This window comes from Rhopalosiphum padi, chromosome 4, assembly GCF_020882245.1.
Source record: "Rhopalosiphum padi isolate XX-2018 chromosome 4, ASM2088224v1, whole genome shotgun sequence".
Taxonomy (NCBI): domain Eukaryota; kingdom Metazoa; phylum Arthropoda; class Insecta; order Hemiptera; family Aphididae; genus Rhopalosiphum; species Rhopalosiphum padi.
This window is the reverse complement of record NC_083600.1, coordinates 3,862,509-3,933,901: the sequence shown is the minus strand read 5'-3', so window position 1 is coordinate 3,933,901 and position 71,393 is coordinate 3,862,509. Positions and strand designations below refer to the sequence as shown.

Here is a 71,393-nt window from a genome sequence, read left to right as displayed (position 1 = left end):
GTGGTAATCTCGGCTGGCGTCGATTAGAGATACCTATACAAACATTTTCATAGGAAACAGATACCTGTGTTATGGTAAAAAGGTAACTTCTCAAGTACTGTTAAAACGTGAATTTTGGATTTTAGGTACCTCCCAGTTCTCCTAAATATCTTTAGATATCCTTGAAAAATAAGTATAGAATTTAAAAATGGTAACAAAACGAATAAAACGATTAATATTTACTTGCAGGTTAGTAGAGATAAAAGTTTCAAGAATATCTTTTTAAAATTTCTGTACGAACTTTTTTCCACAAGAGGTGTGTTAGATGGATATTTATTTTCTATTCATTGGGGATAAGAGTTAGACAACATGTTTTTAAAGGGATGTTTTTGAAATTTTTTTCTCTGGTTACAGAGTTTATATGGATCAAAAAGTTTTTCTATTAATGGTAGACCATATATAATAGATGGTTATCATAATAGTTCGTAATAGATAATGGGTCATTGGATTTAAAAATTGCGGTAACTCGGCTTATTTACCAAAATTCGGGGAAAATTAAATTTTGCAATGATGTATTAATAAGTAGACACAAAGGCATATTAAGAGTTTTATCGCAAGAAAAAAGCAAGATGGAAGATATTCTATCGGAGCCAGTGTAATAGTCAGTGTACATGTTTTTTTTTTAAGATTTAAAGAGGGTTTTCATCAAATAACATTCATCATTAATTTTTACTAAGCTCGTTTATAGCTCGCATATTATATTTTTAATGCTTTTTATGTAATTATAATAGACTATTAAAAAAAAAAACTCGACACAAATGTTTATGTCATGTACTTTATTGCATTTACATATTTTATAAATGTTATTTTAGTGACAGACACCCGCAAAAATAAAACCATAAGAAGAGAAGCAAAATATTCTATTGTAAATGCTATATTATATAAACAGTTTAAATAACATAATTTATTATGTGTTTTAAAACATTATAAAAACACGATCAATATTGATCAAAAGTATAATATAAAACTACACGCAAGTTTATAGTATAATATATTTGCAAGTATCTCTTTTTATTTAGTTTGAGGACTAAAATCGTATTTATACTATATAATAATACTCTCATAAAAAATTACCTTATTTTGCATGAAATTTTATAATGCATCTTCTTGAATTTTTTTTAAACGTTTTCTATTTTCAGAATTGCGGCTGTAAATTGTAATGGTTGATTCTTTTAACTCATGTGAAATATGTAAAATCGAATTAACATAATGATAGAACTGTTTTATTATTCTGGTAATTACGCATGATGTATACATAGGCAATGTATAGTAGGAGTGGTATAGTCAGAACCAGCGCGGATTTAAAATTGTAGAGGATTACATTTTTTTCAAAAAAATACAATAAATTATAATTTTAGTACATAATATATTATAAATAACGTAACGGATTTTAAGACGTTTGAACTATTTATTTAGGTATAAATAAATATATTATACAGAGAATTTCCAAGGCGAGCTTAAGCCCCCTATAGTAGGTACGGTACTTAAGGTACTTAAGGCCTAAGGGAAGTCACCCCTGTATCCACACCTGGATATAAGTATAGTAATTTGGGCTATTAACTATTTTCATTTGGACATCAGAGGTAACACAAAAGGTCATCTATATTCGCGTCCCACTTTACATGTCTTAGCAACCTAGCTAGATGCGTCCCTAAAAACAATAACAATAAAATCGATATTATATATTGAATTATAGGTACCTATAAAACTTAAACAGAATTTTGGGTATTGCTAGGTACCCTAGATGTACTAAAATTAAAATCTATTATAAATACAATTTTATAAGTAACATATCTATATTTTATTATTATTATTTATATTTTTAATAATTATTTGTACTTTCAGAAAAAAGTAATAAAATAAAAATTATTAAACATTATAATCTATAATAAACACTTATATATACAAAATAGTTATATACCTATATGTATTACATTCTGTCATATTTAAATGTCTTGAATCTATATTTACTATAAAACTATTAATTAATAATTTAAGTGTATATAAAATGTCAAATTAAATACTATGGCATACATATGAGTAGAATGTAAAACATATTTTGTCAATAATACACAATAGACATTATTAATCATATAAAATGGGAATTAATTAAAAACTATATCCGCTATTTAGAAGGGGAAAGGTAAATGAAAAAATGAATACTATCAAAATACATCGAAAAATAATAAATATATGCAAATTAATATTATTTAAAACAAAATCAGTTACTGAATAAGATGCCCATTTTATACGAATGGTAAGATTAAATTTAATAATATAATAATGTGAAAAATATACTTAAATAATAATTACGATAAAATGTTCGAAATATAAACAAAAATTGTCTGTTTTTTAGAAGTGTCCGTCAAACCTTTTTACTATATAAATATTAAGTTTAGATAATTAATTTGAATTTATACAACATATTATTTTTAAATACATTAAATTATAATGGATCATAATATAATCATATAATACAATTAATACATATACGTCACCCACCACTTCCTGCGAGGATGGGGGTAGAAATGGTAATTAAAACTAAGCTTAAGGAAAAAATATTAAGATTGGTATATCCACTAATAAGTTAGGTATAAATAGATTTTTATGAGTTTGTTCGTATTGATTATAAGTAGAATTATATATAAATACATTCGACTCATATGAAACTATGTGGTCCATAATACTTTTTATATTGTTATTGCAATTTTTTTTTTGGAAATAAATGCTATTATTTTATTTTTGGTGTCGTTGATTAACATTCAACATAATAAAGATTAAAAATTCGACTGAAATGGACAATACGTCTATGGCGGATTGAGTATTAAGCACTTGTTATTAGTTTCGTGGTTTAAACTATTCTCTAAACTTTTCTGATAACTTTAAGAACTATCTCTGAGACTTTAGCCGAAATTAGTTGAGCAGTTTTGAGTGTATTTTAAGGACATTGGCTTTTGTTGTATATTTTAATAACAAACAATACAATTAAATATAGTTTTTGTTTATTTGTAAAAAAAAAATACGTGGTGGGTAAGTAAGTCTTTACCAATTTATATTTTTAATAAACTTGATTTATTCGATGGTAACCTTGAATAAAAATAAAAAAAAATATTCGATTTTTCTCAGCTGAAACTAAATTTGTGTTTTAACCACGACTATAATCTATAGTTACAGGTGCTTACAAAATACTCTCCGTTTCTCAATTAATTTATTGATATACGTTTTACTAAAAATAAAACTAATATATTTTAAATGCTGATAACATGTTTTATTATATTATCTTATTTGTAACAATATCCGTGTTTGTCTAATTGTTGCTCTAGTTGCTAATTACAATTTTAATGTTATTTTCATAATTTTGTATTCTATACAGTTGTAGGTAAAGTTCGTTTTTAAAATAAATGTCGGTAACTTAAGTCTATGATAACAGCTTCAACGATTTTATTTAGCACGACTGATGATTAAATTTACTGTCTTCGTATAAATTTTTACCTCTGTGGTATATTATCATAAAACATTTAGTTTTTCAGAAAATACCAAAAGCATTATTGTTATAGTGAACGAGGGAGCAAGGGTTTGCAGTTTGCACCCTAACTAAAATGTCATATTTTTGGCAAACATATTTTAAAAAGTTGTTATATTTTATTTGAGAACCTCTCACAAAGCCATGTAAAGTCATTTTGTACCAAAGGGTGAAAACATACAAGCATATTCTTCTCCTACAAGAAACTGAAGAAACCAGAAATCTCCCAAATGTTATATTTGAAATTTTTGTTAGTTATTATTACCAATAATTAGTGTGCCATTATAGGACTTATAGGTATAATATAAATTTGTGCCACTAACTGTGTAAGTCCTAACCAAACCTTTGAATATGTCACATACTGTTTCAATATTTACCGTTAAGTTTATATTTCGGATGTTATCCACGTATTATATAATATTAAATTATATTGAAACTAAATTTTAAAATATGACTGAGTAATTCATTGCCATCAAAATTATTTCATATACGTTCCTGAAACCAATTATTTACAAATTTACAATATGCGCTTTACATAAGTAGATAATAATTTTATAAACAGTAAAAATTCCAATTTAAATAATATATATCTATTATAAATATTGTATTTTCACGATTTTTTCGAATGTATTTCTCTATTCGTTCATTTGAATATATTCTAAAATATCAAGTCATCGAGACAATATATAGTTGAATAGCTGTACAAAAATTAAAGAAAACTTCAAATAAGTTTTAAGTTCAACGTGTTTATAAGGAATTTGATAAATGTTAAATATATTTTAGTCTATTATATTTCTTCTTGTTCGCATGAAATTATTTCATAAGTCATTATTATTTACCTATAACATTGACTAGTTATTTACAATAAGAAAATAAAATATAATTTAATTATATTATACATTCTTCGCGTATTAATAAAACCATGCAATAGTATATTGAAAGAAATACCAAGAAAATCGCACGCAAAACACAAATGAAGAATATAGCAAAGTACCAATATAGAAAAAAACTAGGGCAATGATGACGATTGATGAATAATAGTACGTCAATTTTCTACAATATAAAGTATTATTTGTTTAAACTAATAAAACTAATAAAAACCTAATTATTATACCTAAATATTAAATAGTATACGAGTATAGTAATAAAAACTATTAATAATCATATTAGGTACATAAATTAATATCGTTACACGAAAAAAATTGGTGTTAATGAGTTTATAAAATTTGTCATTTCATTTGAACTCCTATATCATTTGATTCAGCTACCTACTTTTTATAATTATAATAAGTGAAATTTTATTTCTATATACAGTGGGCTACAACACGTTTGGGCATTTTATCCCAAATTGCGACACGTGTAAAATGTAAAATGTATATTGTATATGTGTATTGTTTAAAAAGTATATAAAATATGTAAATACATGAATAATTTATATATATACAAATATACATATAATCAAAATAATATAAGTAATATAATGTAATGTAAATAATAAAGTAATATAAGTAATTAAAAATATAAAATAATGTAGCTACAAAATGTTATAAAATACGTAAATTATTAATTATACTCGTGGTAAATAAACACGAAGTACAACAAGTACTTTTCTGATTATTTTGTTTGGTTTAGTAAACACATCATCTGCAATGGCCTTTCGTTTAAGTGTAGACATTATTTTTTGTCGATTTAAAATATTTTCAGAAGTGGCCGGATGATTGTGATCATTTTTTTTGTGAAATTATTAAATCAAGATTCTCACCAATGATTGCTGTTACGTTACGATTTGTACATCTGAAGTGAAAAGTTCAGTCCTTAAATTGTTTATTTTCACTTAGCTTATATCCCTGTATCAAAACACATTGTCTTCCTCATTTTGTTACAAATATATCATCCATGGAGTTTCATGGTAAGAATATTTACATAAGCGACTACGGTATTACACACTCGAAAAGCGACTACGGACTGATTGTCTGATATGGGCTTATGGTGAAATAAATATGGATAGGTACCTATTGCATTTTGTTACACTATTAATACTACTTAGGAAATTACAGATAAATAGATATTCGATATTTTCGATAACGTCTGTGAGTACGCATTTTATTGCTTACTACTATAATATTAATTATCGTAGGAAGTCCCGAATGTGGTTATTATTATCGTGCTCGTGTAATGTACTACGGTAGTGACCGCTTCGCTTTTTTTTTTTTACTTAACTTCGCGCCACTACCGTCGCGCTGGATTAAAGGTATATAGGTACAGATATACAGTATATACTTACCTATATAATATGTTACCTACCTGTATGATTTTGATGTATATGTATATTTGTATAATTGTATACATATATTATGCATGTATGTACATATTTTATATACTTTTTAAACAAAGGTTTATACATTTTACATTTTAGTGCCCAAACATGGTATCTTTTTAGGGATATAGAGTGCCCAAACGTTGTGTGGATTTTGAATACTAAACAGGTAAAAATGCCCAAACGTGCTGCACCGATACAGTGAAACCTCCCTTAACGGACACCTAAAAATAGCGGAAATTTATTGGGGAACGGAGACATTTTTACTATTTTTCTATAGGACACTTTTATGGCATTTTAACTTTTGATTTTAATCATTTCTATCGTACCTTTGTGGAATTAGAAAATGTTGGTACTAATATACGAAATGACTTAAGTGAATTCGCGTCAAAATACGAAACAATCTAAAGTAACTGATTTTTTTGATATATATGTTAGTTTTAATTTGTATATTATTAATTTTTTTACCTTCGCATTTTTAAAAATACATAAAAATAAATTAAATTTATTATGTATACCTATGTATATATGTATAAGTAACTAAATAAAAAAACCAATTTTTTAATTATAATTTCAATTTTTTATTTGTTAATATTATATTTCTCCCTCTAAATATCGGACACCTCCAAATAGCAGACATAATTTTAGCGGTCGAGGGTGTCCGGTATTTAGAGGTTTCACTGTATAGAATGTTATAAATCTTAGAATTTATTTTAAAAATTTAATTTTCGATATTGCGCAATTAATTTAAATAAAATACATTATTATTAAACAAAATATTATTATAATTTTTAATTATGATTTGTCGTGTAAAATTATTTTAATTATATAGGGTACTTATAATACATTAATATTATTGTATGGCTCTCATAAGTAATATAAGTATATAATATAATATTAGTAATATTACTATTACTATTTACTAGTGCTTCTCCTGACGTTTTTTTAAAATTAAATTTGTAAAATTAGTTACAGTTTACCATTAATTTACGTGTAATATTAACCTACATTTATAATTATATTTTTTAAATATCAACTTAGCAAAGGTTACTATAGCTGTTTATATTTGGTAAATGTATAAACTGCGAGTAATAAATAACCTCATAAAGTCATAACTCATAAGTACGTAATAAAGATTTGAAAATAATGCATTATGTATTATTAAATTACTAGGAATTATTTTGTAGTTTATATGCATTGCCTGCAGGTATTCGGTCCAATGTTATAACTTATAATAATCTGTTAAATAATGTATTATGACGTATCGCGATTTTTTTCTTTCGAGTAAACAAATTACAATTATTTATTTTTATTGGATATGGGTTTATATTGTTAATTTGTGTTAAATTACTTAAAATTTAAGGAATTTTGCATCTTATATTAAATATACTGCAGACAATCATGGCTTTATAGTTTATTTTCAAGAGGGCGCTACAACCATATGTGTTGTTTCCGTGACTATGTCTTACAATCGTAAAACATATTATCAAATTTGAGTTCAGCCGAACCAATTTTGTGTTGTTAGCTTAAATATTAGAGCGAATTGACCCATTATAAAACTTAAAGATAATAGCAATATTATATTTATTTTTATGGTAGTTAATTCTGAAGCTAGACATAAAATACAAAAATGTTGTGTAAATGGACAATGCTCAATAAACTGAATAAACATATTTAAGATTAAAATAAGTATAAGAATAAAATATATCTACTACGTCTCGTATGTGTAGGGAATAATTGGATATATTTACAATCATGACTATTCAATCTTTAGTAAAAATATATTATAGTAATATAGTATAGCTATAGAAAGTTTGAATTATTAAGTTACTTAATATTAAAAAAATTATAAGAATAATAAAAAAAAAGAAAAAAAAACAGTATAGAAATTATAGGTTCATAACTTAATAAGTATATTATGTTACTGTGGATAATAATAATTTGTAAAATATGATTTCAGTATGATCGCTAACTATAATTATTAATATATTATAATATACTTATATATTTTAATTTAAATAAAATAACTATAGTAATACTTTTTTTACAAATTAATTTTACATCGTGATGCAAATATTTATAACTTCAAAATAAATGCAATTAATTGTTGTATCATTAATTATTTTTATGTTTATACATAGGTGTGTTTATGTATCAACATAAATTTCGCTTTAATATTTGCTTTAATTTAAATTACATTTGCGCAATCAAAGGGTTAATTTATAGTAAACTACTGAGTTAATGAAAGAAACCCAAGAATAATATTTATATCTACATATTTAAGTACATATAACATATTTGAGCTACAAACCCACAAAACACGTTATCGTTGTTCGATTGTACCTATGCTTTAATAATGTTTTTAGTATTTTAGTTTATTATCAAGGCCGTCTTTAACCTTTTTGAAGCCCTGGGCAGTGGTATAATGGGGCCCCTACAAAAGAGTAATATTAATTATTTTTCTTTTCTTTTTTATTATAACTATTAGTAATAATCCTTTTTTTCGAAATAAGTTCAGTAACAGTAATAAATATTGATTATCGGTTGGTGATCTGGCAACAGTTAGGGGGCTCCATCGATCGCGGGGCCCTGAGCACGTTCCCAAAATGCTCAATGGGAAAGAGGTGTCTGTTTATTATTTTGGAATGACGTATACGTATATACAATAAATAGGTACATATAATAAAGAATAATAAAAATATGTGTTAATTTTTGTTTAGATGTTATACCGTAATTAAATTACCTAAAAGTTAATATGTCTGGAATATTGCGCCTATTATTGCCTAACAATCAGTTTAAAACGTTTTAAAGTTTGATATAGGTTGTAGGTAGGTACTGAAGATTTAAATTGGTATTTTTTACATATTATACCTATATATGATTTATAATTGTTTTCAAAACTACAGTTGCCTTAAAATAAGTATTATAGTTTAATTGGAAATGGAAATCAATATATATATAAATAAATATATTATAAAGTTTACGGTTTAGTATATAATATACTATATACATGTTTATCGTTGTCGTATATATCAATAAATACTCAAATTCTAGACACATTTTTTCATTACACATTCTTGTTCTTAACTTAAGACGAATAATTGTTAAAAATATCAATTTTATTTATTTATTTTATTTTATTTATAATTAATAATTATTAATAGTTCTACATTTTTGTATGTAATTCTTTTGAGATTATGACAATAATTAGTCTACGTTCTTTAGGTTATTTATATATTTTAAATTGTAATATAATAAATCGTATGATATTTTACTTATTTATAATTTTTACCTAATTATAATATAGTATAATATAATTTATATAGTTTTTAAAATAAAAATATTCTTAATATTTATATAAAATATATTTAATCAAGACTAATGGCGTTTTAATTGTATAGAAATTTAATTCATTTCAATACTCAAAAATGTTAATAATATTTATAAAATATAAAGCAATGAATAATTAAAAGTATTTTTTATTTTTTTCCATTATCAGCGTACCGCTGGTTATGCGTACCGAATAGGTTATAGTAGAAGTATTCGTACTTACACGCTATAGGGTATACAGGGAGAAATAATGAATATACTATGATCGTGTACAAATAATAAAAATATACAAAATAAAATATATTGAGAATTTAAGAAACAACTATAACAATAATCAATTATCAGCTATGTCTTGTATGTAGTAAGTATATTATTTAGTAAATTAAATAGGGCGTGGTTAATGTTTTTGTCAACCCGCGTACAATTTTCAACCCAGTACATGCTATATTGTACTTGAGTATAAAATAAAATAATATACCCTCTTTAGCCGTTGCTTCTACTACAATGATGTAATAAACGATATTGAACAATACAATTCAAACACGGTTAATTTATTTTATTTTTTATAAATTCTATATAGAATATAATATATTATCTTAAATCTTATATTCCAAATTGACGTTATTGTATTATTATAATGGATAAAAAAAAAACTAAAGACCCGCATTTGCTACATTAATGTTATTTTTCATAATTTTTTAGTGGAAATTAGTGGTCAGTTAAACAATATTTATATTTTATTAAATAACATACTCATATTGAAATTTGAATTACTCATCTAGTAAATTATTACCTCATCTATACTTATTTTGTAAATAAATTAAACCAACATATTAATTTAGAACATATTTTTTTTATAAATTAATCAAAAATATTGATTTTATAATCTTCAACAAATTTAATTTTGTCATAATGGGAGAATATATAAGTACCTGATTTATTAATTTTCAAATAGCAAAAAAAAAATATTTTACAAAATAAAAATTGATGATATAATGTCATAATATAAAATTTAATATAGTAGTACATGGATCGGTTATATAATAGTATCGAATTTATAATATTATGTTCAATGTTCACAAGGAAGAAGAAACGGATGTCGTTCAAAACAGCAGTCGAACGGACTGACGGCCGGCTGCGCAACGACGCGTACCTACCTATATTATGAATTGCACCAATATACAATATAATGAAAGTACTTTCGGCGTACAAAATAAAAAAAAACCAATATCGTAAGTTCGTTCATAACCAATATACACTATCCGGGATGTTATTTAAAATTTAAAATAAATCTACATTCTACGTAATACGTATAGCTTTGTTTATAGTTTATATATTATACAAAATAATTATTCTATACACTGAAATGTCGTTTACCTTAATGATATTGTATTAAAAGTCAAATTAATATTCATAATATTATGACGATATGGTGGACATCGTCGGAGGTTAAAAAAAATATTGACGATAACATAATAATTAAATCAATTGTTATTAATTGATCAGCCAACGAGTCTTTCTATAAAATATTATAATGCGTTCAGCATAGATTTTGAATTGGTGAGTAAAGTAAGCTATTAAGTTGTAATAGACAATATAGTAAGTACTTTCCTTAGTATCTTATTTATAATATTAGTGATGATAGCACCACGCGTGTATTGCCTATTTAAGTATTAAAATATTATAAATTTTTTTTCGCCGCATAGTAAGACTACAAAACAATACATTGTTGTTTACCATGTACGTAGGTTGTGATTTTTGCGTTCTGAAACGCAAACGAAAAAAATACGAATACGGTACGTCACGGCGGCAGACGATCGGCTCTCGGTCGATTCGTGCCACGCTAGAACCGGACCGAACCACGCCAACGACGGACCAACGGACATCTTCGTCGGCGGTGTGGCACTGCTGTCGCCCGTCGGCCGACCGATTGCGCGCTGCGGCCGTCTGTGGTTCGCCGCTGCTTGTTTCGATTGTATCAGCGCGCGAACATCGATAGGTTATGTATAATAATATGTATGCGTGTGTAGTGTGTTGGTTGTCGATTGACTGGTGGAAGGGTGGCGTGCGACACGGCCAGTAAAGTATTAAAACACAGCGTAATAATTGTTGTAAACGATTTATAATGATACATTTTATTATCCGACGTTTCGAAGGCACAGACACGTCCGGCCAACGGCGCTTGTCGACAACCGGGGGAATTAGATTGTTTTATTTTGTTTTTCAAATGTAGGCACACTATTACTGTTACTGTACACCTCTCACACACACACACACACACTACGCACATAAATAAAGTTTTTGGAATGCCAGCGGCCGCGACGAAATTAACGTATTAGTTTTGGCGATGTTGGCGACATAATATTGTAACTCACACTATTATCATATCGATATCATTAGGACGCGACATCGATGGCGCGCGCGACTTTCGGTATATCCGGCGGCGGTCCCGTGGTGTTCACGGTGGTGGCGGCAACGAACTGTTCGGCCGCGGTCGGTCGTCATCGCAGCCATCGTCCCCACCATCGATGGTAGACCGAGAGGTGAACACACACACTCGCACACCGACGCACACTCGTACGTCGTCCCGCTTGGCGCTCCCTCTCCACTCGGCACTCTCCAGTCCGCATTCGACGGTGATCGCGTATAGTTGTGAGTTCACGTCAGCCGTTCTCGTGGCAAATGGAATTTTCGCCGCGCACATTACAACAGTCGACCATCGGGGACAGTCCAACGATTTGAAAGCAACTTTTCTAAATGGATGGTAAGCATCAACAGCAATTGTCAGTCGCCTCGAGCGGGACAAACCAACCGCGGAGGCGTCGGGTCTGTAGACTTTTTTTGTATTTTTCAAATTTTTATATTTTTTTTCCCACGACCATTATCCTACTACAGGCCACGGCCGCCTCTTTCACGTGGTGTATCAATTGCGTACGGTTTTTTTTTTTATCGAGTAACGCGCAGTGTCGTCTTTGAAAATTAAACGGGGCCGCCCGCCACCGAGCAGGTAATAACAGACACGTTTTTTTTTGGGGCACGTCGGCGGCGGCGGTTTCCGTCGGTTGGCGTGTTGCCGTCGCCGCCGTAGTTACGTCGTGTGGTGCACTTGGCCGCCGCGCGCGCCGTCGCTTGGTTTGGGGCCCACTGAGCGCGCGCCCGTTGCAAACAACTACGCCGCCGCCGATCCCCCGCTACTGCCGCTGCCGCCTGCCCACAGCTGAGTAAGTCGAGATCTCTACGGCGGATAACGTCATAATCGTCGTCGGGTCTCTCTTTCAGTTCGGCGCGCAGTGCGTACGACTCGTACGGGTACGACGTGCGTTCGTGTGGTTCATCGTGCCGGTTCCGTTTCACGTGTCGGGGAAACGAAGTTTTTTTTTAATACTTGGAGAGGAGTTATTGTAATAGAATTTAAAGTTTTCGAAAATTATGATGAGGCATTTGGCCGTTCTTCTCGAGGGGGGAGATCACTTTTTTTTTTGCTTTCGGTATATCTTGGGTATTATTCTGTTCACTGTTTCGTGTCGTTTTCGTATGAAAACGTACCGAAATTTTCGTTTTGATTTTACCGTGAAATCGAGGCAACTCATCTATAATAACATGTGTCTAAGACATATTATAATATGTTGTATGTACATTGTTTATTTGTCCCTGTGAAATGGTTAATTATTTTCCTTTATTTTTTTTATAGATACCAAATAATCTCTTAGTAATATTGAAGGCGTTTATGTTTTTTTTTATTGTACGACGTATATAAATTATGATCGCCCCGTATAACTGCGCGCATTGTGACGTGTGGTTGTCGCCGCGTATGGACGATCTCGTTTCGAAACTATATATTTTCGTGGTAGTATAATACAGCGTTTTGCTTTGTTTAGGTTATTTGACCGCTAACCGTATGTCGTTTCGAGTGTGTCTCGGCTCTGTCCCGTGTTCGCGGTGTCGTGGGGTCAGTTTCGAAAATAGAAATTGCTTGATATTTTTGCCCTTCTTTTATTTCCACGTGGAAGTAGTTGAAAAATAGTAGGTCTTCGTGTCCACCATTTCGTTCGAGATAATGTACACTAGTTTCTCTACTGTTATTGCCACGACTGTCCTTCGTATGCATTAATAGTAATATTAAAACATCTCACTGTGCAAATGTTTCACAATATTCATTATTTATTAATTATTGCCATTAGCAGCCCCCATCTTCATCTACCGCCGTCACGCCGTAGCATTAGTCCGAGTTTAATGGAAAATGAAACGAGATAAGTTTAATATTTATTGGACGACAATGCGTTATTTCAATACTATCGCGGAAACATGACAAGCTATATTCCAACGTTTTTGAGAAAACTGGCATTACGTGTCGGTAAAACCGAACAGCTATTCCACGTGTATCGGAGCGTACATATGCATTTTAATTCTGTTTCGTTATTGGCCTTTTTAAAAATACGTTAGGTCGAGTACGTGAAATGTATATTTTTATCTTCCAAGGTGTTGGTAAAATACAATGATTTACTACTTTTATTCAATACACATAATTTCACGTTCTTGCGCACTGTGCAGGTGGTATTATCTTGTCATTATCTTTTTCGCATAATAATTATTTAAACTAATCCGGTGAAATTACTTTCATGTAGTGTTTTGCTTTACATTCAACTGATCCATTGGATTCGACATGACTATATTAAACAGTTTAATATATATATTACATTTAGTATTCAATTGCGATGACCGACGACACTTGATGGTTTAATTTTTTTTTTTTATTGAATAATACAAAAATTTGGCACATTCACTTTTACAACAGTAATTCGACATAATATTGTATTTAGTTTTTTTTTTTTTTTTATAAAATCGCCGTATAACAAATAACGACCACGCCTACTTGATGTCGTGCGTGCTAGATCTGCTTCTGTTGTACGGCATGGACGTGTAGTCGCAATTTTAATAGTAAATAAATGTATGATATAGACAAAGGTATAACTATCCTAGGTCCCTGGACAGTCATGCAAAATCAAAAATTTTTATAAGTAAAATTTTGTAAATTATTTTATACTTTATAAAGATTAAAACCTTTGTCGCACCAATTTTGAACGCAATGTAATTGACATTGAACTATTTTATATACTTCCAGCACGGTAGCGCGATACTGCCGATTCTATATGTATAATTATTAAAGAACAAGTAACACATATACATTTTAAATCAATTACCTAAGTTTCTGTTTCATTTTGTTCCTATCACAGAATCATAATAAATTATGTATTGAACATGCCTCATATATTAATTGGTTTTGCAAATTAAAATATATATTAATTTTAATTTAATCAGTACCTATTTTAATGGTTTTTTTTTTTTACTTTTCGCGAGAATGAATGGTGGTGGGCTGGAACAATATTTTATTTTCATAATGTGTTTCTTCATTATATATTCATATATTTTTTCGTAAAAATAAGTCATAAGTTATACAACCATCACAGCTGCACATATTGGTTTCATTTCAAAAATGTGTTCTGCAGTCATTTATAATGTATAAATAATAAGTGTCAAGCGATGCCCATTGTTTATTTTTATTTCAAGTATACTCACTAATCGCCAGATAATCAACCAATACATCTTTTACTTACTATTATAATATTTTCAACTAATTTTGAAGGTTAACTGTATGAATTGTTTGTGAAATTGTGTGTAGTATCTTGTAGGTGATCTACGTAATTGTATATTACTTTATTTTTATTTATATTGAAACGATTAATATATTAATATAATATACGTACGGATGTTAATTATACACTAATTTTCCATTATTTAAAATGTATACCTACTGACTACCTAAATATATTTTATTCTTATATTTACAATAAGTCATTACTGTTTATTTACACGTTATTCGTGTAGTATATATTATTTATTATGTATTTTGCTTGTGTATAAATGCATAGATTTGTAAATATTTCAATATCTATATTTAAATTATTCAATGTGGCCGTTGTGGATAATATTTATTGTTTTTTTTCAAAATCGAGATTTTTAAGGTAGGTACCTAATAATTTGCAAAACATCAATTTTACAACTTACTTTTAACGGCTTTAATTCGTTTAAGCAATAAAGTAGCCCTAATAAGTACCTCATAGTTAAAAATCAGAAAACTCGTAAAATACAATTAAAATTTTCATATGAAAATTGAAAAAAAGTAACAGTACCTTTAAATAGAACTCCTAAAATGTATATAATTTAATTTTGTATAAGCATAATAGTATAACGGGGGCTTAATTCAAGTATTTCTATGTATCAAATAAATTATAATTAATAATCTCTAACATTGATGTTAATTGATGGGTCTTGGGTGTTATTATTTTATTCAAGTAAATACCGAAAATCATTGTACAATAAAAAAATACAATGTTTAATTGAATTAATTTGCGCGTGTAAGATGTAATATAATATAATATATGTAATACTTGGTGAGATTCGCCAACCATGCTAGAATCAATTTTAGTTTTTAATTTCCTAAATTTTTATGTAAAAATACTATAAGTCTATATTTTAAATTTTTCGATTTTTGTTTATGCAGTTGAAGCCTTAAAAAGTGTTCTGTGGTTATACATACGTATTTTATTATATCCTTTTTAATTGTAAATTGTTATAAAGATATTTTTTAAAGATTATGATGTATTTAAATATAAATTATAAAAAGTAGTTTCTGTTATTTAGAATACTCCTTACATAGCATAGGTACAATAATAAATATTTTGAAGTATGATCTCGATAAATATACTTAATTTAAAACTTAATAATTTTCAAAAGTTTTTAAATTCCGAACAGTATTTAAGAAATTTGTAAAAATCACGTGACGTTACTGAAAAATTTGAAATATTTAAATTATATCTTATTTATTTAGCTATTACCAAGGAATAAAATTTAAATTTAATAATAAATAATATACAATACTATACCTAATACCTAAAATAGGAATGTTTTTATAAAAATGTATTAAATATATAATTTATTTATTTTTCAATCATATTTATATGATAAATGATTTAAGACCAATTTTTCCCTGTTATACTCTGTTTTGAACGTTAAGAGAACTTCGGCGGCGACCAGTTTTCGTCAGGCGACGGTCAGACAACACCCGTTTGTCAACCCCACCGAGTCAACTATGTTACGCCTGCTGTGTTGTAGTAAAGCCACGCTTCTGCGCACAAGTCGGCCACCGAGGCTCCTAGAAGTGAATAATGAGTATAGGTTTTTTTAACTGCAACTATAACTACTAATATATATTTTACAAAAAACGGTAATTATTATAGTATTATAAAATTATAGAAACTAAATGATTGAATAAATCATAAAGTAGTTAAAATTTAAAATAAAATATTTTGAAATTAAGTAATTTTTTTTTTTTTAATGAATGAAATAATACATAAAATGAAAGTGATAAAAACAAAAATTAATGTTTATTCAAATATTTATTACTGTCGTCTGTATGGTTGTATATTCCTATAATATATGCTATTGCAGTGATAAATCCGGCATTTTATATAAAATATACAGGCGTTATTAAAATCATTAAAATTATTAAGAAAAGTAAAAAATTTATTTAATGACTAATATCTAAGTCCAGAATTCCGAACAAGTATACTTAATTTGTTACAAAAAATTGATAGAAGTCTGAAGTATATTATTAAGTAATTTTTTTTTTTACATTTGGTTGTTTCATATGATACAATATTGTTTGTTTCTCAATTTTTAATTATACTTTATATGTCTGCGGTGATATAAAACGCGGGGTCTCAATACAAAAATAAGAAAAGGGCTCCAAAATGGGTCTTAAGTAAGTTTAGAAATACGCGGTTTAGGTACAAATGTATTAATGTAGTAAATGCACAGAATAAATAAAATGTATTAATGTAGTTGTAGTAGAAAATATTTTTTTGTTATCATAATTATTGCCTCACACACATAAAATACAACATAGAATTACTAAAAAATCCTTGTTTTTACTTTAATTCTTATTGAAATCCAAGAGAATTATTACATTTAAGATCAATATATATTACTTATCAATTATGATTGAACAAGATTTAGCCTATTATATTATAAATTTTGATTTATAATATCTTATACCTTATACTTAATCTTTCAATATTTTTTTCTCAAATCCTCGTGAACCCCATGACGTAGAATCTGCGGGTCTTAGTTATATCGATGGTATACAGTGTTTTAGATAAAATTGTAGAGGACATATTTTGTACATAATTGTATTAGTAGTAGCCAGTAGGTAACATATTAGGTATAATTGGTATAAATCAACGAGTTGTTTGTTTATTGAGTATATTGGTTAAAAAATGTATAAACGCTACTTATAAGTAAAATAATAATTTTGTGCATTTATAAAACAATGAATTCATTATACATTATAATAATATGCAGTTTAAACTTATTTCCAATAACTGATCATTATATTCACAACAAATTGAATAATACAAATAATAATATTTTTATTATTAATGATTTTTATTGGTAGTTAATTCAACTATATTAACTATTCACTAATCTGTTATCACATTGAACATCAAACAGCAGAGGCAGACACCACGTTGTTTTAAGTAATAACTTTATAAGCATAAAGTAATCGGTAGCTGTTTGGTGGTAAAAAAGAAATAAGAAAAAAAGAGGGAGGTGGTTGCTCTCGCACGCACACGCACATTTCGTTTTGCCCAGAAGTCGACATAGCAGCAAGCGGCTCCTGACGGCAGATATCATCAGTGCTCGTACAGACATCGTAATGGTTGCACGTACTTATTCCGTTTAAAAAATACTGTGGTTTGGTTTACGTACTTGTGTCTAGTAACGTATACTCAACGGTCTGATAAAAAATATTAAAATTCTTATTGTGAAGTTTATATTCTGGTTTTGCTGTTATGTGTTATGTATTAATTATTATTTCGGCCTAAGATACTATTGTTGTGCGTTGTTAATTAATAATTGTATAAGAGAACAAACTTGATGGAAATATATTATCTAAATTTGAATCATTGTAAAAATCGATCTCAAGTTTTTTCTTCAGTTGTCACAATACGTTAAAATTTAACCTGTAGTTTTTTAAGTTTATTAATACATGTTATTGTGATTTAAAGTTGGCACCACGTTATATTTACGTGATACTTAATAAATAATATATAATAGTCAGTAGGTAACCAAAAATTAGAATAATAACTAATAATTACCTCCTTTTTAATACGAGAGCTTGTCTTCTGGTATTTATTGGTGAATTGTCGGAATCATTTTTTGAACGGGTAGTATGTAAAAATGTAAAAAATAGTGGTATGTTACAAATAATTTACTCGCACACGTGATTGAATTAAGGAATAAAGATTGTTGGGAATTTGGCATTTGCCTTGCCTCTCCTCGTCGAATAGTTTTGTGTTAATTAAAGATTCTTATCTAACTTAATTAAAAACTGCGCTTACTAAGATTTTTACTAGTAATTTTTTTTGGTGTTTTTCGGTAGCACTATGCGATTTTCCACTTAGGAAATATAAAAATTATTTTTAGTCTAAAGTGTTATTCATACATACAATTTTCGTCTGGTGATTGTACTTGAAACTTTTGGAGATTTTTTACATTAATGTAACTGAAAAAGTTTTTTATTTATAAAATAGATAGTTATAAGTAGTTTATGTATATATACGACGTAATACAGAATTTTGTAATTTTACTATAATATGTATAGGTATACTTATTTATTTAAGTGTAAAGTTTTTTAAATATTAATACCCAGAAATGTCTAAAGTATATTATTTTTAAATTCTGAATGGAGCAATTAGTATATAGATTTTAGAATAATGTTTTTTTGAATTATAGGTAATGATATTTTTTTTAATGGGTAAAAAGAGCTTGAACATTTATTAAATTAGTACTTTTTTCATAAGTTGATTTTACATAAATTAAAATACATCGAGAATACAAATTATATCTAATCATAGGTTCAATTTTTTTTAAAAAATTCGCTAAGATGTCGAAAATGTGTAAACAATTTTCTAGTTAAAATACATGTAAATTTTAGCTGTAACACTAAATCTTTGAACACAACAAGATTACTTATAAGTAAGTATTTAACTAAAATTTAAAAATAAAGTTTAGCTTTAAAATTTTATTTATATTAATACGAATCATAAATCACATCGTTCTACGGTACATTTATATTGACTTATAAGTTAATAACAATTAGTAATATTATTATATTATAATGTTAACGAATTGTTTTTAGCAAAATTTAGTTTATATAAAAATTAAATTACTAATATATACCCAAATCTATATTAATATTATAAAGCATCGAGTATGGACGCGCTATAGTCTCAGGAACTACCTGATTGATTTAAATAATATCAAAAGATTCTTTGAAACTTTGAGTGTTGATATGTTTACCCATCATATAAATTACGACTGCAGGGTGGCCCAAATATGAATTTCGTTTTATGGTTCACAAAAATCTAATTTTTTTTTATCTGTGTATACAAGGTATTATATTTTACCTAACTCAACCAATTTTAATTGTTTTTGTATAATTATATAATATGCATGCAGTATAAATATTTTTAAGAATCAAGAGATTTATTATTTCCGGAGCTGGGAATTTGATGCTGAATAAACTAAAAAAATGCTTTACTTAAATTGCATTCATGCACTAAGAGAATTTAAGGTATTAGATTCAATTTAAAATTCACTAAAAATCTAAAAAAAAAAAAATTGATATAAAATCTTTAAAATTGAACATACATTGTGCACAATGCATATATATGTATATATTTATACTGTTTTAGTTATTTATAAGTATATAGTACTTATAATATGTCGATGATATTATATAGATTTGATGATTCGATGATCATGAATTTGGTTTATTTGTGTCAAATGATTATGAAATAATTACATACCTATATTATATCTGTTGAATGTTGATCATATTGTTTTTTTTAGTTTATGAAATTTAATCTCATTAACCTTGATACAACATTTTTTAATTGAAATTCTGTATGAAAAACACGGTAAATTATAAAAATTCCATAAAAACCTAAAAAGGTAAAGTAAAATGTGGTAAAGCTATTTTTTTTAAAACTGTTATAGATTTACTACAAACTATGAATGATTATAATAATATAATTTAGTTTTTTTGATTAATTACTTAATGGTTTACTAATATATTGCATTTTGTTTATATATATTTAATTTGTTATATTGTCATTTAAAATTCCATATAGGTAGTATGTCTTATTAAAAAAAAAATAATGGCACCGTTTATATATATTTTTTAGATTAGATTATATACCTACGTAATGTTTAGATATGTGTATAGGTACTTTTAATTTTGTAATTGCTATTTTAATGAATACAACATGCAATGTATTATACATACCTTATTGTGAAATACTATTTATTACTTTTAAATTATATATAGCTATTGGCTATATTACCTACTTATATAAAAACGGGTCTATTTTATCATCTAATTTTATTATACGTAAAATTACTATTATTTATCAATTATTTTTACTTATTTTATTGATTTAAATTTATTGTTTTTGTTTTATATTTATCTGCATAAATTATAATATATAGTACTTTATTTGAGTAAATGTATAGTTAACTATTTTATTATAAAGTTTTGCGATAATAGCATATAATACCAACTTATAATATTTAGGTTTATCTATATTTATTAGTTATATTCCTTGTATACCTATATATTATTTTAGATTTTGAACGGGGCGATGAAAATGTGTATTGTTTTTTTTTGCAATGACATGTTTTTCGGTCTTTTGTCATCTTTTGGGTCAGCAAAAGTGTTTTGATTTTAAACTTTGAGTGGTTTTTTGGTTAAAAGTAAAAATCTAAAAATTTCTAGGGGACGAACCGGGGCACTTAGGACACTAGGACAAAAGTCTTGATCGGAGCGCAGTTTCATTTTCTTATTACGCTTATTTTATATTTTGTCCCGGGTAAAAATATGCTAGATCCGGCCCTGAGTCTTAGTATTTTTCAAAACAATCGAGATAAAAAAAAACTAAAAAGGAAAACGGTATTTAGGATGCAAAATTAGTTTCAACAATAATCAATTTTAGATTCAGATCAGATTTAGTGTTTTTTCCATAAATGTCTACTGTGGTGGCCACTGATATTAATTTTGAGAGCCTCAAATTTATGAAGCTAATTCTAAGCGAGCCAAATTGTTAAGAGATGCTTATTAAATACATAATTAATAATTGTATTCTAAGCTTGATGTCAAGAGCCGCATACGGCTCGCGAGGTTCATTGTGCTCACCCCTGGTCTATAAGGTTACTTGGTTACAAAGCTTTAAAATTTAATATAAAGTTCCTCATAGGTTATTATTGAAGCGATTTAAATATATTAAAGATACCTAGGTATGATTTTTTTTATAAGTATTTAAAAACCTCAACCACAGATGCTTCAAAAGGAATTAGTGACGCAACTGGATAACTGATTAAGTACTTAATAATATCAAAAAGTATCATAAATGTGTGATTTCCTCTTCGTGTATTTCAACTAATTTAGCTATAATTATCTGTTAACTACAAACATTTTATTTATCGTATAAACTGTATATATCGTAATTTTTCAAAATAAAGACAATTTACTAATAAAAAAGTATCTCAAATTCAAATTTTGTCCAAATCAAGTAAAATATATTTATACTGGTATTGTTTAATGCATTGTTTCCACAAAAACTAATTCAATCTACTAATAGTAAAATAAATACTTAAATGCCAATAAGAATATATCACATAATATTTAAATTTAGGAATTTAGGCTGACAGACCGTCTTCGCTCAGAATCGTTTTTCGTATATGCATGACAGTAATTTACTCAATAACGAGGTAAAATCGTCAGATGTTGTACAACTCTACTATTTTCTTTCGTTTTTACTTATTTTATTTTAAATCTAACAAATATAATATTATTTAGTTTGTTAATATTGAATTAGTATACCAAATTTGTTATTCGCTGTTGTAAATCAATATCTAAGAAATTATCAAGTTATAAATGTTACTTACACATAATATGTGCTCAAAAGTAAAAACTAGATGAAATAAAAAAACATAAATCAAAACTGAATATCAGTTACATTTTGTCTAGTGAACACTTTTAGAAGATATTAAATATAAATACATAAATTATTATACTTTGAGTTAATTACTTACCTATATTGAGTATTGACCTATATCTATCTACTAAAAAATATATTATTTTGTTTTTTTTTTAGATAGTTGTTACTTGTTAGTTGTTATCCATGTATTATTAGATTATGGTATTTAAGTTTTTTTAATATATGTTTCAAAGAAAGCTTCGAGTTTACCAAGAAAGTTACAACAATTTTAAATTTTATTGTAAATAGATTTGTTTATTATTCTAACCTTTCAGTATTTCTTTATTTTATCTAACTTGATATCTCAAAAATCTAAGTGGAATAAAAAGAGTTGAATTATATTTTTGTCCATGTATTAAATAATTAAAACATAATATTATAATCTATTATAATCTAATAGTATTTTACATTAGGTATTGTGCGAAATATTTATATAGATTATATTTTTCACGCTTACGGTTTGAACAATATCACATTTATTTATTATGATAACATTGATAACAGATTCCTAGATATACAATTAGTAAATATCGGCTAGTTTTGTATTTTCGTCTAAGTTTTTTAGTTCTTCTCGTATATAGCACTATAATAGTACTAAATAATTAGGTTTCAATATAAGACCTTTATCGCATCAACAGTATAAAATATGGTTGTAAATGTATTGGGATCCCTTCTCTCATATTCCTGTATATTCAAGGCTTCGCTTATAATCATATATTATATAAATATATATAGTACATATATGTATCTAAGTAATTTTAATCCCGTATCAATTTTTTAATTTAATTTTTTCAATTTAAATGTTGAATTTTGTTTTTTTATAATGTTATTAAAATTTACTTGTATTATTTCAATAACAATTGACCAACATTTTCTCAATTATGTAATTTTTGATGATGTAATGTTATCATTTTTTAATTTATATATGTATACCAATGTTAATATTTTTTAATATACCATTGAAGGTTGTCTGCTTACCTTAAGTAATTTTGATTTTCTTATTCATTTTTTTATCAAGATTTACGATTTTGAATATTTTATGTTGATTTGAATTTGCTGATTAATAATTATAGCGTTATTGTATAATAATAATATTATAGTATTTAATATGCATTACACTTATTTCCATTAAAAATATATTTAGTGACTTTTGTATGTACTTTAATATATTATATACTATATACATACCTAATACTTAATATTTTACGATTTGTTTGTTGATTGTTTTACAGTAACCCAAATTATTATCTAAATAATTCAATTTAATTTATTATTTGATTTCATAGTTAATAAATATTTACTATTTACCTAGATAGATTCTGTTGAGTTTTAATGTAGATAGGTACCTGCTTATAATTATATTATTATTATTAAATTTAATTTTAATAACAAATACAAACATATACAATATAGTTCGCATTTAGCTTATCTATAATGTATTTATTACTATATAAAATGCATATGTATTATATATTTAATTGTAACGTTTAATTTACATCTAGCATAAATATACCTAAGTGCCTAATTTAATCGCACTGCTTATTTAATTAACGTCAAACTACATACAGGTTTGACGTTAAATGTCGTAACACATTTTTATTGTTTATAATATTTTTTTATAAAATATTGATCATTAATTTGATTCTAACCTAACGATTTATATTTTTATCCGTTATTTATGAAGTTAAAAATAATATGCTTAAATACGTCTGTAGGAATTATTGTTATATCACATCTATGATACTTAACATTATTTTTTACTTAGTGTTTTACACTATATTATCTTATAATAGTTTCTTTAATTGTTTATCCATTTTATAGTAGTATACACAGTGTATCTCCAATAAAATTAACTTACTTTTAAAGCCTCATTATAATATCACCTATATAAAACATAAACAGGCATCACGCAACACTTCGCGCCATAAATGTTTTACAAATTTGTAATACATATTATTTTGTTCCTAGTTCATCATAAATCAATATAATATAGAAAAACAATATTTTCATTATTAGTTGAATTATTTTTGTATTTGTTTTTATTGAGCCAAACTGTATAACTCATAATATTATTTAACTTTAATAAATTTAATTTAATAGGTACCTACATTAAAAATCCATACTTTTTTCAATTACTACATTCATTGGTGTAGCAACCCCGGCGTTCGAATAGTTGGCTTCAACCTTGGATTAAATTAGTTTAGGAAACATTTTATTATTATGAAGTACTAATAAAAATAATATATTTGAGTATTCTCTATGACATTTTGATATTAATTTTAGATTCTGAGCGGAGCAATGAATGTATTTTACTATTTAAATTTAATTGTTATATAATTAAAGTTTTAAATTTAATAATGTTCTACAAGAATATTCTAATTTTTATAAAATATTTTTAAATCACGAGTACTAAGTTACAGTTGATTAACGACTAATTGATATATCGTCGTTTTGTCGGTAAATTATTTATCTATTATTTTGTTAATGACCTTATTAGTTATTATATACGGTATTTTTGGAAATTCCAAATGACAAAATATTTGTAATTCATGACCTTATTTACTAAATTTCTTTTTTCTGCGACAAGTATTAAAATAGCCGAATCAATTCAATCTGTAATTACTAACTGTGTTAATATACAGTAGTTACCTGTGTTTTCTAGTACCTCTATTTTTATATTTTTTTTCACACAGTAAATTATGACAACTATTATAACAACACAAGTACACAACTAACATAATTATAGTAATTTATTTTTCTATACTGTAGGTCATCATTACATAAATATATAATTTCGTTAAAAGTACAACTTTCATCAATCTTATAAACTTTTTCTTTGATTTCAGATATTCATTCATGGTGGGAAGTTCCGAGTATTGCTCACTTCTGTTCTTTGTTTCGCGTGTCCTTTGATCTTCTTGACTTTGACATAGAAGTGAGTAAGACAAACTAATTTTTAGTTTACAATTTTAATTGTTAATAATTTTACAGGATTTAGAAGCAGCTTTATTGACAGATGGAACTGAGGACAATGGCAACTCATTGCTACAGGAGCTCATTGCTAGATTGTTATCTGGCTGCTTTGGCAATAACAGTATATCTACTTTCAACTATCAAATGTTTTTACGAAGACTGTTTAGAGAAAAATGCAAGGTTAGTGTATTATTACAAAAATTAAAAATATTGTTTAAAATTTACATGATTAATATTTATTTAGGAGTACAATTTCCAGAACCCCTTCAATACAGATATTGACTTCCAGTTTTTGCCACTACGAACAAAAGTGGAAATACTCCATGCATTGTGCGATTTCAGATTGGACGCAGACGATGTCATGGAATCACTTAAGAATCTTGACTCTGATAGTTTAAGAGTGCATCCTCTAGGGTATGATGAAAATAAGTCAGCTTATTGGTACTTTTATGGTACCCGTTTGTACAGGGAAGATTATGAAAAAGTAGTTCCCAAAAAAGTAAGAAATTAAAATGTTTTCTGTTATTATTAATTATGTAAAATTTAATTTATTTTTTTTTTAATAGAAAAAGAAAAAACGAGGGCGTAAAAAGAAATGTGAACCTCCTGTTTGTTCAGATACAGAAGATGAATTAGATTTAGGTTCTGGGAAATGGCAGGTAGTTTGTTTTACAGAAAGCGATTGGGAAAGATTAGCTTTAAAAACAGAGGATTCAGAAAATAGAGATGTTCAAGCTCTTCATCAAGTAATCACTGAAGACTTTTTACCTGAAATTCCCCGTTTATTTGAAGAAAAAGAGAGATTGCAAAGGAAACGCATGTTAGAAATGCAACCACGTAGGCAATCTACTAGACTGGAAAAACTTAAACAACAAAAAGAAGAAAGAAAAAAGTATGAAGACTTATGCCGCGAGCATGAAGAAAAAATAAAAAAAAAAGAAAATCGAAAAAAACATCAAGAGAAAAGACCTAAAATGAAAGAAGAAGGATTATCAGATAGTGAAGCTGAAAGTCATGGGTATTCTTCGAGTAGTTCTAAGGTGGCAGGCCGACAAACAAATAATTCATTAGCTTCAGCTACAGGTCAAATTGTTATTGAAGGTTCACAAAAGAAACCTGTACCTAAAGCTACATCTAAAACTGGGTAAGTTTAAATTAATAATTAAATGTAAAGTAACTTTTAATTTTATTATATAACATGTCTTCTTAGATTTAAATCTACTGCTGAGGATTTGCAAATAGGCATGTACAAAATATTGAACAAATTAAAAGACCACGAAGATGCTTGGCCATTTCTTGAACCAGTTGATGAAGAAATAGCTCCAAGTTACTACAGGGTAGTGAAAACTCCAATGGATCTTCAACAAATGGAGGATAAGCTTAATGCTGGGTTATATGAAACATTGAGTCAGTTCAAACATGATTTTCAATTAATTATTGCAAATTGTAAACAATACAATGGATCTACAAATGGTAAAATATTAATACAATTATCCAATTATTTTTAGATTTTATGTTGGTGTTTACATTTTAGAATATACAGTGATGTGTGGAAATTTACAAAGAGTTTTCAACCTGGGGGTTCACAAATATTTAGACTGGGAGATGTCTGAAGGATCTGATGATGAAATGGCATATCTTAAGAGGTATGAAAATGGAACCATGAGGTCAAGAAAAGGTAGAAATCGACAGAGAAGTACTAGTAGTAAAGAATCTTGTAACAATACTGATAAGGAAAATGAAGAGAAATTACGAGAGTGTTTAGACTCAAGGTAAATTCATATAATAATAATTCTTTTAATAACTTATGTTCTTATGTTTTCAACATATATACTATTTTTTATCTTATAGTAAATTTGAAAATGGGATAAATCAAACGGATGACGATTCTTGCAGTTTAGATTCCAAATTAGAATCGAAAAAAAAAGCAGCAAAGGAATCACCTAAAATAAAGAAAAGTACGATTATAAAAAATACAAGTGCAATAGAAGTACAAGCACTTGAAGAAGTTACTGAGCAGACATTAAGGGTAAATTAAAAAAAATTGTTGACAAATACTTATAATATTATTGTCTTAATTGATTAATTATGTCTGTAGGATATAAATAAATGGTTAGATGATACACCAAGCTTTTCATCAGCAAGTAATTCACCAATGGCTACTTTAGCTGGTTCAGTGCTGGATGACGCTGAAGTCACATCTCGTTTAGATGCAGAGTATCGTCAAGCTCACAAGCTTGATAAACCACGTTTGCCTTTCAAAGTATGCTATTTAATAAAATAAATCAATTTATTTTGAAAATATTAATAAACTAATGTTTTTAACTTAAGGAAAAAAAGCGGCCAACAAAAGAATCTATTGTATTGCCTTTAAAACGAAAGCGAGAAGTACAAAGAACAATTGATCGTCTACAGCCAGGTAAAAGTAAAGGTAACCTAATATCAAACAAATCAGATGATAGCCAAACTACAGCCAAACAAAAATTGATTAAAGCTGACTTAGAAACAGCACCAACTCTTAGTTTAGGCACAGTATTAAACACTGACCTCATGGGATTTTCTTCAAAGAGACCAAGTGAAGATAAGGATTTAGAAAAGACTGAGACAGAACCTGAAAAATGTCCTGATGATAATTTGAATGTCATAAAAAAAGAAGAAGTCAAGACAGAATTACCAGAAGAAAAACCTGAAAAAGCAACACCAAATCTCAGTGCATGGTTCAAAGCATTTGGAGCTCCAAAAACACAGCCGACCCCAAAACGCAAACAAGAAACTGTAGAAACATCTCCAATGTACACTGCTTATGCTATGAACGATATGGTGCCTTATGATTATACTTTAAAAGATACAGATAAAAAAGAAAATTTGTCTACTGTGGATATTAAGAAGACAACCATATCTGTGCCGTTAGTTTCGCCAGATAAGCCAGCTCCTAAAAGACAAAGAAAGACAAGTACAGGTAGTAGTGTTTCTGAACAGTCTTCTCAAAATGATTCTTGGAACTCTCCTCGGCCTAGTTTAGATGAACCATACCTATCACCCCAGTCTGGAAATTCTCCTCAACAATTAAAACCTTATCAAAATGTTTTAAACATTCCTCATGCTCCAATTAAAGTTGGTTTCTATCAAGACGCTTTTGCTAGGCCAAATTCAGATAAGAGCAGTAGCTGTAGTCCAAGAAATCCTTCTAGTGTAATGACAGCAAGTCCACACGGACAAAGTCCACATCAAACTTTTACTAGTCCTTGTGACTTGCCTAGTGATAGTCCTGGTAATTTTGTCGGAAGCCCTCATGATGCTAGTTGTAGTCCACACAACAATGTTGTTAATAGTCCTAAAGAAAGTCCACATCATTTAATATTGAGTCCACAAGATTCAAGTAATAGTCCTTATTATAGTCCCCATAATGTAGTCAATAGTCCAAAAGAGCATGTTGCCAGTTTAGCAGATGATTATCAGCAAAATCAAAATGTTTACTCCCAGTACATTGGATCACAACAAAGTTCACCTCAAAATACATACACTGAATTATATCCTCAACAACAACAACAACAACAACAACAACAGCAACAACAACAACAACAACAACAACAACAACAACAACAACCATCACCAACAGCAGCTACAGCACCTGTTAAAACTCAAAATATATTCCCAGTAAAGAAACGCGTTTACAATGAATGTGAAAGACCTCAAGAGATGGCGTTCACTCCAACTGATGCTAGCAAGGAACAAGAAAGAGTATTTGTACCTACTCCAGGTCAGATGCCTAATTCTAACTTCAATTCTGAAATAAACTATCAGATGGGCTATCCACGTAACGATCAAGCACTTCCACCTTACCAGCAAAATATGGAACACCAACATCCACCAGTACCTGTAACCTATCAAAATAGTCTTAACTATTTACAAATGGCTCGTGACCGTTGTGAAAGTGAACAGAAAACTGTTCCAAATTCACTGTTCAACTACACAGCTCCTAGTCAGACTTTTGTGTCAGCACCAACACCACACTACACTTCAACTCCTTTGAACTATTCAAATCCTCCTAAAGATGCTGTAGGTTATACAACTGCTCCATTGAATTATGCAAGTCGAACGTCATCCGGACAATTTATACCTCCTCCTAATTTTAAGCAACCAACTTCCCAACCAAGACTTAATTATAATAATCCTTATGAACAATACCCAGATCAAATCAATTTACGGCCTTACAATTATCCTGTGCTACATAGTAAACCATATCCACATCCAATTCAAGATATGATGTCAGGTAAGTCGCAAAATATTGATTTTACAACTGGTCGTCCATTACCAAATATTTTACCAGAGAACATTGGTTATCGTTACAATCAATCAACATATCCTGGACCATCTGTAGCAGAAATTATGAAAAATAAAATGGAAATGAGTCAACCTACTTATTCCAGTCCTACTATGGCTGAGATGATTAAAGCAAATCAACCGACTTATGTAAATACATCTATGTCAGACATGATGAAAGCTAATCAACCAGCTTATCCTTCAAATTCATCTGTGGCTGAAATGACAAAATCAAAAATGGAAATGAATAGATCTTTAATGATGGAACAGTTACCCCCCAAGCCAGCCAAAAAAACAAGTAAAAAGAAGAAAGCTGCTGCTGCTGCACAACTGCCATCACCACAATCTACAATGGCAGTGACCACAGCACAAGCAGTAGTGGAACCCCCTCGTACTGTAGAACCACCCCGTGCTGACCCTCCCTATCCACATCACTATCCACCCCTTGTGAAACCACCTATGTCAAGTGGACCATTCAATTTCAATCCTGCTATCAAGGATGGCTATCAAGATTATTTAAATGAAATACGATCAACTGGCTATTTTGCAGACCAAGCTGCAGCAGCAGCAGCAGCAGCAGCACAATCAGAAGAAAGAAATCCAGCATTTGCATTTGCAAGGCCTCCATCAGGCTATGCTCCTCCACCACTGGAAGCATACAATCCACCCAACCCTTCAGATATTTATTCACAGTTCTTACAGAGACATCCTATGATGTTGCACCAAGGACTATCAGGTTTCCCACCACCAGGGTATTTAAATGTACATGATCCCATGAATAGGCATCCTCCTTGGATATAATTCAATCAGTTGTCAATGTTACTTAGATGTGATTTATCACTGTTAAAATGGTATGTGTGGTTCTTTACTTCTATTTATTTATTTATTTTTTTTAATCAGTTTGATTTATCGTATTATCATAGGAAGAGAAAAAGAGAATTGTTAGTTATTGATTAAACAATTTTTTTAAATTAATTCTTCCTTTTTTTATTATGTTAGTTGATAAATATTTAGACATTTTTCAAACAAGTATACAATATACATACATATTTTCTTTTTTTCTATTTGTTATTTTTTTTTTCAAAATGAATTTTTATTTATTAATAACAATTTTATATCCCTGGGGTCTATAACCTTCAAAACAAAAATAGTTCTTACTTCATAACAAAAATATTATTTTTCATTTTCTCATATAATTTGTATATAGATTAAAAATAAAAATGACGTCGCCTATTAATTATAAAAACAATTAATCTTTTCCCAATAAACCTAAGTGCAATTGTAAAATGATAATTTATTATTTTTTCTTTGTTACATTTGTAGTTTAATTTTGATCATTTAGACATGTTCGCACACCCATTGTCATAATTGTTAACAATTGGTTTTATTATTATATAGGTTTATATATTTATTATTTTTAGTATTTTTGGTATTCTGTTAGTTTTTCATTTAGAACTTTTGGGCCACTTATTGCAAGCAATATTTTTTTCTGTTAATTTATCTATGATATTTCAATATACTTTTAACTCCACATCTAATATGACGTTTACATTTATTTTCTTTCAACTCAATCAGGGACTGTTTGAACGATTTCATGCAACACCAAACATGATTATTATTTATTATCATTATGGGTATTTCCTTGTTCAAGTACAACTCTTTTTGCATACTAATGAAATAGTGAGTTATTTTTTTAATCATTATTTCAAGTCAATTATGAATTTAGAACGAATATATAATGATTTTATATGTATGATCGGAATAGCTGGTACTCTAAAAAATTCACTTTTATGTATTGCCTAGAATACAATTTAAACTGGCAGATAGTAATAGTTTATTATACATATAAAAAAAAAAAAATTTGTATTATTATATTATTTATTTTATTATTACTACTATTATTATTATTATTATTATTTATCTAAATATTTCTTATTATAAAATGTGACAAGATATTGTTCTCGCATTGATCTCATCTGTCATTTTAATATTATATAATTATATAATTGAAAGTATAGAAAAGAAATACAAATGAAATTGTAAATGCAGGCTAATTTGAAAAAAAAGTATTGTAAAATGAAATACTATTATTTATTTTTACTTGTTAGATTTTTTTTTTTTTTTTTTTCATGTTATTAGTTAAGAAACAAAACGACGAATTGTTTATCATATTTACACCGATCTTATGTTGCCTTGCAATTGGGTATATTTATATATATTTAGATATATATATGTATGTATACACATAAATATTTGTACGTTATGTGGTGTTTAAATATGATACATGTGGATATTGTATATTTTTGTATATAATGTTGTTTATATATAACATTAAAAATAAAAACTCTTATTTTCATTATATAATATCAAAAAATATAGATATACATTATGTAATTATATTTGTATATAAGATAAAGATATATTATACTATTTAGTAGCACATGCTTTAAATATATTTAGTGATACATTTTTATTTCACAAAAGTTGAAGATTGTTTAGAGAAAATTAAAAAAAAAATAAAATAAAAAAAATAAATAATGTTTTGCGAAAAAAATGTGTTTACCTATTGTGGAATATTAAATCTATGCGATTGTCTGGTATTCTATTCATGCGATAGATCATGCCAATATTTTTTGATTGTTCAGTTGGCATACTGATTTTGAAATTCTTAATTAACTGAAAACAATATGTAATATTTTATTAATATTTCATATGTTAGTTAGTATCTGTATTTTACTTCAGACAGGAGTATTGTCATTTCTTGCATGGCAATGTGTCTTCCTGGACACATTCTAGGCCCATGTCCAAAAGGTAATGAAGCGTAAGGATCAAACTTCTGGATGTTAGAATTTCTTAACCACCGACTGGGCTGATACTCTAATGGAGCTTTAAAGTATTTTTCTTTTGTCGATGTTAAAGAATTAAAAGCCATCACCAATGTCTAGCATATAAATATAATTTAAACAATTATTGTACTATACTTAAAATTATATCACTTTGGATTTACATTAGCTGGAATTTCATAGCCTCCAATGACACAGGTTTTTGGAAGATATCTGGCATTTGCGCCTGCAGTAGGGGACAGTCTAAGTGTTTCTTTTATGCAAGCCTTTAAATAAGCTTTTGTATCTTGTTGAACATCCTCTAGACAAGCTTTTTGTACGTTTTCATTTTGAGAAATATAATACAATGTCATTGCTAAAGTAGTAGCAGTCTACATTAGAAATTAAATAATATTATTTTAATGTTAAAATTGCAAAAACCAATAAGTACTAACAGCATCAATCCCGCCAAAAAATATTTCTAGTACAAGTAAATTGATATCAGTACTTGATAAATTTGCATTTGTATTAATAGCATTAACTAGAGCATTGTGCTCATGTGTCTGTTTCAGGTACTCATCAATAAAACTGAAAATTCCAAATAATATAAACACTTCTATTCAATAATAGAATGTGATGTATAGTGTTGAATTACTTTTTACATGTGGTATGCGAGCTTTCTAGATTTTTATAGGCATTTGTTTTATAAAATTGCCATACAGGTGGTTCTTTGAGTGTATTGTACAATCCGTCCATGAATTTACTTCCTGCTTCCATAAAACATTCGGACATGGTTGTATTTAAACATTTTATTCTTAATCCAGGCGAGACTATAGAAATTGCTGGATGGGAGAAAAACATTCATCAAACGTAATCTTAATATAAATGGAATTTAAGCGTTACTATTTATTACCTTCAACGGCAAATTTAGTTAAGTGATAGAACATGTCTTTTAAACAATTGTCTTTATTTCGGTTCAATTTTATATATTCAACGAAATCCACTGCTGCTTCTTTATGTTGAGGAATGAAACTTTCATAAATATTTTTTGCCATTAATGGAGCAATAGCTTTTCGCAGTCTATACCATTCTACACCATTTCTATAATCAGATTATTAATTGTTAATCCAGTAATTAATAATTGTATCATGAAACATAAAAAAAAAAAAAAAAACAGATCTCTACAAATGCTGAATTAATAGTTATTTAATATTTTCCAACAGTATTTAGTCACAATATTTAATATTATTTTGTCAGTAGGAATTTTTGTTGTGTGTCTACCATTTAAAATGTTATTGTAACCAAAGACTATCTTTTATACAAAACAAATCTACTTAGTATTTAATAAAAAATTGTTTATATTTTTGTAACTTACCTTGAACTCTAACTGTAAGCTGTGCTGCCAAAATAATTGATACCAAAAATATAACATACCTACAATATTTTTATTTTCATCAAAAAACTTTCAAAATTAATTTACCTTATTTTTATGCTATTTGATATTTAATATTATGTTGGCATATTATTATAAGTTATTATAGCTTATAAATAATACATTTCTAAAAAACTAATTATTTATTCAATAAATATATTATTAATATCAATAAGGAAAAATCAAGTGGAAAATAGTAACAGAGCACAACTGCAGAAAAAAAAACAAATTTCAATTTCAACATCCTATAAGCAGTATAAGCAAAGGTTTCAGTAACAGTTGGTAATTTTAAAAAGATATTATATTATGTATTTAGTTTTTTATAATGTTATACTATAATTTATTATTCTTACTCAGATACTAATCCTCCAGTGCCATATGGTATTTTTCTGAGTAGATTTAAAGCTGGAAATATTGGTCTTGCTGGGTGCTTACCTTCATGAGCAAACATTGTTTTGGCATCTTCCACTCTTGTAACCACAACCATTGTTTTGCCACCCAATATCAGTTTAAACACTGGGCCCAACATACATTCTAAGTCACCCAAAGCTTCTGTCAGACGTAAAGAGTCGTAAGGACCTTGTTTATTTAAAAAAAAATATTATAAAATTGAATTTATCTATTTAATAAGGAAGTGAATAAATCAATACAAGTAATGCCTACCGATTTTTGGGATGAACAAATGCGTGTGGCCGAGTAGAGGCCATCTTTTTGGCTCAGGTATGCTACTAAACGGCTTGTACAGACGGCATGTCATGACTAGTTATTGTTCGAGATAGACTGGGTTCACAAAATCAGATTGGCCGTCTACATTCAATTTACTGATTAATCTGTATTCCATATTTCGATAATATGGTAATTCATTAGGAGCCTGTTCAAAGTGCATAATGTATGGTACATATTAAACATTTATATGTAAATTACACCACCGTCCACCAAACACGAATATTACCTTTTTATTACAATATTATACATTTATTTTTATGTTCTGAAATAGCATTACACAGGCGATAGATCGACTGTGTTCTAGTGACTCGTTACGTTTAATTTAATAAATACGAATTATAGTTTAGACTGTTTAGAAATCGAATGTTCATTAATATTTAATTAATTGATTATTCAATACTCGCACAATGGCGTCGTTGATTTTGATTTTTGATTGTAATTGTTAAGTAGTTAAGTGTTAATAGTGTAATATATAATAATAACATACAATATAGTAGTATACTAACTACCGTCTATTATCTAATAAATTCATGTGAAATGTGAATCACGGTCGTTGATAAATAATAAATAACTAAAAAGCACGGATATAGATACTATATCTATATCCGTGCTAAAAATTGAGCAATCAACAGGTAGTTGTTATTATTTTAAAATGTCTCGAGCGACGTTGCCGAGAACGCCGGTCGTTTTGCTTCCATACCGCGCGACATTGACACCGGCAACGTCGCACAGTTGCGTCCGGGTCCGTCATCCATTTTGTTTACATATTATCGTCGTTCTCTACTATTGCAGCACCTCCGACCACAGCAAACGGGGTCCTCTACTCCGTCTAGCTGTTAATGACACGGTCGCTGCCTTAGCGTTTTTCCGTTTTGTCATTCGTTGTTATTAGTTATTCTTTTAGTTTTTTCCCCCCTCGTAGTCTACGCTGACGACTATATCGTATCAGGTTTACTCAACGTCACGTAACAAAACATTACTGGTTTTTTAAATTTTCTAGTTTTCACTATTTCTCATTCTGATTTTTGTTGCCGTAGCAGAAGCACAAGAAAGTGTACCTACGCCGCCCACACGATTCGCCAATTCATTTTTAAAAGTGAGTATTTACCATTGAAAACGCACGTAAATGCGACAATTATATTAATAATTTATTACGATATTGAAAATAATATTTACTGCAAATCGTTGCCGGCAAATTGGCCCCCGGTAGTCGATAAAGGGATGAACTAGTTAACGCCGCCGCCGCCGCGTATTCCTTTGCGGGGCGGACATTTTTTCCCCTGATTTTCTTTTGTCACTTTATCAAGCGGGTTTTGTTTATCGAATAGGTACTTAACTAGGTAGTAATAAATAATCGATATCTTTTTTTTTTGCGATTGTCTACGTCTAAAGGTTAAAATCTTGAAAATCTTTGTTCAGAGAACAATCTATTATTCTACCCGTTCTGTTTTCGAAAGCATTGTAGGACATTGTATTTTTTCATACAATTTCGATAAAAGTTTTTAACTTACGCGTGTGGTAATTATTGCCACATGTTAATACTATGTTAATGCTAATATTATGTTTATTAGTGTATACTGTGTAATAGGTACTGATTTACCGACCATTCAATACTGTTAGTACTGCAAGTGTGATCATTGCTATTAAATTGTTTTTAACTATAAGCATTGGTACAGTTTCTTTTACGTTTATAATGTACTCAACTTAATACCATGGTATTGAAGTACTAAAATCTTGTGTGTTAAATTCATTATATTGCTTACATAAATATCAAGTTAAGGGAAGAGTAAAATGTGTGTATTACTATTTCGAAATATTAATAGTACACAGCTTTTGGCAATAAAGTGTTCTATTGTTAAATGAATACTTAATTTATTATAAAAATTTAGGCCAGTAAACATTTTTTGCTAGTTTTAATTTATTAACTCCTAAGTAATCGCATATGTGCATTTTTATCATATTTTGAGAAAATTATGTTAGAATTGTTATTATAATATTAATGTAATGCTTATTGGGATAATATGTATGATAGAAATAATTTATAGTACCTACCATCATCAGTGAACAGTTCTATAATTAAAAATAAATATCTTATAATTTCTAAGTCTATTAATTTAAATTTATACTTATTCAATAACCATTATGATCAACAGCTTAGTATTAAAATTTTTTAACTATGTATCACTTTTATAGCTAGTTTAAAATCAATTTAAAGGATTAAAAATAGCTTTTGATTTAATAAACACTTAAAAAGTTATTTAAAATTACATTTTTGTAAATTGTATAAATATAACTATAAATATAATTTTTATAAATTGTACTATGTGAATATAATTAAAGTTTGTTTCTAAATGTGGAATTTTTTATTAGATAATGAATTTCTTACAATTTGAAGTAAGTAATACTATAATTAAAACAATAAATTAAAACATGATAAAAGTATAATTGTATAAGTATCAAATTACTGGTATAATATTATAAATGTTATTAAGATTGTGTTGTCTACTTATTATTATGCATTGTTGAAAATAGCATTTGTAAACATATATAAAATATTAGTACTAAATGCTATGATTTGTTAGTTGCAAAATGAGCTAATAATGAATTATTTTGGTTTTTTTATTTAGAAGTAACTTTATGTATTTATTATTATCCTTTCAAATTGTTAGAAGAAATTAATATTTCTTAAATAATATTAATGTGTAACGTTTCCAAGGTTAATGTTTTGTTTTATCTCCGTTTTTGTTAGGCTATTTAAATTGAATTTTTTTTTTTAACTTAAAATATAGTGAACAAAAAAAAGAAAATGGAGTATTTATTAAAATGATGTTATTCTCCAGGCATTTTAACTTTAAAAAGTTTAGTATTAAAATTATTGCCCATAATATTTTGTTTATCATTGGTGTTTTTTAGGGATTTGCATTATAATTATTTGGTGTCCATAATACACTTAGGTGCTTAAAACACTTAAAAATCTATATTATCCTAATTGTTTTATTTTACAAATTGACAATAATGTGTTGTATTTTATGGTAATAAATAATAATCATTATATTTAGTTAATCTATTGAATAGTATTAAGTATCAGTAATATTTTGTGCATTAAAAATTGGGTACATAATTTTAAAATTTAGTTTTTCCTATGGTCAATAAGAGTTTATAATTTAAGTGTTAATTTTTAATGAGATTTCTATATTTAATAGTAATATTCAATTAGGATATAATGTGATTCCTCAATCGAAAATATTTATTAATTATTATATTTTTGGGTATTTGTTTTGTGTTTACTCTATTCAGTATTTAATATTTATTAGTAAGTTAATCTTAAAATAATTTTTCTTTTACTTTTTTAGTCAAAACTTAAAGCAACATGTCTCATCGTGACTGGGATCAATCATGCAAAGTGTACATTGGTAATTTGGGTCAAAATGGTACCAAACATGAAATTGAAGCATCATTCACAAAATATGGTCCGTTGAAAAACACTTGGATTGCTAGGAATCCACCTGGTTTTGCATTTGTTGAATTTGAAGATCCTAGAGATGCCGAAGATGCAGTCAGGGGACTTGACGGAACGTTAGTAAACATCTGATATAGAAAAAATTATTTCAAATACTTATAATAATAAGTTTATTCTTTTTAGCCGTATCTGTGGAGTTCGTGTACGTGTTGAAATGTCTAGCAACCGACCTCGTGGTGGACGTGATGGTCGTGGTGGTGGTGGAGGAGGTGATCGCAGAGGTGGTGGTGGCGGTGGAGGAGGTGGTGGATACAACAGAGGTCCTCCACGCTACAATGATAGGTATAATGACAGGTAACATTTTATTAATTAGTTCTTAATTCAATGATTAACTTTGAATTTATGTTTTAATTTGATTTTTGGTTTGATCACTGGGTTCAGTATACATTTCAGATAATTTTTTAAATTTTAATAAATTAATTAACTTTTTCTTCTAGCAAATAATTCAATACATTTTGAATTTCTGTTGATCATTTATAATATATTTTTGCTGATTGGGTTTGTCTTTTTTTATCTCATTGATTATTTGCAAATATAATTTTTCATTTATTTCCTTGTCCTACCTCGTTCTGGTAAGTTTATTTTTTATTTTGAGGTTCACTTCTTAGGAAAATAATTTTTTTTGTTTATTTGTTTTTTTTTCTAATTGGGCTTTAATTGGATCTTTTTTATTTTTGGGATAATTTACAGGAAAAGGATCATTGGTTATCGCCCATACTAAAAAATTTATCATCCCATCTTATAAAAAAAACCTCACACTGACAATATGACTTGACCAACAATTTTCGTACTTCGCTCCACCAATTCTACTGAATTGAAATACCGTAACGTGTTATTTAACATCATGCGGGCGGAAACAGCCTATTCTACACTATTCTACAATATTCTTCCAACGCCTCTACCCTACGATCAACTCTTCACAAGCACTCGTATGCTTTCTTGGCTGTTTTAACGTCTCCACTCACACTCTCCATCTAAACAACATATGGTATTATTTATTCTTTCATTGAAAATTGAGAGTTGTAAGTTAAAAGGTATTTAGTTTTTTGTTTTGTTTTTTTTTTTTTAAACAATTACCTATGAAATGTTTTTTTAATAGGAGCTGTAATAAGTAAGTATAATTAATATTCCTCAGTTGGAAATGGAGATGGTTATATAATCTGTTATTATTATGATATATAACTATTTAAATTGTATTTTAGATCACGATCGCGATCTCCCAAACGTCGTGCACCGCCATCACGGTCACGTTCAAGGAGCTACTCACCAAGACAGCGTCGTACGTCACATTCCTAAGATAACAATTTTAAACAACGATGATACAGGTTTCATTTAATATGAACTTTAGTATGCCCCAATATTATTATTGTTCCCTATGACACTTCAATATTTTCTGTTAGAATTTTACAGAAATCCTAATGATTTTTTTTTTTTTTAACGATCTAATTTGTAATTTTTTTTTACTGAAGATTACTTGGTATTTCCAAAAGATCACTTAAAATTTAATAGCTTTATAATAAGTTGACTTTTGTAAGTTATTTTTATTCATTGTACCTACCATTAGTTTGGTTTACTTAAAATATACAATACACTTAGATAAATAATTTGATTTTTTAATTGTTTAGACTGTTTTGTATTGGTCCTCATACATAATTATCCACTTAAATGATTCCTGACTTATTAATGGAATTAGTAATTAAGCTTTTAAAATGTTTAAATAAATTGGCTATCTCAGATTAAAAAAAAAACATTCTGTATTTCTGGGTAAGTAATCAATTGATAATCAGTATAAAATATAATAATTCATTTTGGTAATACATTTAAAAACCAACTATAAGTGTAGTAGGTGGTTGCTAATAAATTAAAATTATTTAAAAAATATGAAAAAAATCAACATTGATTTAAATATTGTAATATCAAAAAGAACTATTCAAATTCTAAATGAGTTGTATGTTGTAAGAAGTCCATTCAAATATTTGTCCACTATCACTATAAGTCATGTGCAATATTTAGATCTGGATAATGTATACATGGTATTAGAGCAACTTATTTACTGACTTGCTGTATTATCCCCCCCCCCGTGTAATTTAGTAAAATAAATTATTATTCAGACTAGTTTTTAACTGATTGCACATTTAAGTGACAACTGTATTGTTGATCATAATACCAAATTGGGTTTTTTTTTTGTGGTCAACAAATATTTTTGTACTTTACAAGACTTGCCGAGATAAATTTATTAAGATAATTGAATATATAATTTAAATATATATTAATGATGTGATTTGATTGATATCTTACAATACCTGATGTGTATAGACTAATAATAATAAAAAAAAATATTAAATTAAATGATTTTTATTTTATACAATTAATAAGTATTAGGTAGGTTATAAACAACTAGACAAGTATGTGTGTAGAATATAAAATAATTGTTCTTGGTTAATTAAATAGAATGATAATTACATGTATTTAAATTATATTACGTATTTCTTAAATCACAAGTATTTCTACTGTGAGCGTAGTTAAATATTTCTTACAAACTAAATTATAGAAAATTAAAAACATTAATATATATTATATTATTCTAATTGTATTGTATGCTTAGTAGTCTTAATTTTAGCTTCTATGCAAAAAAGTCGAAATCATAGTTGTTTAGTTGATTAAAAAATATAAATAATAGTTTATTAGACAATATAAATTGAAAACCTGTAGGAACTGAGGAAGTACAGACACTTAAAATATCTTAAACATTAATATTTAATACACTATTGTTATAACTGGACTATGGAGCTGTTATCTGTTGAAATTTTTCTGGTTTTGTGCTTAGATTATTTATCTTTGTCGTTATGTTGTTTACATAACAAGATTTATTACCTGAAAATTAAAATCCAAACCATGACGGTTATCTTAGTGTGTGTTATTTTATTACAATCATTAATAATTGTATTTGTAATTGAACCTGGATTGAAGAAAATTTTTTCTAAGCCGATTATGGGTGATTCGTAGAGTAACGTCAAACAGAAAGCCGTCACGAACGATAGGGTGATGTCTCCGAGCGATAACCACACCTACGAGGACGATATAATAATAACAATAATAGTTTAAACATGAGTCTTGTAACGTCGTCACGTCAAAGATATCATATTATAATTTAATAATAATTACCAGGTTATAGTAGGACGTGTGAAACGGTGTCCGAATGGAGCCTACCGTGTACAACTGCAGTCCACCATGACACAAGAACGCACAGTACGTCAATCGGCTCAGCGTTATTACCGGTTTCCAGCACAAGATGGGTTCGATAAAACCTATAGTATAATGCGAACACATTAGAAAACGAATAATTAATAACATTTACGGTCGCAGCTATCAGTCTCGCAGCAGTCTCGGAATAAGTAAACTGCGTTTCGAAAAAAGGTCACGATCATAATATTACTGTGTAAATTCCGTCCCGGGACATTTAAAAAAAAAAAAAACATGAAAAGTGATACATAATAATATGTATATATTATTATTAGTGTTAAAAGTCAAGGAACAAAATTAGAAAAATTATGGAAAAAGATACAACAATGAATTATATGTATGAAAAAAATGAACGAATATTGTAAACAAAAGCTTTATTCGTTTAAAATTTGTGCGGAATACACTCATACGCTTTTTTTACCAGTTATTTTCATGTACAGATAAACCGATATTATATAACATAATTATATTTTTATTTTTTAGTCCTCAATCAAAATAAACGGAAGGAAAATAATGGCTTTTTAAAAGTTTTCCCTGGATGTATTTACGGATGAATAAAAAAACTATTTTTGCCGTTTAATTCGCGTAAAAATTACAAACGCGATCCAATAGTCTACGAATCTAAAGTGACAATAGGTTTGCATTTTTCCGGGTAACGTCGTTTGTGTGTATCGTATTTACCTCCGTTACCGGTGGACACTGCGATGATTGTCCAACTAACACCCGCTGCCCACGTGATGCGATACAGTGCGCCGTACAGAGCGGCAACAAAAGCGTCGTACTCGTAGTTGGGCTTGTAGAACCACCAGGCCGAGAACAGCGTGCCGAACATGAGGACTATCGAAATGATCCAACTCGACCATACCACGTACTGGTTGATAAACAGTACAAATAAAAGGTATTATACTATTGTCATTTACCACCAGCGATATACATATATATATATAACATACAGTAGTTAGTAGTTACAAGTTGTGAAGTATTTGAGTAAAAGTGCCATTCAAATATATTTTTGAGTATACCTATTTTTTTTAGGACGCAGAAGGATACATTATATTTCTAAAGTATTAACAAGTATTAAATTAATAAATAAAAATTATTTAAAAAATATATTAGTACAGTAATATGCTATCTTACGTTGATTAAAAGATCTGCAAAATTATTTTAAATTTGTGTCGGTATATTTTGAAATATTTTAAATACCTACCTTTTAAAAGTATTCCTTACAGCGCCGATAGAAGTACGTGTTGTTGTAACGTCGATTGGTATAAGTATAATCATTAATCATTATGACACAACAGAAGTTCTTGGACGGTGCTCGAGAAAAAGGGAACGAGTCGATAATTTTGACAAATTTTTCGATTATTACGCCACATCTTACTGTAGATAACGGTGTTCTATCTATGTAATTTTTGCCACCAAGACATAAACGTGGATATCTAAAATACGTCTTCAGTCTTATCGAAAACTTTATTGAATAGCCCAATGGCATACGCAATTCACAGCGGTCGGTATTTAAGATAATATGTATATAGTTATCGACTATCGCGTAAAACTTTTAAGAAACATAACTGATGATCAACTTACTACGATAGCATAATAGTCATTATAATGCACTTAATTATCAAAACAATAGTTTTATTTTAGTTTTTATAATAACTGAGCATGGCTACGACTCATTTAACTATTTAAGGTGAATAGGTGGGAGTAGTTTGACACGTACGATGTAACTTATGTCAGTGTAAATATACGTGTATTTTAATAAGTATTTTTAAGTAGGTATCAAGATTTGATTTTTGAAAAAGAATTCCATTTCAATATTAGTTTATTGAAAAATTAGTAAAATGTGTGTATAAAAAATAAGTATAGCTAGTATAAGTAGTAGGTACGCCTGGCACACTCCATCCAAACCTAAAATGATTATTACCCCAGACCTAAATCAACACCCTAGTTTCCTCGAGTAATTTATTTTTGTATTTCATTAATAATTCGTAAGTTATTGTGATTTATTGGTTCCGATAAAATATTTATTTTTTATTTCCATAACAAATGATTAACGATAAAAACGTATTGAAACGATCGTCATCGCTATAATAACAAGTACGCACTTTGTTGATTTTGTAGGACGAGTTTTTCATCTTATGCCTCACCAAGCCCGTCATCATGCCGACGTAGTACGGCGTGGCTCTAGTGTGCGTCGGAATGTAGAGGCTGCGGAACGTTTTATTGGCGATGGGATTTCGCAGCGTCTTGATGTGCACCAACAGGAAGGCATCCAATTTGCCCAAATACGTGACGAAGAAAGTGGTGGAAATCGACGTGGCCAATATGAGTGCCAGTACTGAGTTTCCGATTTTCGGTTTGTGATACAACAAACTGACGATGATTGGGGCTGTCAGGAACAGGTGCGTATCACATGCGATGTACCAAGACTGTATCATGCACTGCGTGGTGGCCGAGGTAAAAATAAATATTTCATTGCGTAGGTCAATATATTATATTATAATCAAACATAAATCATATTATATTATGTATATTACGTAGGTACTATAGATTATAGGTGATTGGGATGAAGGGATTACCGAACGTCTCCCTCAAATAATTCTCAAGGCCCTCAGCAAAAAAATGTCTACGTTCCACAAATATTATTATTTAACAATAATAAATATTGTAATATCGGGTTTATTATATAGTTATAATATTTATTTAAAATTATTATTCTACTTTGATCTGGTTTCAAAGTTAATGGTTTTATCATTTGTCGACCCATACTTGATTCAGTAAATGTGTATATTTTTGCATATTTAAATTTAAATAAATTTCAATCTCCTATCCCTTAGAATATGTTTAAATCTTCACCAATAATTACGTGACCTACAGTTTTACTTTTTTATACACTTACCAATTTTTCTGGTTCGATATAGTTGTTTATGTAGAGTATGTTGGTCCACCAGCTTTCGTGGCACCTTTCCACTTCCGAGCCCACTCTCTCGTTCCACAGAGGTCCAGTTCCTATTTTTATAAACATCGTACAGTAAAATCCAATCACTATCGCGTAAACCGGTGTCAACCTATCAAGTAAATAATATTTTTGCTTAGTTATTAACATTTTCCATTGTATATTGTATTCTTTAAGACATCGATAACAATAATTATTGTAGTTACCTCACGTAACGGTGTATGTAAAATAGTGGTATTTGAAAAGCTTTTGGGTTTTTTTGGATGTGTTCCAATAGTAAGTAACATGCAAGGAAGCCACTTATTATGAAAAATGTATCCACTAGTATGGGTCCGTTAAGTATGACCATAGCTTCGATTTTGCTATAAAACTAAACCAAAAGGCAAAAATCATGTTTTAGTTTTACATAATATTTATTTTTTCATGGTACCCCTTGTGATTCATAGATGTTTAGGTTATAATATTATATCCATAGGAAAATATCTATGTACGCAGTTAAAACATATTTTGTAGTTTGTTAAATCGTTATTAATTTCAGTGAAAGGTATGTGTTGTATCAAATATTACCATTATTATTTTTTAGTTACGCGCAAGAGTATATTGGTAAATGCTTTGAGTACGTTGTACATAATATGTCATATGTCATATTTTCCTAAAATGTATTTTAATATTTTTTTTCTTTCTGTGCTAAAAAAATAATTGCTTACTCCTTAGTTCTCAAACAACAAGTCATTAGGAAAAAAAAAACAAAAATAATACACAAATTATTCATATAAATGATTTACGCACGCTTATGACAGATATTAAAAAGATATTTACTCATTTCCCACCATTTACTGAATACTTATAATTATAAAACTAATATTTTTTTTATCGTATTTGCTTTTCTTTATAAATATTATTAATTATTATGACTACGAGTATATTACTGTATACGCTTTAATACACTTTGTAACTTATGCGATGTTTATTTAAATTGTCCAGTATATTACATTGTTATTGTAATTTAAAAATAGAAATACAATACATTGTTAAACTACAATTCAGCAGTGTTCAATTTTTAATCTTGAGAATTGCGCATTGAAATATTTGAATTTATTTAGTGCATAATTATATAATGACGATCGATCTCTTCCAGTTGGTATAGTGCAGTGTTTCTCAACCTTTGTATCATGGCGACACACTATTGAAATTGTTCATACTTTGTGACACACAATAAATAAAAATAAGAGTAATACCTATTAGTTTTTGTAAATATAGTGTCAACAAGGTTCGTGCATTTAATATTAGTACTTCCCGCGACACGTTTGGACTTACCAGGCGACACACCAGTGTGTCTAAACTATAGTGTATTTGTAGATATTTAAACTGCCAATAAGTATGAGACTATCGAGCTATTTAAGATTTCGAAGATGGCACAAGTGTACCATTATTGTAATTTGTAAGGTATAAGAAGTAAGAATTTTTTGGTTAGATTGTTATTAATTACCATTATTCATTAATGTAGTATAAATAAATTATATAGCTATGTAAAGAAAACGGTAATAGATGCAAAAAAAAAAACGTATAAGAAATGTAATTATTTGATGATTAATAATTATAAATAGTGTACTTACGTATTCAATAAAATTAGTGTTCATTATTGGGGAGCCTAAAGTGAACATAAAACGATGTCCTACAATAATGAAACACATCGATATAAATTTCAACCCATGAATGCATTCCAGGTTGTCTGAAGTCTTCGGGAAGGTAAGCAGTTTGCGAACGTTTTTCGATAGTGAAAACGATTGGAGTATGAGATGTTTTTTCGATTTTTCTGTAATATTACAATAACAATTCAGCGTATTTGGCTTATACAAATAATTTTTATAGGGACTTACCGGAAAACTGAAAATGCTCGAATGAAGACATTGAAGTAAACAAATCGTAGTAAGTACTCACACCAATGAAAATTAACGAGAATCCAATTATTGACCTGGACATATAAACAATCTTTGTAAAATTAAAGTAAAATATTTTCACATTCCAATCGTATTATAATCATCGACTAATCCCGTACCGTATAAATTGGACATATTGTTTTATTTGCACATACGAAATTAATTTGACATTATATCTGTGCCATATTAGATTTTCACGAATAATCCCTCTATAGAGTATTATCCACGCTTGTTAATAATAAATTCAAAATTGACACGTGCGTTAATGCATATCAAGCTGAAAACGATTGCGTATAATTTACCAACCGATCGGAGGATATTCGAATGTTTTTAAATGACCCGAAATAAAAAAAAAATGTGCCGTGTTATTATTTTGTATGTATAGCTGGCGCACAAAATCGCACGATCCTGTTTAACATTATTAATTGTTGAGACGGTTGGTTTTTTTCCGTTTAGTTAGCTATACATGGTTAAAAAAGATTAAGCTAAGCTAGTAAGTACTTAATAGCTATTAATATTTATTTTAACACGATTAATAAAGTCTGGAAATTAACGACTTTGCATATTTTTTTTACACCTCGAAAGACGTAGGTACATCAGCGACGAACAAGAAAATATGTATATATATATCGTTACGTTAATTTATCAGCGATTTATCGTTTCTGTAGAGACTGTTATAACAATAAATTGCATGTACACGGTTTTGTAGAACGTTACTGAAAACCAGCAGTTGATTCACTGAGTAACTGTGGACATTTGGTAAAGATATTTAAGGGGATTGAAAGTGATGATTTTCCATCACATGTCCATCACACTTGTAATACAAGAATATAGACGTATATTTTATTTTGATTTCGCCGATAAATCTAATGATGCGATAAAGATTTTTGAAAACAGATTTAAATTTGTTTTGAAGTTTAACTCGAATTGACTTTTCCACGCTTTCGTTTTTCTTGCCTTAAGCTTACCAATAAATGAAATATTTCAAATATAAAAGTTCCAATTTGTCCTGTTTATTTTAGTGTGATTTGAGATTAAATCAAAAATGCGGAAAAGTTGGTCTTAAGCAGATTCACGAAATATTCAAATCTGTTATCAGAATTCGCACTGCATTGATTGTAAGTAGAGCACAACTTCCTATTATATAGCCTCGTGACAGAAAATCACCACTTGCGATTGGTATTTTTTAAAAAAAAATAGAGATAATTATTAATATAATAATAATAATTAAATATAATATAATAATTAAACACGTATACGAGTGGTTTACGTATGTCACTTGGAAGAGAAAAAAATGTCACGTTTCACCGATAAATGTGCTTATATTATATATATATATAAAAAACTACACATACGATGATCGTATCCTGTTAGATATGATATCCTATAGCAACTGCTCGTCCGTGGGAGCTTGCGTCGCATTAAAAACACAATATAATAATAATAATAATAATAAAAAATATTACATAAATAATTATTATTTATGTGATATTTTTTTTGAACGGCACGTACAAAAATGTATAATCTCCCCAGGTCCACGGTAATGCAGTATTCGTCTGACACTTGACGGCACCGACACTGGTCGTTATTTTTTCCTGAGGGATTTCCCGCAGGATACCTTCCATGTGTTTCGATACGTCTCCACTGTTGCACGTGTGCGGCACACAGTATGCTATGTAAATTCTGTTCCGCATACTTTTGTTCGGATCGAATGCCAATTCCTGAATATAATAAAATTCACGCGATGAAAAGGGTGTTATAATAATTCGTTTGACGGACATGTGTAAGCGCTATATATGTATTGTACGAAAAAAATCGTAGGTATATTGTTTATTGTAGACGGGCGCACAATTAAAACCCAATCAATCCGTTGTTCAACGTGTAATTGTATTATTCCTACGGATAGCGTTTACCTCTCGTCTAAGAAAAAAAAAATAAACAGTTGATATCTCGACTTGCCTGCAGTGTATCCCACGAGGATTCATTAAAAACGTGTTTACGTGATCTAAATTCAGAATGAGCTATGGGATTTATTTCGACTTCTACCAGACAGTATTGTCCTTGGATAAAATCGTCCCGTTCAAATACTTCGACGTCGACGCATTCGTCAAAGTTCCCAAGATTGTACGTGGATCCGTCAAACCAACCAGTCGATATAAATTTGGCAGACGCGTCAAACACTAAAAGCAAATATATTATAGTAAACGCGGTATATTATGTAGGTCAATAATACAATTGAAATATTGTAGAAATATCGTATAGATGTAAACTATAAAATTACGCACTCGATAGCTCATAATTTACATTTTACACTATTTCCGCAGTATTTCATAATTTTTTGTTGCGCAGTAAAAATTGTCTGTCACGACACTGTTTTTAAGTTGCACAGGTATTATTGAAGTATATGCACAACGCATTCAAATACCGTGCAGTTAAATCACAGATGCACACAGATCATCGCCGAATACAGCTTATTCTGTTTTTATTCTAATGACGCTAAATAAAAAAAAGTAATAATAAGTTTCACGGTACACGTGTAGCCGTTTGTGCCACTATAGTGCAGTATATATTATTATATCAAAACCACTTTATTCATTAATCTATGATTTATTTATGAGCTCGTCGATGAGCTTGTAATATATTATTATATTTCCTCGCAGTAAGAGAAATAATAAACGTGATCAATGATCATAATATACAGAAAGTCAATATCGACATGGCGTCATCTTCTGTCGCGCAAGTGTATAATATACAGGTATATAGTGAAATATTATTTTTGCAAACAGACTGTAATCTATTTATGGTAGGCCCGGTGTTGGCGGTGATGAGGGTGATATATCATCCCCCGGAGCCTTTTTTTTTTTACTCGCGTGGAATTAAATAATATTTTGAAACTCGACAACTGCCAATTTTATTATTACGTTACCATAGCGATATTTTTACGTAGGTATAACACCTCCATATACACATATAATATGTCTTCATCGGGAATTTATGACTATATATACTCCGCGAATAGTAAAAATCGTATAATGTAATATAATACCAATACGATAGTTTTATAGAATTATAATACATAATTGTTTGAAGAAGAAAAACCCTCCGCCGAGGCGTTGAAGAGTGTCCAGCGTGTATCTATATAATAGTTTCTAGATAATACGAGGTATAAGTGGTACCTAAAGTGAATCTTCCTGGTAATTTTAAAATGTTTTGTCCAATTTATAGAAGTTCCATGCAGTACATACTATAGTATAAGAAAGTTTTAAATACTGATGGGAATTGCGTACAAGTAACAACGGTCAACGGTAATTATTTAGAGGACATCGTATCCGCACGCAGGCCCGTAGCAACCAAATATTGCGCCGGATGCGAAATTTCAAAATGCGCTCATAATATTATTATTGGAAATTATTTTCCGCAAATCATTAATATCTATAAATCAGCTTAAATTATATTGAAGTTATAAAAAATAATATAAATATGTATTGAAATTATTAACATAAAATATTAAATTTACATTTATGCGTCCTCTCAAGAATCGCGCCCGTTGGGTAGGCACCGTTCACTCCTATCCCTTAATCCTTATTCTACGGTCTTGCCCGCATGTGTTGTCTCCGTCTTACTAACGCATACCATACCAAAATATATGTTTATTAGTTCCAATTTTATGTGTTGAGCTCAAATTTTAGAGTGAAATTACCTATTATTAAACTTAAAGGTAGAACATTAACTGTGTTGTCTTGTCGGGTTTTTACGGTATTTGAATAGTTTAGCAAGTTATGAGTGTGTAAAATATTAATATTTAAAAATTCACATAATTCACTTGAGAGGTAGCTCCAGAGACTTGGTTGGGGGGGGGGGGCTTAGTTTTAATTTTTCTTATTATTTTTTTAATCCATGTAGATTGTTTCTATTTATTTACATATACTTGTATGTGTCTATGATAGTCGATAGTGTAATATGTTATTTTGTTTGTAATATTTTTTTTTAAGAATATACAATTTTTTAGAAATACGGGCTTGGAGAAGCGGTTTCTAGCCCCCCCCTCACCCTGGAGCCATGCATGATTCACTTGACAAATTAAAGTGTCATAAAAAATCAACTAGAGATCACGAATAAGGTTCTTATCTAAGTTTGATAATAGGTCATTTCCCTCTAATATTTAAACTAAACACACAAAATTTGAACTGCTGAACGTATATTTTGGAATGGTATGCGTTAGTAAGACGGAGACAACACGCGGATACGACTTTCTCTTAACATAAGCAACCTGTGCTCAGCGTTATTAGTTATGATATGCGACGTTTATTAGCTATAATTTTAAATATACTATACTATTATATTTGATATTATAAAAAAATGATAATAATCTTTATTTTATAACTTCTTATTATCTCGATTTAAAATTTTAAAGTATATCATAATAAATTTTTACTCGAGGTATTTTTGTGACTTTCAAAAATGTATACTGTTGTGTGATATTTATTTATACACTTACAACCAATATTATAGAATACAAAAATAATAAAGAAATGGAATTTGTTATTTATTTGTGTAACACATTATAATATATTTATAAATAACATTAATCGTAATATAAAAAGTCAGGACAGGTTTCTTTCAAAACAAAATAATTATATAGGTATGTATATGTATTTGCAAGGAACTAGGAATAGCATAATATATTAATGGTGTCAATGCACATAATAAATTGGAATACTAAAGCCATTCTATACCTAGTTGTTATTCGTGAACTCGTTGACTGACATCGACACATCGTTGAATATTATTCTGTATATCTTCCTGGTAATTATTTCACTGGTACGATGGACATCGTCCAAGTTGTCAAAATGTAATATTGTACTACGGTATTACTACACCACTAACGAATAGAAAACCGGAAGTATGATTGACGAAGTGGTCGCTAAGATGGCCAAATGTGATGAGTCATTGGTAAGCGGAACCGCTACGACGTGTTAATCGTCGAAACAATACAACGCGTGGCAGGATGATAATACTACAGTGGCCGGAAATCACTCGAACCGCGAACTTAGTTGAAAAGTCGAAAACGACGAAAAGCCAGAAAAGCACGAGTCTGTAATCTGTACGCATTGTAGCGGTACCAACATGTGCTCCCACGACACAACCAACCAACGATGTTAGTAATTATTTTTTTTGTACTTCGATTATTGTTTATCAAGAATGGAGGATTTATTAAAAACAAATTAATTAATAATAATACCGATTATAATCAGTGCAACGACGCCAATGCAGAAGTCTGAAAAACTGAATATAACCGTCCGCCGCGATACCCTTATTTCAACGCCCATATTTTTTTATTATTATCTATCTATAAGTTACAATTATAATAATTACATTCGCGTGTTTAGTCTTTTTAATCCCTGAAAATCATTTTTATGTTTAAAACAATTTATTTCGAAAATGTTCTCTTGATAGAGCTCAACACTGCTGTTAATTTTGTAATAAAACTTATGAGTCTTCATATAACTATCGTTACTTTTCTACATCAGCTTCGTGTAAACCATAAGTTACACGACGTGAAAAGTTTTTCTAGTACCTACATAAATATAGAACTTAATTTATAGATATTACGCAGTTTTATATTGAAAAGTTTCTGATAAGGCAAGAGCATAATCGTAATCAATGATAACGAAATACATGTTATCGATTCTGCAAAGTGCATATGAGCAAGGCTAAGATAAAAATGTTGGTAATCCTATATTAGTTTACTTGAGTGTATTTTAGAATTTTTCACAAAAACTAATAGGTAAATGGTAAAATTTACGATATTCTCGTTTTAACAAAAACAATTCAACTCATATTAAATAATAATATCTGCTAAAAAATTATCAAAAAGACATTATTAAATTTTTAAAATTGTTATGAACATCAACAAAATTACGATAGGTAACTAAATAGATGCAATACTATATTAATCAATAACCGCGATTTTTTAAAAATAAATTTTAAATTTAAATTTTTATAAGACATAATAAAGTAATAACATATAAAATATAATACATGATAAGAAATTTTGGTGTTGAAAATAAATTAAATTGTTTTATATTTATTTTAAATTTTTAAATATTAAATATACATCTAAAGTTCCTTCACATCTTTAAAGTGTAGAATTTCTAACATTTTTCTCATAGCCTTTCATGTGTTAAGTGAGTGCAATTAAAAATTTGTTGTTGTTGTTAATGTTTTCAACATTTTGAAAATAAATAATAATATTTATGTTAAACTTATGACATGTCAGTCACAAAAGATTATATTTGTTAACGTATTTGTTTACTTTCCATGCAGTACTCTATAATATATAGTCTTACACTCTTACATATTATAAATTTTATCCTGTTGAATTTTTTTTATTTTTATTATGTTTAAAAATTAAGCCTATTTGACGAATTTAAAGTGTGTGTAATCCGTATAGATAGGTATTTAAATAATTTTTTTAGTGATGTCTTCTATTAAAAAAAAAATATTTTCATTAAAATAGGCAGTACAATTCATAAAAGTTACGTAACAACGCCTCTTAACCACGTTTTAGTATATTTTTGTTTCTTTTATCGTTGTTTATTATTAAATACAATTATATACATAAAACTTATATAATATATATATTATGTAATCAACAGTTATTCATAGTAATGTTATTATTTCATTAATCAATTTATTTCTATTACAACAAGAATCAATAATGTGCTTTAAGTTTTTATAATATTTAAAATGTTTATATTCCCGAGACGAGACGAGTCAAACTAAAGATAATAACTATTGACTCCAAAAACAGACCACAACGTAATCAAGTTAGTTTTGAAGTTACATGCGAATCGTTCTAATATTATACGTTGTAAAATGATAATTCATTTGAATGTTGTGTATTTGGGAGGGGGGGGTGAGGGTGCTATATGTGAGGGTAGTCTTTGAAATCTATTCTACTCGAACATAATATCTCTGTATATGAGCATAAACTCAATTTTACCTCATCTCTCCGTGTACGTGGCCGTTTTGAATGACTTTTCTCATTAAAACAGTATAATATATTTTATATTTATTTATATTCATAATAGATTTTTAGGTCTTAGTTTATTTTATTGCATTGTTGCTCACTTTTTGTCGCCCAAAGCTGAAAGTCGTTAAGCTGCGTCAGATACACGGTGGTGTGCTTGTAGCATTGTGTGTGCACATCGGCCGAAGTAACGAACGGCAAGAACTTGGACATGATGTCCGAAGTGCGGCGCAGTAATCGTTGCACGTGCGTCCTGTTTCCGTCGTCCGCGGCTGGGATTGCGAAGCTGCCGCCGTAATGAAGTCTATCCGGCCGGAAGTCGTCGACGCCATCGCGCGGTCGGAAGTCGTCTTGTCGTACGTATGGTAGGTAGTCTGCAGCGGTAGCCGATTGCGCCGCCCGACAGTAGTTGCAGTTGTCGTACGAACCAATCAACGCGACGATGATCATCAGACGGAACGACGTGATCACATCCGTGCAGCGGTTTTTCGACATTTTTCGCGGGGCGATCGTTATAGCATTACTGCAGACGTTGCGCGGCGTCGTCCGGTACTGGCCGCGGGGAAAGAAACATAACGAATGTAAACTGTTAAAAGTCATAGGACTTCAATGAGGAGTTATGACATTTCGTTTTGGTGAAACAATAACAAGGAACCGAATTCGGATTTGTTTGGATTGCGTCGCAAAACAAACACCTGTGCGAAAAAAAAAAACACGTAATCGAAATAATATACCAGCTATATAGGAGTGTGTAATTAAAAAAATATATATTATTCATCGTCCGGTCGTGATGTATACCTGCAGTGTTGCAGAGGGACCACGACGGAGGTAATTGAACTGTCCGCCAGTAAATATAGTACTATACAATATATACATATATACGTGCATGACAAATTGTTATACATATATACGTGTACATAAAAGTGTGTAGAAAAGTTGTACCGAAGTGTAGTATCGTACTTAAAATTCGTATTGATTGTGAAGTATAATTAATATTATAATAAAGTATGTTTCACGTACACACGCATATATATATATATATATATTATATATAATAATTATATCTATGAGTATAAATTGTATTAAGCAGAGTTTGAAAAGCAGCAAAATTATCTGAATAAATGGAAGATAGATATATATATAATATATTATATACGCATATAAAGTAATTTTACTTCTAAGTTGTTCGTAACAATGTTAATTACTGTTAATAAATTTACACAAAAGTGTAACAACTAACAATGTTATTCGTATATATAAGTTACTAACTTCGAATTTACTTTGTTAAATTAAATAGAATTTATGTTTTGCCGATGAGACAGGATCGGTTTATTTGCAGTATATTTTAATACTCCGTATAAGCTCACGACATCGATTCAATCTGCTGCTAAACGTTTCGAGTTTCAAACATTTTTCTAAGCTATATTGAAAATTTTTTAAGTATAGGTCGGTGCTCAATTTTCACAAAGGGGTGATACTTCAAGTTTTAATGGTAGGTGTCTACTGATTTTCTTTTTTAATTTACATAAAATATTCAATTATTATTAAAAAAAAAACAAAAAATATCCCAAACAATAAAAACAATATAAATTATTAAGTGAAGGTGAATGCACTTCAATGAATAATAGCGACGCAATTAAACGTACCTTGCTTATAGTTAAAGCGTAGGGTCTGAGAAGCGTATCATTTATTAAGTCAGAATAATGTATTACAAAGAAAAGTCAAATTCCGTGTACGGAGAAAATAAAAGTCTTATATATATCTCGGTTTGAGAGAATGTATTGGTTTTACAATGACGCGTTGTATTTTTATGTTCTGTTTTACACGTTGTATAGGAGAAAAAATTCTTTGATAATTAACTTCAAGGGTGGTTTCTTGTTGAAAATTTGATCTAGTTGGTATTTTAGAAAATTTCCAGTACTTTTCAAAATAATAGGGAAAAAATAAATAAATAACAGGCATTTTTACGCAAAACCAGTTTTTAATCAAATTAAAATTGTTATAATTCAAAATGAAATTACTGTTGAGACCATTATTTAAAATATTATATTAGAATTTTCTAGACATGGTGATGTAAACATTCAAAATAATTTGGCTGTTTTTATTTTAGTATTTTTTCATGTTTTTGTGTTATATTATTTTTGTTTGCTAGTATAAAAATGTTTGAAAATGTAGCGCTTTTATAATTTAAAATGTTTAAGAATATCGTAAAAACAACGAAAACATATAAATTATTTTGTAGTTAAAAATTCGAATAAATTATAGACTAGAAAATTTAAAATCCTCACAGGTGTACAATATGTCAATATGAGAATCAAAAATTATTACAACGATATGCTATTTTAAAAATAGTTTTTATTAACTTAAAAAAATGACGGAAATCTAATAGCTAAGTCTAAATAATTTAATACAAGCCCTTATAAATTTATATGTACATTTTACTAAAGCAAACTTAGAAATCTTAAAAATACATGTAATTTTTTTTATAAATAGTCTGAATTCTTCCATGTTAGATATTAAACCGAAAACTAATGATTTTACTTATTTTTTTTTATTTAAAAAATACATTATTCATAGGAACTTGAAATGTTCGCTTTTACGTATAGTGTTATTAATTACTACATAATGAAATTTTTAAAGTACCAATTTAGATTAATTTTAAACTATTTGTATTACGACCCTATTCACACCCTTCAATGGTTCTTCGATGTATTGGCTTATAAGTTATAAGTTAATTATAGCAAGTTATATTGTATGTAATAATATTTTAATAATTATTATTTACTTAATGTAAGCAATTTGTTTTGGAAAAAATTAGTTCAACCTAGCGTACTACAAATAGAAAAACAAATTAATAATAGCAGTATAAATATATAATACATCACTTTAATAGAAATATATAGGCTGACAGACTATCTCCGCTCAGATTTATTTTTCGTACCTTAAGATTTATCATAGAATTAAAAATTAACGCCACCCCCTTACTTACTCACTGATGAGATACACATGACACCTGTTATAATGGGGTGATCCATTTAACGTAAGATACTATTATTGTTTTAGAAAACTCTTTCGTTTTTAAAAGTATTGAATCGTTATAAAACAACATTTTAAATAAAATCATTTTTATTTCGTTTAAAAATTTAAATATTCGATTACCTCCGAATTTTTCTTAAAATGTTTACATAAAAAAACTGTGGTTATATCATTTTTAAATTATTTGGTTACAATATCAACAATATTGCATTAAATTTTAGCATCAAAAATTCAATAATTTATAAATTTTTGTTTGTAACTTTTCGTGATGTTGACAATATTATATAGGGTAACTCTGAATTCAAATCCTTATAAAAATAATTGTGCATATTATCTTTTATAGTTTTGAATTTCTACACTAAAAACTTACAAGGAACCTAATGCATACAATTGTTAAGACCTTTAGGCTTTGATCCAGTAACATTTTTTGATTGGAATTTATAGAAAAGCTTCTGAAAAAATGTAATTAAAAATATCTTTAAACAGCTCAAAATATTTAGAAAATAATACCATATATAGAAGATACTAATATAAACATTTGTTGAATATTTTGAGTTGATGATTATTTGTTTATGAGTTTAAAAAAAAAGCAAAATCAATTTTGATAAATACTTGAAATACTATCCTTGGGATTTTTTAAATTTAAGTTTTCATATGAATGAAATATACCTCTGTCATAACTTTAAGCGTTTGTATAAAATACAAACCACATAATATGTGAATGATTGTGTGCACCAACTGTGTGAAGTCTGAAATTTTAATAACAGTAAAATACACAAATTGATAGCACTATAACGCGCGATTTCTATACAAAAATGTAACTATTGATAAAACGGTATAATATAATGATATAATATTAGTAATATTACATTGTAAATTTCAATGAAACTATTCTCCGACGATTACTTTCCATGCAGAAGCACAGTTTATAACAGTATAATCATATAAATTAATATAATGGATAAAATATATAAATACTTACCAATTTTGAATATTTTAATATTTTACTTATCGCTGAGCATCATTGGTGCAAACATAAAACTTGTAGATTTAAATTGTTGTTAATTCGTAAGGTTATTATTTTGATTTTAGGTGTTTCAATTATGGCGTCGTGTTTCACTCGAGAAGATAACAATATGTAAGTACCTTATATTATTCTATTATTAGTTACAAGCGTTCATGCGGATGTACTTATATTATATTTTGCTTGTTACATAAAATAGAACTAAAAGAAAAAAAAACAAAAATGATCAAAACGTACTACTATGTATGACTAAATAGGAAAACCGTTAAGTTATATTGATACCAATCACTACATTATAATATAGATGAGAACATAATATTATTATGCAAACGACTGAGTTGATTTTAAAAGTTCAAACCTATAGTAGGAGACGTAATATTCCGTGAATCATAATATTATCTTGTATGGACAGGTAGTTCTCGTGTTGTTCTCAAAAACACAAACAAAAACATTAAAATGTCGTTTGGATTTCAAAAACCCACAAATCATACAATCTCGTGAGTTCCCATTATAGGTACACATACTACATATGTAGGTACTGATTATATGGGGTCTGGGGCGTATATTTTCTGTTTGCTATGCGATTAATGTGCAAAAATTACAACTTGACTCGACCGACGAGCGTTTGATAAATTTATTTTCGAGTTATAAAATTGGCTGAAAAACATCATTGTTTATGTCTTAATGATATTGCAGGTGATTGAATTAGAAATAAGTATTAAAGGGATACATAAGGGATAAAGTGTCGAAATCTATTGAAAACCGTCGAGTGATGACGTTCTTATAAATTTAGTATAATGTTTATACATTTCCAATAGATAGGTTTACTCACAGAGTTATGGATAATAACACATCATTAGTATTAAGTTGTATAATTATGAAATACTATTATAATTTATCAATATTCTCCAAATTAAAATTTAATGTTATTGATATTAATTTTAACGCTCAGCTCTGAATAAACTGTAGGTAGGTTCGTGATTTTTATTACATTTTTTTATTAATTGGGTACAAATTGTACCGTACAATAAGTAATGTAAATATACATAAATATAAATTTAGTACTATTTCAAGAAAACATAAGTTTGCTATAATAGTAATAAAAATAAAACGTGGGACATAATCTCACACTCCCACTCAATCTATAGTTATCAACATATATAGACACAAATTATTAAAACACATATAATTTACATTTAATATCTGTCTATTGCAAAACCGGAGTAAAATGGAACTTTGCAAAGAAAAAATAAACATGCATAGGCAGCTAAGCTTGCTGCGGTATAATATGACCATTGCCTAGTGCTCTAGTCAGTGGTCATATTATTCTATCGTCGTATTTTCCACGGAAATCACAAAAATTTTTGCTGTTCGTATTTATATCGCCCATCAGAAATACTGTGTATAAAAAGTACATTTTGAATAATTTTTTTTCAATAATTTTATATATGACTTTAATTTCAAAAAGATAAAAATAAATATTAAATTTAATTAACAATTTATACTCGTATGATATTCTTAGGTGTGTAAGCGACTTTAATTTTTATCAAATATATCCATTGATATTCGTAATTTATCTCGTGTCAAATTTATTTTAACATATTATAGCCTTTGAATTCCAATTTTCTATACTGCCTACAGCTAAATCGATTTCCCGGGAGTATCTTGTCTTATTCATGATAATATATCAGTTGTATTTTTATGCATAGTTTCAAACTCGGAAAGTTTGCGAATTTGTTATTTTTTTATTAGATATTCTTCTTTTAGCAATGTGTCTATTGCATAAAATATACAAAATGGTAAAAAAAATTATAGGTGGTTGTCACTTAAAATATTTTTATTATTAAAGTGTTCGATGTGGTTTGGAACGTGAAAATGTAACAACTGTCAACAAAAATATTAATTTACATTAGTAAATGTTTTATTTTTTGTTTAATACAATGATGTAACGTAATTGTCTGATAAATAATATTGGGCAATTGAAAATCCGTTATTAAAAAAATAGCATTGTTTTCAAAATAACTTTATTGATTTTTTAAAACATTAAGTCACAATTATTAGTAATTTGTATAAAAAAAACCTTCTTTTCTTTTTTTTAAATTGATTTTTAATGATTTGTTTTTCATGTTGCATATTATTGTTTTTACTTGTAATATTTAATCATTTCAATCGTTATCCCATGTATTATGACAAATAGGATATACCTACTATTTAGATATACTTAATACTTATGTATATATATGTATAATATTATAAAATACATCTACGATAAATCAAGTGTAAATATATTTCTAAATATGAATGATATTAAGCGTATTTTTTTAGTGGTGTACTTGCCACTATATACTACATATTATTTTACTTAGTTAAAAAATAGTTATGCGCATAATAACGGTTGCCGGTATTAGTGTATTACGCCAAAATATTACTAAAATATTCTTTATACATGATTATATAATAATAATAATAACAATCAGAGGCGTTGTATATCACATGTAATATTCAAAACTAGTTGCTTTATATCGTTTAATTATTTTACTATATTTTATATTATTTATAAATACCGTTGTATTAAAAAATGTAAAATACATAGTAATTTATTATTATTAATGAACTTATTTAGTTCTCTAAAGACATGTTGTTATTACTTTATTTTACTAGATTATTTGTTACCTAATTATTATCAGGGATGTTTTTAAGAAATTTTAATACTTTAAAGTCTAGATGGTTAAAATAATCTATCTAGTAATTTAATATTTTAGCCAATAATAAACAATTTATCGCAAAGAGATTAATTAACTACTACAATCATCGCTACTTTTATGCAAATCCATATGTTATTATGTTTCATAATAATGCAGTCTATATTATTTAGTTTAGACCCTATATGGCCTTCATTATAGAAAAGACTATTTGAAGTGCAACCTGTTACTACATTTGTAAGTGTCTACAAATTCGTAATTAGCTTTTTTTAAATACGAGACAGACAATAAGTAAACTTTAAATTTGTTTAAAATTTAGAATGAATTTTATTTATTATGGTTAAGGACAAAAAAGAAATATTTTATTAGATAAAATGTTTAATGCTTATGAAAAGCAGCAAAATAACACTTTTTAAGATGAAAACTATTGTAGTGTTGTTTATCGAAATAAAGCCTACGCTATTATCAAAATATTTACTATACTTACCCGTGGAATTAGATAAATAGTCTTTGATTATATTTTAAAATTTAAGGAATATTCACTGTTCAACTCTATATAATTATTTATTACAAATAACTCCAATATATTATTTATTAGTTATTAGTTTATTACTATAAGCAATTCAATTATATAATTCACAATTTCAAAAATGAAATGATTTTGAATTATTATTGACACTAAGTTAATAGGTAGGTAAGACATAGGTAGGACACAGTAAGTGTCTATCCTTATAGTTAATTAATTGGATTATGAATCATATACTTTTTAATATGAATTAATTTAAGGACCTTCGTAAAAACATAACAGTTGTGTTATTATTTTTTATACGAAATTATACAGGGTATAATTATGCTGTAATTTTTTTTTTTTTATTTATAACTTAAAATTAGTATAAGCTATGATAGCCATTGCATTGCAATCGTATTATATTGTATAAAATTGTTTTCTACCCGGTATTGTTGTAACCAAAATATTTCATCATAGCATTACGAAAATCGATTATCGCCAGAACAGAAATGTATAAACTTGAAATGGCCGATTCTGTGCGAGGTTTTGTGAAGTTCTTGTCTGACGTTGCAAAACTAATTGGCATATGATAAAATTATCAACAGGCAATACTTATACTGATACTAATAATATAATATAATATTATGTATAAATATTCTGTTAATAGCTGTTAAAATATTGTGCGTGACTAATTTCATGACGGTGTATAAAAATATGACAATATATCGAACACGAGTTATAATATAATATAATATTTATATAACAAAGGATATAACTTAAGGTTATTATTTATTAACAGTCGTGGTCGAACGGACAACGTACAACATAATGTTTATTATTACCTATTTTATATGCATACAAATGCGTTTAAATTGATCATTGTTCGTTCACTGACTCACTGCAAATAACATGTTATTGTAATTGGAAGTTTTCTTTTATTATTTTATTAATTTGTTTATTCAATTTTTACCGTGAGAACTAAGAAGATTGTCCTCACTATAAAAAAAAATATCTAAACTTATATTCAAATCATTTTATGATGTATTAATATATTATTATACATTTTTTGAGAGGCTATAATAATCCGGAAAATATAAGTAAGAACACTAAACACCATAAAGAATACCAAAACGTACTTTTTAGTAGGCTGATTTCGGGATCTAAAAAACTAAACTGAGAATTTATCCGGAACGCATAATTAGTAATTACGAAATTTTATATAGTTAAATTAGTTATTTATTGATTTCATTCCGCTTGACAAATTTTGATGAGTGACAGCTATTAGAATGTTGCACATAATCCATAAAATTTGCTAGCCGCGGTGAAGTCCTACTCTAATTCCAGCTCTGTGACTTGTATTTTTTCAGGTCGTTGGCAGAAGATTTTAATTTTATTATTAGAAACGAAGCTTTTTTCATTCATTTTTAAAAATTATGTAGTTTTATTAGTAAGAATATAGTAATATAAGAAAGTGACAGACCACTTACTAAAATCGCTTAGACTCTGATGGAAAACCCATAGTTTCTTTAAAATATAATAAAGAAATTTAAAAATAAGCTATAAAAGTTAAAATAGTTGTTGGATATAGAAACTATCTATAGAATTCATCGTAATAAAATATTTGGATACAAATTTGTACCTTCTTTTAAGAAATGTGATACATATCATAATTAATATTTTTAATTTTAAATATTACAATAATTTATATAGCTGATACAATATTATATTATGTATTGAAAAAAAATCAACTAATATGTCTTACTGATCTATTAAAATATCCTATACCAGGCTTATTAATATGATAATAATAATATGCATTGTACATTTATTACAGGGTGATAAATTTGAAACATTCTTGGCAATGTATTTGAAAGTTAAAATAATCTAAGTTTTTCGTTTACAGAAACTTTTAACAGCATACAAATTTACGTACATTTCAAAACTTTAATATAATATCCCATTGTTACGTTTTTTTTTTAAATATAGTTCCTAGTCTGTATTATCAATTTTCAAATAAAAATATTATAGTACCTATGTTATTTTGCGATGTTGTGTTATTTATATAGGCTTTATAGATGTTCAATGCAACGCGATTATACTACACCTTTAATAGGGTCGATTGTGAGTTGGTTCCAATGGTTCCATACTATTGTGACATTTTGGCTCTTAGTAATTATATACAAACGGTTTGAACACGACTCTGAGACAACAAATTCGGACAAAGAAATTATAAAAATAATTTTAAATTAACTATATCATACTTATGTATACGAGGTATCTTAGGATGTATATATTATGAGTACTATAGGCTGCCATTGAAAAATCATTGTGATAAAAATAGTAAATATTAATACTGTAAAAATTTAATTTTAGACCTATATGATATATTATATACTACATCAAGCTAAATAAAACAACTTTTTTTTTTAAACACGAAAGATGATTTAGAACATTAGTCTAAAAAGCGTATGACACTAGTACAATTGAATGTATCACTCTGTGTATAATATTTTTTTGTGAAATGCTTATACAATCGTTCATTTATAATAATTAAAATAATAATTTATATTAATTTCACAATAATATATTATATCAAGGCGTTTAAACTAAAACTTTAATTAAACAATTTAATTGATTTATGATGATGAGTGCAATAACGTAATTAATAATTATATACTATTTTCGTAATAATTCCAGTTAAGACTATATGACTTGATGTTATACGATTTTTTATTTATTACATAAGTGAGTAAAATTACTGATGGTTTTTAAATTTTACAAATCTTTGTTTTGTATTAAAAATTCTGCACAGAATTTCAAATGACTACTGTAGCAGTGATCCGTATTACGGTATACTACAATTTATAATAATATGTTTTATTAAAACGTAGGTATATGCAATTGAACATAAATGGATACACACACAACGACAGCAAGCATTCCCGGGCAAACACTGCACACCATTTCGAAATTATTATTGAGATAAGTGTTACCTTGCTATTATCAAGTTATCTCACTTATAACACAACCTATGTCCATTATAATGTATTCAATTTTGAATCCAAATGATAATGCTATAATTTTAGTAATCGTATTATCTGTATTCCTTTTCCTAAGTTGTGCGACGAAGAGGGTGACAAATTAAGATGGGGTTTAACGTAGTGAGGCGCGGAACAGCTGCTGATACGAGGAAATGCCTGTTGGGACGAACGTGTTTCGAAATCTTAAACACAATATAATAATAACTGATTGTCGTTAAGGGGCCTTATCTCTGGAGAGACCCTGTTGGACACGTCGCCGCCGTGTGCATTACGTCAAAATTAACAGTTTCGTTTCACGACGGTAACATAATTAAACGTGTCCGTAAACACACTCGTAGCTAGGCAAGTGTATGTATATTTTATTTTATTATTTTTTATACCAAGCTCAATGGGTCTTGTCATCTTGATCATTTTATTATTTGTGGAACTCGTTAGATAATTTTTTTTGTTTACTTATTATTCGAAGGATAAATTATTATTTTCAATAATTATTTTTCATGTCTATTTGTATACATTTTTATTTTGAAGTAAATATTTTGTTAAATAAAACCATTATATTATTATATATAAATAATATAAGAATTTTTAAATAACTCGTTAGTAATAAATTGCAAACATTTTTATTCAATTTTGAAAAAAAGGTCATTTGTTTATATTATTTATAAATAAATGTATAATAGCATAATGACTGTAAAACCAAACGAATACTGTTTTTAAAACTGCAATATAATAATATTTTGAATTTTGATCTTTAATCAAAACTTTAAACTTCATGAGTGAATTATTATTTTATTTTTCTCATTATCATTAATCATAAAACCAATAAAGAACATGACGTTATTTTTTAAAACAAAAATGAGTCGATGATTGATTATAGACTTTGTTTAAATTTATAATATAATATAAAAGCCGATAATAGAGAACGAGTCTTGTGGAATGTTTCTATATATATATATTATATAAGTATACAAACATTTATTTTATCAAGGTAAAAATCATTGACATACCTACATGCAGTTATAATATTATAATGTAAGTATGTATAAGAAGAAAATGTAATCCATTTCCAAAAACTATTTAATATTACGCTTTCATAACTATAATGTTTTGTATTTTTTTAATTTAGACTCGTAAATAAATAAATACAAAATCGGTAAAAACAGCAAAACATTACCAAATATTTATTATATTATTTAAGGATATTTTTGTAAAATACCATCTAATAATCAACATATTTTATTTGATTTTATTATTCAATTTGAATTTATAATTTATTAATTTATTAATTTATTTATAATCTAACTTTTAACTATGTGATGTTGTATTCGATATTAAACAATTCAAAATCTAATTTAAATTGCTATTAATTCATATAGTGATTGTATGTTCCATATTATGTTCCAATATTCCTTCCTAGCCATTATCGAAAATTTTAAACAAGTTACGTCTCAAAAATTGTTTAACCATATATTCCAATATGTTGGATACATCGCGTCGTCTCCTCTCAGAATCACTTTTCGTATTCAGTAATTTCTCATCGAATTCAAATGAAACCTATCCATTATGTATAATAGTGATCTATTCAATTTCGATGAAGTAGACTTCAAAATTATATAGTATACACCAAAACGATTTCTCCGATTTTGTTTAAATTTAAATCATTTTTGTGTCTTAGATATTGATGTGCATCCCTATTATTCGGTTTATGTATCACATTATGTTTTGTATTTACAGTTAAAATTGCATCACATACCATTACTTTTTTTGTTCGTCTTAATTCCTACAATAAGTATTAAAATATGCGCATTACACAATTTATTTTTTACTCATATTTGTATTATAAGTCTCCTGAATCGAAGTGTTAATATAATATTTAAATATTCAAATTATGTTTCATTTTAAAAATATCGGTTAATAAAAGACAAAATATCTTTTTAATACCTGACCGACAAGACATTTATATTTATATTATTTATTATTATATTATTTTTAAATATTTATTTTATATTGTAATATTAATAAGTACGTATAAAACTGCAATAATATACAAAAGTTAACAATTTAAAAAATAGTAAAAGTTTATATTGAGGTTTATTTTTGAAGTTAATCATCTAAAATCAAGATAATATAATTTTTTTAATTTTTTAACGAATATTTTTTGTCTGAAATCAAATGTTAAATGAGTATATAAATGTGAGATATCTTATTGAATTTTGTGCTGAGTGTAATAGTAATATAACTATTTATTATAATATAAATAATAATATGATGGTTTCACGAAGGCAAGATATTAAAGTTAAAGACAAGACAAAGACAGTAAACATAATACCTGTTTTTTTGTTGTTTTTTCTCTTAGTATATGTTAGGTACTTTAAAAAAATATATAATTTATGTCAAAAAATATTCATATAGGAGTATAAAGAACTTGATAAAAAATATTTTTAATTGTAATTTATATATAGGTTGAAGCAAGGGAATAATACATTATATGACAAAATATTTTAATCTATTTATTATTATGTGTGTAATTTTTAAATGCAAACAATGAAATTTGTATGATTCTGTGTAAATTATATATAAAAAAAATTATTTTAACATACGGTATATAAAATGTAGATACTATATAATATGGGCATACGGGTATTTTATATTATATGGGTGTGGTGATAACAACAATTATAAACACCATAATGTAATTTGTATTTTATTTAGTCCTTTATATTTATGAGAATAAAGTGCACAGGTACTTCTCATTGTTTTTTTATAAACAAACGATTCATCACAATTTTTGGTCTTTTGAATTTCGAACTAAATACGTGTAGGTAGTATTGTATTAGAGATTAAATTATTCATAAAAAACGTTTTGGTTCATAATATTTGTATTATATATTATATCAAACTATATATGCCACATTGTCTCATAATAATCGTTATGATAAGCATTTTATTAACATTTTATCTTTCAATAATTAAAAGTGAAAGTAAAGAATATTTTCATGTATGATGGAATGGTTATTTTCAGAGTATATAGTACTAGAGTGTAAAGTCTCAATTGTTATAAATTATGAATAAAACGATATATGTAGATTAATCATTAATGTGAATGTATATTAATTAATATTGAAACAATTATAGTATAATTAATACTTATATGCTTATTAATTTATAAGTTATAACTTACTGGAAAAGTTAAATTCAATTATAATGTTATGAGTGTTATTATATTACATTTTTTATACTTTAATTGTGATAATTAATGTCGTAATAGTTATATTGCTACAATGAAATTTCCTAATTCGTCTTTTTTCCATTATATTCTTATTAAAATTTAACGATTTTTCAGTTAAAGATAGTTTTACGAAATATTTATGAGAATTTTATCCAAGTAAGAACCAAATGTAAGAGTGTCTATTTATCAAATTTCTGTATAATATATGAATTTTTGTTTTTGTTTCCAATAAGATTTCGTAATAATGTGGACGTTTCACTATATACGTCTATTACATAGTGTATCGCATCATGTGATGTGGATGAAATTAACTTACTATAATAAAGAAAAATCAGACATTTAACATTTTACTATAGTTCCAAGAATATAAGATACTAGAATTGATAAGTTTATAAGATTTATAAGTGAAATAAGTTTCCACTTTAAAAATGTATAAGTGTAGACGCGTATATGGTACCTATTACCTATCAGTATAGCAATATCAGCTGTTAAATTTTATTAAATTATGATTTTTAACTGTTCTTTTAATGTTAAAGTTAATGGTATATTTATTGAAAGCGAAAGCAGCCGCAAGCAACCACTAATCACTGTAGTTGACTATATAGTGTATACACTATACATATTTATCAAAATAAATATTTTGTAAATTATCGACATTTAAAAAACAATTTTATGTAATATTTTTGTACCTAAATAAGATAAATAGTAAATACCTATATAATTGTATAAAGATCCTTATTTAGATATATTTTTATTATATATCTGCGCATCATTTATAGATTATTTGAAAAAAATCAAAAAGAATCATACCTAAGTATCTAACTAATTAAAAAAATAAAACATATAAATATGATTTATAATTAACTTCATAACAATAGTTCTTATTTCATATTTTTTAGACCTAAAGAAAGAACAGAATTAATAAATTAAATATACGGGGATGTAAATGTAATTGACGTACATTTATTCCTGTAATTTACCGAGAAAAATGTACGGAACTGTTCGTAACTGTTGAAACTGTTATATGTATTGTCGTTTTGATTATGTTCTAAATGAGATTCTAATGTTCTTGTATATTCAGTGTTTCAGTGTTATATCAAGTAAGATTCAAACACAAATTTTTACATAAAAATTGATGAATTTAATGTTAAAATATTGTAAAATCAAATTATAACAAAACTTATAATATAATGTAAATTTTTACCGTTGAAAATATCCAATGTTTGATATTTTTGTGTGTTATTTACCTAATTATAAAAATAATAAATGGGTAAAAAGATTTTGAAAATAATTTAACTTTTAAAATTCATTGTGCACGCATCAATGGAAATAAAAATCTAATTTTAACTTTTCGTCCAGTCTTTGCAAACGCGTGTAAGCCAGCGTGAAATCAGGAGTATTTTAACATAATTGGTTCGCGTTTGAGAAAAATATTTTGCTTTGATATGTGTTTATGAAAGGGTTAAGAAAGAATAGAAAGATTATCACAATTATTGACACTGTAGATGTATGCTAAATATTTAGTTAATTTATTTATTTTAAAACGTGTCTAAGTACTATATGAATAAATAATTTAAATTATATTAATGTAATATTGTATTACCAAAGTAATACGCCAGTTGTTGAAAAATAATAATTGGTAAATAATTCATTGCTACATTGTAGTGACCCTTTTATATAGGTTCGGAGTAGGGAGGTTAATCTCCGGGACACGAACCCTCTAAATACGCAAATGTAATATATTATGTTCGTTATAATATTATAATAGTTAAATGTATCGACTATCACTGAGTCAATAAACGGTTCGTACACAAATATTAAATTATTCCTATGATTCAAAATGTATACAAACATTACAAACCTATATAGAGGAATATTTTTTCAATTCACTGTTGACGTTTTTTTTTTTTTTTACACATAACCGCATATTGTTGGATAGTCGTATTTAATATTATAATATAAGTACCTACGTCACCCACGATCGTCACGGACTATGAAGTAAATATCGGTTAACATGCTTGAATCACGGCGGTTTATACTTTATAACCCGATGATAAAATACCGAAATTATATAAAAACAATCATTCCGGCATTCATTTCCCCCGCGGAATAAGCATAAAACAACAATTTTCTTCGTACCTATATTATGTTTTTATCGATAGGTATTATATAAAATATGAAAATAATAATTCCCCTAAACAATAACTGAATATATTTAAACAAAAAACAACGGTACCTATATAATAAAGTAATGTTATACATAACAGTATAAACATATCATACTATGTTTACAATATATATACAATGCGTTTCGTCGTTTCGATTATTTAAATAATAACAAGGCATCTTCGAGTAATACTTATGTGTAGACAGTTGTAGACTGTATATTACTATAATACGGTAGGTACTTTATTCGAAAATATCTCATCAGCTCCGATAGCGTCGGATAGGCTTTAGGCATGGGCCTACCGAGTTTAACGATTTCTAACGTTTGATTACAGTTTAATAATTCGATTCGATTTTATTTTCTACTTACGTCTGTGCTGATTTATCATTATCATAAAAAAATAAAAATTTCACTCGTAACCGGACCATTTTCTAGGTAGCTCGCCGGCCTGGACTTCGACGAAAAACAACGACGTTTACCAAACGTATGATACAGAATATTATATTATTATTGTGTAAGACATTGGAAATATTTCAAGCCCGAGGGCCGAGGCCTAGACTTGACGATAATATTATTGTCGAAATGAAGTAAATTCGTGGCCTCCAGCCGGCGTGACGGCCGAAAAATGATTACAGCTTACGGTCTACAAATAAACGGCGACGAGCGTACGGTGCGCAGCTGCGGTCTGATATAGTATTGTATATATTATTATATGTATCTAATGTCTATCTGTTGCGCGTCTTGGCAACGATCATGTAAATAATAATAATAATAATAACAATCCGGTTCTGGTCGTCGTGGCTGGGAGCGGTTATTACCGTGGAACTGGTAACCCCCGTATACTATAAACTCCCACCACCATCGCCACCACCACCGCGGCGCAGTGCCGTCAGCAATGCTGACACACCGCCGTACCCCTCCACACCGTCCACGGAGGACGGCGAACCGGTGTACGACACTGTCGAGTCCGTACGGTAAAAACGGTTCGAAACGGAAATCGAAACAAATATGCGTACCGCGACGCGCTAACCACAGTGACACACTAGTCCGTGTCGCGTTCTGGTGGTGTGATAACGTGTTTGTGTCCGTTAAAGGGTGTGAGAAAAACGGCCTTAACGATTGTTAAAGTACGATAGGAGGAAAGAGACGTTGGCCGACTTAAATCGTTTTGTTCACGTGACGGCGTTTCGTGTCGGGACAAAGTAGCTGTTGATGCTGCCGACGCCGAATACAGGTAAATAATAAATCAATCACTATTATTTTTATCGTTATCAACATTTCGTGTCGCGCGCGCACCCGATTGACCATAGCATTGATTTGATTTATTGATTATATTTTAGTAACTATATAATATATTTACCGTATAATCAATGACTATAGTAATGTAACGTTTTGCATTCGGAATTCGGAGACTCCGACGCTATTACAACTTACAATATAAGGTTGGCTGTACACAATAAACGCGATTCGATTCTGTTAAATGTGTAGGCACAGGTAGACATTTTTTTATGGACTTATTATCTGTGTACCTATTAAGTAATAAGTTTAATGTTGTGTTTCACTAATATAAAGGAGCCTTTACACTGTGTTGTATTGTGTATTTCGTACTTGTATCTTTGTGATTAATTTACTCAATAAGGTAATTTCCTTTTAAATTAAATTAAATCTAAATTAGATTAATTAAAAAAGATTTATTTTAGTGTTTGGGAGGTGACCGACAGTTTTTTTCAACAATTGACTTAAAACGAATTGTGATTTGTGAAACTGCAGAGAACTTGCTTATCGCCTATCATTACCGCTCATTAGTAGGAAAAATCACCAAAGTCCGCGTAATGGCCTCGAAAACACGATTTGCAACGTCTATAGATCGATAAGTAGGATCCATATGTGGTCATTGAGGGAGAAGAATTTTTATATATTATACCTTGGGTCCATGTAAATTAATTGAGATGCGGGTTATTTTAATTTATTTTGGATTATGTCCTCCCATCACCCACACATTCACTCACAAAAAAAAAAAAAAATTCAGCCAATGGTAGGATCCTTACTATACAAACGTATCGTTACGGGTTTCCTTAGAATACTACATTTTATCTTTATTTTTGGCCGGAAACTGCGAAAACAACGACAATATAATAATATATTATGTTATTATTGCTTCAATAATGCTATTAACGGTTTAACGAGTTCGTAATAGCTACAGATACGGTTATAGCAAATTGTATACTGCAACACGCTGTAATACGATGATTATGTACGTCTGTTGCGATAATAATAATAATATAGTTTATTATCATTACGCGATAATCGTTAAAAATAATATATTTGAATATTATGCGTTGTCGT

The 71,393-nt window shown here is 28.1% G+C and overlaps 5 protein-coding genes across 11 annotated transcripts in view; 3 read left to right on the top strand and 2 right to left on the bottom strand.

Annotated features, from left to right (window-relative positions):
* The first annotated feature begins 11,818 nt into the window (after window positions 1-11,818).
* LOC132929824 (bromodomain-containing protein 4-like) lies at window positions 11,819-31,734 on the top strand. Of its 3 annotated transcripts, none has more exons than XM_060995414.1 (10): window positions 11,819-11,973; window positions 25,216-25,304; window positions 25,361-25,522; window positions 25,602-25,841; window positions 25,909-26,486; window positions 26,553-26,815; window positions 26,877-27,114; window positions 27,194-27,371; window positions 27,441-27,605; window positions 27,674-31,734. In XM_060995414.1, exons 1-10 carry the CDS (start codon window positions 11,967-11,969, stop codon window positions 30,464-30,466), a joined length of 4,713 nt encoding a protein of 1,570 aa, XP_060851397.1. In that variant the 5' UTR covers window positions 11,819-11,966; the 3' UTR covers window positions 30,467-31,734. The 3 variants fall into 3 exon arrangements, with proteins under 3 accessions (XP_060851397.1, XP_060851396.1, XP_060851395.1); XM_060995413.1 differs by having other exon boundaries at window positions 25,587-25,841; window positions 26,886-27,114; XM_060995412.1 differs by having other exon boundaries at window positions 25,587-25,841.
* Window positions 31,735-32,003: 269 nt separating this feature from the next.
* LOC132929825 (probable cytochrome P450 49a1) lies at window positions 32,004-35,206 on the bottom strand. Its single transcript, XM_060995415.1, has 9 exons — window positions 34,872-35,206; window positions 34,583-34,790; window positions 34,273-34,498; window positions 33,401-33,588; window positions 33,143-33,329; window positions 32,943-33,075; window positions 32,673-32,879; window positions 32,403-32,606; window positions 32,004-32,341 (listed from the first exon to the last, which is right to left on the bottom strand). Exons 2-9 carry the CDS (start codon window positions 34,674-34,676, stop codon window positions 32,225-32,227), a joined length of 1,356 nt encoding a protein of 451 aa, XP_060851398.1. The 5' UTR covers window positions 34,677-34,790; window positions 34,872-35,206; the 3' UTR covers window positions 32,004-32,224.
* Window positions 35,207-35,414: 208 nt separating this feature from the next.
* Window positions 35,415-39,769, top strand: LOC132929826 (RNA-binding protein 1). 4 transcript variants are annotated; one of them, XR_009662161.1, is made up of 5 exons: window positions 35,415-35,741; window positions 37,999-38,221; window positions 38,289-38,447; window positions 38,856-39,199; window positions 39,368-39,591. XR_009662161.1 is itself a non-coding variant. In XM_060995416.1 (4 exons), the coding sequence occupies exons 2-4, from the start codon at window positions 38,016-38,018 to the stop codon at window positions 39,459-39,461; spliced, it is 471 nt and encodes a 156-aa protein (XP_060851399.1). In that variant the 5' UTR covers window positions 35,415-35,741; window positions 37,999-38,015; the 3' UTR covers window positions 39,462-39,769. The 4 variants fall into 4 exon arrangements, 2 of the variants coding, with proteins under 2 accessions (XP_060851399.1, XP_060851400.1); XR_009662160.1 differs by having other exon boundaries at window positions 38,289-38,459; XM_060995416.1 differs by lacking the exon at window positions 38,856-39,199 and having other exon boundaries at window positions 38,289-38,459; window positions 39,368-39,769.
* Window positions 39,770-40,704: 935 nt separating this feature from the next.
* LOC132930873 (nose resistant to fluoxetine protein 6-like) lies at window positions 40,705-54,044 on the bottom strand. Its single transcript, XM_060996971.1, has 12 exons — window positions 53,442-54,044; window positions 48,267-48,487; window positions 47,820-48,028; window positions 46,248-46,342; window positions 45,984-46,183; window positions 44,574-44,737; window positions 44,311-44,479; window positions 43,517-43,852; window positions 42,090-42,279; window positions 41,331-41,473; window positions 41,125-41,233; window positions 40,705-41,039 (listed from the first exon to the last, which is right to left on the bottom strand). Exons 1-12 carry the CDS (start codon window positions 53,938-53,940, stop codon window positions 40,948-40,950), a joined length of 2,427 nt encoding a protein of 808 aa, XP_060852954.1. The 5' UTR covers window positions 53,941-54,044; the 3' UTR covers window positions 40,705-40,947.
* A 15,951-nt stretch (window positions 54,045-69,995) lies between these two features.
* The window catches only part of LOC132930195 (CYFIP-related Rac1 interactor B), a 22,924-nt gene continuing 21,526 nt past the window's right edge, over window positions 69,996-71,393 (top strand). Inside the window, exon 1 of one of the 2 annotated variants that reach the window (XM_060995923.1) lies at window positions 69,996-70,281. In XM_060995923.1, the coding sequence (XP_060851906.1) occupies window positions 70,260-70,281 (22 nt within the window). In that variant the 5' untranslated portion in view covers window positions 69,996-70,259. The remainder of the gene's footprint in view (window positions 70,282-71,393) is intronic. The other variant, XM_060995921.1, reaches the window with a different exon arrangement.

Bases quoted from the DNA above. Each gene is read 5' to 3' on its own strand.
- LOC132929824 (XM_060995412.1), top strand. The intron at 26,816-26,876 runs GTAAAATATTAA...TTTACATTTTAG, and splicing joins ATACAATGGATCTACAAATG to AATATACAGTGATGTGTGGA. The intron at 27,372-27,440 runs GTAAATTAAAAA...TTATGTCTGTAG, and splicing joins TTACTGAGCAGACATTAAGG to GATATAAATAAATGGTTAGA.
- LOC132929825 (XM_060995415.1), bottom strand. From the start codon at position 34,676: ATGACATGCCGTCTGTACAAGCCGTTTAGTAGCATACCTGAGCCAAAA. The intron at 32,880-32,942 runs GTTAGTACTTAT...TTTCTAATGTAG, and splicing joins TTTTTGGCGGGATTGATGCT to ACTGCTACTACTTTAGCAAT. The intron at 32,607-32,672 runs GTAAATCCAAAG...TTTATATGCTAG, and splicing joins GCTATGAAATTCCAGCTAAT to ACATTGGTGATGGCTTTTAA.
- LOC132930873 (XM_060996971.1), bottom strand. From the start codon at position 53,940: ATGACTTTTAACAGTTTACATTCGTTATGTTTCTTTCCCCGCGGCCAG. The intron at 46,184-46,247 runs GTAAGTCCCTAT...GTAATATTACAG, and splicing joins CGAGCATTTTCAGTTTTCCG to AAAAATCGAAAAAACATCTC. The intron at 41,474-42,089 runs GTAAATACGATA...ATTATACTATAG, and splicing joins AGTGTCCACCGGTAACGGAG to GTTTTATCGAACCCATCTTG.
- LOC132929826 (XM_060995416.1), top strand. From the start codon at position 38,016: ATGTCTCATCGTGACTGGGATCAATCATGCAAAGTGTACATTGGTAAT. The intron at 38,222-38,288 runs GTTAGTAAACAT...TATTCTTTTTAG, and splicing joins GTCAGGGGACTTGACGGAAC to CCGTATCTGTGGAGTTCGTG. The intron at 38,460-39,367 runs GTAACATTTTAT...ATTGTATTTTAG, and splicing joins AATGATAGGTATAATGACAG to ATCACGATCGCGATCTCCCA.